The sequence below is a fragment of the Zootoca vivipara genome, chromosome 1 (assembly GCF_963506605.1).
Source record: "Zootoca vivipara chromosome 1, rZooViv1.1, whole genome shotgun sequence".
NCBI classification, from domain to species: domain Eukaryota; kingdom Metazoa; phylum Chordata; class Lepidosauria; order Squamata; family Lacertidae; genus Zootoca; species Zootoca vivipara.
The window spans coordinates 93,935,854-94,007,942 of NC_083276.1; the positions used below are offsets into that span (position 1 = coordinate 93,935,854).

At 43.8% G+C, this 72,089-nt stretch overlaps 1 protein-coding gene across 11 annotated transcripts; it reads right to left on the bottom strand.

Annotated features, from left to right (window-relative positions):
- Positions 1 to 32,972: 32,972 nt before the first annotated feature.
- Positions 32,973 to 51,210, bottom strand: INSIG2 (insulin induced gene 2). 11 transcript variants are annotated; one of them, XM_035130005.2, is made up of 8 exons: positions 51,107 to 51,208; positions 47,303 to 47,390; positions 43,235 to 43,328; positions 42,972 to 43,082; positions 39,053 to 39,177; positions 38,250 to 38,416; positions 37,293 to 37,392; positions 32,973 to 36,695 (listed from the first exon to the last, which is right to left on the bottom strand). In XM_035130005.2, exons 5-8 carry the CDS (start codon positions 39,149 to 39,151, stop codon positions 36,654 to 36,656), a joined length of 408 nt encoding a protein of 135 aa, XP_034985896.1. In that variant the 5' UTR covers positions 39,152 to 39,177; positions 42,972 to 43,082; positions 43,235 to 43,328; positions 47,303 to 47,390; positions 51,107 to 51,208; the 3' UTR covers positions 32,973 to 36,653. The 11 variants fall into 11 exon arrangements, 10 of the variants coding, with proteins under 10 accessions (XP_034985896.1, XP_034985888.1, XP_060135149.1 ...); XM_035129997.2 differs by having other exon boundaries at positions 44,365 to 47,390; XR_009558226.1 differs by having other exon boundaries at positions 32,973 to 34,239; positions 34,316 to 36,695; positions 42,972 to 47,390; positions 51,107 to 51,210.
- Positions 51,211 to 72,089: the final 20,879 nt, after the last annotated feature.

The following is a 72,089-nucleotide window of genomic DNA, read 5'->3' on the forward strand; positions in this document are numbered from 1 at the left end:
TTCAGGAAGGCTATTCTTACCTTCACACAGCGTCTTCATCAAAAAGCCAGCCCATGGTCTTTTTTTACATTTAATTTGGATTTTTATCACACTTATGCCATCCATAGGGCACTTCCAGGCTGTTTTGTGAGTTCACTTTTTAAAAAAAGCATTTTCCCCTTTTTTGTAAATAATCTTTTATTGGTTTTACAATTTCAAATTCAACAATTATTTCCCATAAAAAGGGGTGGGGGTGGTAATGAGAAACACAAAATATCCAACATATAAGAACTATAACATATAAGAATATAAGAACTTAAAAAAAAAAATCTTTTCGGAGGTTCTCTTTAACCTCCTGACTTCCCTCCCTTTCCTTTCCTGGTTCATTGAATATATATATATATTCTGCATAATTATACTTAAATCTCTTTTTTCTAGGTTTTCTAGGTGGGCTAGGTGGGCAGGAGCTGGGACCGAGCAACGGGAGCTCACCCTGTCGCGGGGATTCGAACCGCCGACCTTCTGATTGGCAAGCCCTAGGCTCTGTGGTTTAACCCACAGTGCCACCTGCGTCCACATCTGAATATATATACCTACACAAATTTAGGGTACGTAAGGAATCATTCACACACACACCTGTACACACACCACAACACACACCTGTACACATACCAATGAGTTTGATGGCATGTATGTCAAAGAAAGGGTAGGGATCCTGAGTCCAGGATCTTCCAAAACCACGAAATCTCTGAGTTGCCAGCTGCTGTGAAACAGTAACAATACCAGTGCTGGAGGGTGAGCCTAGCCCACCACACACTGCTGCATTCACACGCACCCAGCTGCTAGTTACTAAACAGAAAACAGAAAACCCTGCATCATGTTAATTGGACTCATGCTATTAATATCACATAGAGTTGTGAGGGATCCCCCCTCCTCACTGCTTTAACATCAGAGGCTCTCCCTGTGCTTCTCTACAAACAGGAGAAGAAAACCTCGAGTGTCCAAATTGGACTTGTCTCCAGAGTACCTCAGGCGCTGCGTTCGAAACCTATGGCCACCAGTGGGAAGTCCCTCCCATGGACCCCTACTGCTACAGTGTGCCTCTCCCTTAGGCAACTATGTGGTTCCTTCAGCTTTGCTAACCAGCCCTTTGTATGACAGGAGAAAAAGCAAACAGTTTCCTCTTCCCCAGGAAAGCTTTGTTCTCCCCTCTTTGTCACACCTCTGAAGGTACTGAGACACTGCCGAGTCAGTGAACATTTAAGCACATTTAACTTTATTATTTAACTTATAAACATGAGTTTCTTTGGTTCTTAAAAGCACATATCTTCTTTTTATTTAACACAGACTTGTTACTACAGCTCCTGCATCCCTCTCTTAACACTCCACTCCCCACCAACTCCCTAACTCCCAACTGCCAACCACCTAACTGACCAAACCGCTCCTCTCTCCTTTTAAACTGGGAACAGTCCCGCCCCCATCAGAATGTTATGTCAGTCAGGCTGGAGGTGGATTAACTCTTTTCCAGTCAGGTAGGAATAAATATTTCAAAACTGTGTCAATCCGTTACAAGAGTCTGGCACTGAACCTGGAAATTTTTCAGGAAAGAAATTACATGTTAAAACAAAAAACAAGCCCCTTAATGTGCATGGCAGACCACCAATAGCATGTCAACAGCAGAATTTGATGAAGCTCAGCAACCTGTAAAGTCGGGGCCTAAGAAACAGGAATGAATGACAACTTTCCATGCATTGCTTATGCAATAAGACATGAGCCCCATGTTGGGCAAAAGGTTCCTGCCTTGCAAGGGGTTGGACTAGATGAACTTTGTGCTCCCTCCCAACTCTACAATTCTATTATTCTCTGTTGCCCTAATGAAGGATGCTTCCAGACTGTCACTGTTTTTGGGTGAGATTCAATCACATGATGCTGGCATGTTCAGGCTGCCTGGTTATAGTTGGTTGGGAGTTCTTGTTCAACAAACATGCTCCCCCCCCAAAAAAAAAAAATACCGCTTCAAGGAAAGTGTTGGGGAAATGTGTTGGAAAGTGTGGAATAATACTTGTTTGGTGTCACATCATATTAACTCCCCACAAGCAAATGAGAATGAATGCTCAATAAATAGCCAGTGTTGTCTAAGCTCCCTGCAAACTTTGTGCAAACAAAACTTCAGCCATTACAGAACACAGCAGGCCACCTCATTATCAGGTTCCGAGAGCATTCAGATACCTTTACTTGTGCAGCAAGAGATTTATTCTCCTTTCCTTTCTGATTCTGCCATCCATCCGCCTCCTAGGTAAAGGTAAAGGGACCTCTAACCATTAAGTCCAGTCACGGACGACTCTGGGGTTGCGGCGCTCATCTCGCTTTACTGCCCGAGGGAGCTGGCGTTTGTCTGCAGACAGCTTCTAGGTCATGTGGCCAGCATGACTAAGCTGCTTCTGGTGAACCAGAGCAGCGCACGGAAATGCCGTTTACCTTCCTGCTGGAGCGGTACCTATTTATCTACTTGCACTTGGACGTGCTTTCAAACTGCTCGGTTGGCAGGAGCTGGGACCGAACAACAGGAGCTCATCCCACCGTGGGGATTTGAACCGCTAACCTTCTGATCGGCAAGCCCTAGGCTCTGTGGCCCTAGGCTCACAGCACCTCCCGCGTCCCTTATCCTCCTCCTAGCTTCTTGTAATTTACCAGGGTTCCACTTATGCCACACAGCAAGCAGAGAAGTAGGGTTGGCAACAGAGCTAAGGAGGGTGCGTTGGCGAGAGAAACCATGGTGGGTTTTGAATGTAGACTTGCTAAGCACTATGTCTTTCCTCAAGCATCTGCCCTGTCTCCTACACAGAGTGTTCACACATTACCTTCAGTGAGTGTGCAATGTGTGTTTCTCTGCACAAAATGGTTGAGCTATAGACTTGTACACTTATTTGCATGCAATTCAACAAGTGTACAGTTTATGTACCTGTGCCCACAGCAGCTGAGCTCTACAAAATCAACAAGCATATCTTCTTTGACAGAAGCACATGTGTAGAGTCAGCTTGTACCTGTCTCCATTGCATCGTGTGGACAAATTTGCAGTGCTGCAGACCAAAGTGTGTATGCACACATACATGTGCTGTGTGTATCTGCGTGGCGGCAAAGATGAACAATTAATACTAACAATAATGTCTCAGCCACGTCAATGATCCCCGATGCTGATGTAGTTACACAGCACGCCAAACCATTTAAGCACTAAATAAATGCCCGTGCACACTCAAAAACCCATCTGTTTGAAATGAAAGTGAATCAGACATGCAGAGAAAGAAGCGGAATATTTGCGAAATGATTTAAACAAAACCAAAAACAAGAAGTAAATCCAGGGAATTACCTGCTTCCCCCCACCCCTCTCTGCCTCCAATATGATGTACTGTGTAGTTTACGAGGGAAGAAAAGTAAAGATCGATTCCTGGCAATATCTGATGTACTTCTGTGTAATAAACTGTCCCACAATTATATGAACAAGGTGGTGGAGAGAGTGGTGAAGGATATTTGTGTGTGCGTGTGCATGTGTCTCCAAATAAACTGAATTTGTTTCATCCTGTCAGGCCTGGTTCAATATTATGATACCGGAGTGTCTCTAGTGTTTATCCCTACAGGACAGTGAACTTATTTTCTTATCAAACCCTAAGGCAGGCATCGACATGGCGAAGACATTTGCCTTTGTTTTTCTCCTTCAGCCCAGCAAGCTCCTTAGTATGCGAGGCCAGTGATTTTCCCTCCCAGGGTTCCTCCTCCCTCTATTTTCTTTACAAGGATGGTGGTGGTGTATCACACAAGGGAGATAAGTTGCAGCTCACTCCTCTCTCTCTCTCTCTCTCTCACACACACACACACACACACACAAAAACACCCTCCTCTCCCTTGCAAATGCAAACGAGCGAAATGTCTCACGCCTGTTCCAAAAGATGGCATTTTTATTACTGCACTGGATTAACCTGCACAAGCGCACACAAGGCTGAATCTGTCTCGGGGAGAATCTGACTCCCCATCTCCCTCCCCCTCCCGCCCTTCCCCTCCAGCCCTCCAGGCCTTGCCTAGCTAGCTACGCATTTATGCAACCCAGAGAACACAGGTTGATTGGAAAGGTCTCTCTCCTTGATAACAACAATTCAATGTGCCTTGACATTTTAATAGCCTGCCGACGTGGTGAACACAATCGAGCTGAGCAGTGAAGCAAAAATCATTAGATAAGCAAGATAATCTAAACGAAAAATCAGCCTTGACCAGGTTCCCATTTCGACGGGCACCTTGCTGACTGCATGGCTAGGTAGCATTATGGTTATTTATACAGCACTTTAACCATGCAAAGTGCTCTACAATCTTTCATCTTTACCTGCCTCTTCAGGGAAGATGCACTTTGTATTATTCTGTTATACAGACTGAGAGTTGAGTCCCACTCTGCCATTTTAAGCTGTGTTTTAACCAGGGTTGAGGCCCGGGATCTCTTTCCAAAGTCTAGGTTCCGTCATGAAAATGTGAAGTGATCCTAGAAAACATCTCTGAGCATATGAAGAATATATTTTCCTCACTCCCATAATAGCAGCTGCATTCAGTCAGCACTCTGGGAGCAGAGGAAAGGCTTTCCATAGTGAAGGACCTACCAAGGAGGCAGCTAGCATGCAAAAAGTCACAGATTAAAATCCTACTTAAAATGGCAATCTCGGGTAGCAAAACCAAGAACCACCGAAACCTGTGATCATGGAAAGGTCACTGAACCTAGAACTCTCTGCATGGAAAACAGATGTTACACCACTGAGCCAATTGATTCTTGTTGCTGGGGGAGAATTGTGGCTCAGTGGTGAAACATCTGTTTTCCATGCAGAGAGTCCTAGGTTCAGTTCCTGGCCTCTGTTTGATACCCTGGACCAGGCATCCCCAAACTTCGGCCCTCCAGATGTTTTGGACTACAATTCCCATCATCCTTGACCACTGGTCCTGCTAGCTAGGGATCATGGAAGTTGTAGGCCAAAACATCTGGAGGGCCGCAGTTTGGGGATGCCTGCCCTGGACAGTGGCTGCCGGTCAGTGTAGGCACTCCTGAACTAGATTGACCAATGTTCTGACTCGGTATGAGGACCCATGGCCCTATCGCTATCCCATATCATTATAGGAAAAGAAAAGAACAAACACGGATTTGCTAATCGGATCACATGGCCTTTCGTCACCTTCGCCTTGGATGTAGGAATATTCATTGAGACTTTTCCTGCGATGCCTCAAGAGGCCAGCAAGCATCATATTCTTCCCAGGGGAGAGGAGGGGCAGCAAAGAAATGTCAGAGCTTTATTAAAAGAACGCAAACACACACACACACACACACACACAGAGAGAGAGAGAGAGAGAGAGAGAGAGAGAGAGAGAGAGAGAGAGAGAGAGAGAAACTTGAATGTACACACCCAGAGACACGCACACCAATCATAGACCTATGTCAATTTCTTAGTCCTCTCTGTTCCCCCCCCCAACTATCTCCCCACCTTTTTCATAGGAGTGAGATGCTGACTTTGCAGCCTATTCACTTTATGAATACGACCCTCAGAGGGAAGAAACCCTCTCGCAAGCCCAGAACTATGTTATCATCGTTATTAAGGAACTTTAAAAGGAGCGAGGAAGAGAAGACACCGCTGGAATTGCAGGCTGATTGTGATTGATGTGTTCCTATTAGCTCCTCAGTGTTATCTCTCTGGATGGCAAGAACAGCCACTGGCTTGTAACACAACAGATTACCTGCGTTTTCAGCCCTAGACGGATGTTTAAATAAAATATAGTCCCTTTTAGCGAGAAGCTCATTTTCTCACCGAGGCTCCCAGCCTATTTCATGTCAGCTCTGATTCGCTGCGGCTCTCCTCAGTAAACATGTCTTATCATTAATAATTCTTTACAAGCACAATTTCAGGGAGGCTTTTTGTGTGTGTGTGTGTGTGTGTGTGTGTGTGTGTGTGTGTGTGTGTGTGTGTGGACTGTGCATCTGTTGGTCTCTCCGCCGCATCTTGATATCAGTTTGGGAGCCCAAGGTGCTTCTCTTTCAGAATTTCACCTGCCTTGCCAAAAATGATTGATTACCCCTCGCAGACTGGGTGTCCAGCTATACCCAACAAATGACTTTGGCCCCTAACAGCAGGCCTTGGCCAGATAGAAATCAATATTTCACCATTAAAATCTATCAAATAAGAGTTAAGGCACCATCTGTCCCTGCCGCCTTTCCATGGTGTGTGAACATTAAATCCGACACTTGTAGTACATGAGTAATCAATATATAGTAGTTCACAGATCATTTGTGGTCCCCTTTTAGCAGTGATGGATGCTTGGAATAGTAGTGATTCATTTTGTCACACCATTAAACAAGATTCTGTCCAGTTCCTTCCTGATTTCATTTAGAGGATCATTCTTCACAGTTCATATGAGAGGAACGGTTTTACCAATCTGCCTCTATTTCAATAAGTCACTTTATAGAGATTTTGTGTCCTGCAGACTGTAAAAATTCTGGAGAGATAGTACAAACATACCTCTAAAACTATTCACTGCATGACATATGCATAAAGTGTGAAAAACTGAATGTAAATATGTTTACCTCTTTATCTACAAATATTGGTTTTAACTCTCCCTGCGCCAAGAGAGGCTGGAGGAATGTGCAGTCGAGAACCAGAGGCAGAATCTGAAGCCGGGAATGGCAAAATGATCAAAATAATGATTAAAATAATTGTCAGCTCAATTACACAGATTTATGGATAGCTTTTCCTTAAGCACTAAAAGCGGAGGATAGCATTTGTGTCTGTTTCTCTTGGCATTTTGTGCGCTTATAATTACTGTCTGTTTTCATGGAATATCTTGTACTGGCAAGCATACAAATGCCATTTATTTCTGCATGGATTTGCATTTTGGGCCCTCCCCATCCACAGGGCTCAAGACAGGTTAATTTATAGAAGTAAAGAGAATATGGATTTGAAAATCAGTTGAAACAAAATGGATGTTAACATTTTGCCCAATTATGAGCGTAGTCCTTGGCTAGGAAACACCAGGCAACATTTTGCAAATCCTTTTTTTAATGAGCTGCAGAGGGAGCGTGCAAGGCTAAGACTGACATCTTGTAGCCAAGGCTCAGCTTTAATCCATAAAAGCACACTTTAGCCCAGTTCAAACATAAATAATAATTGCTGTGGAATGGTCCTTACATTCAGACCATCTGAACCTTGTGTGGGAAGGCGTTTCTTTGAAAGAAAATCACAGCCACGTGTGACTGTGCCACACATTGTGGTCTCTTCCAGACTTCTGCTTGTCTGGGAAACTTTCTCCTGGGGAAACCTGATATTTACCACTGAATGGGAGCGAACACCAGTTGGCTTTTCCACAAATTGTTGTTCAATTGCTCCAATTCTGTGCTAAAAAAAAGAGAGGTTTTTTCTAGCTAAAGTGGCTGGGCACACGAAAATCCACTCGGACTCATGCTTTCAAGGTACAGGACAAGTGGAATTGCGGGCAAGCCCCTGTTAGTGTTCAGGAGACCAACACTGGAAAGAGAGCCCCAATCACATTGGACTCCAAATGGAAGACTCTCCAAGTTACTTCAGCAAATAGGACATTTACTTGCAGATTGCCCAGCCTCAAACTACAGTAATGACTGCAGGGCAATGTCATTAATTCAGTGAGGACACTTGGAAGCAAGTCATTTGAGGACAGCCGCTGAAGGCTTTGCTAGACGTGCATCCATAACAAAATTTTGCAAGGGCAAGACTAATCTCAGCCTTAAGAAAGGTTCCATTGCCTCTTTCTCATTTATTTCAGTAGAAGGGTCTAAATCTGCACATGCAAAGTCACGGGTGTGTAAATGGGCTTCCTCCATGGAAATAAATGGGTTCCAGTATACGATTCTACTCTGCCTAGCTGAATGGCAGAAAGTGTTACAACAATTTGTACGTTCACACAAGCCGTAAGGGCACCTAAATAGAACTCCAATCATCATCTGCTTACCTGGCCATTGTGGTGCAGTGGATAATAATTTCCACCCAGGTCACAAATGAAAGAGGTTTTAATCTATATGTTCTGCATTTCGAAGCTGGAGAAACTCTCTTCCATATATCACGACGCAAGTCACCATCTTGGTTCTTTCCGTAGCTATATCCACACTGTGATTAAATTAGGAATGTTATAGACTTCTGGAATCTCATGGCCAGCCTCCATTGAACTTGATCCAATCCTACCTCCTTGCAGTCCCCCTCCGCCACACCCTGAGTGTTTTCAGACATGTTACTCTCTTTTGCTGACATCCTTGGTACATTATATTACAGTGGTACCTCGGTTTAAGTACACAATTGGTTCCGGAAGTCTGTACTTAACCTGAAGCGAACCTTCCCATTGAAAGTAATGGAAAGTGGATTAATCTGTTCCAGACGGGTCCACGGAGTACTCAACCTGAAGCGTACTTAACCCGAGGTATGAGTGTAATTGGTTCCGGAAGTCTGTACTTAACCTGAAGCGTACTTAACCTGAAGCGAACCTTCCCATTGAAAGTAATGGAAAGTGGATTAATCCGTTCCAGACGGGTCCACGGAGTACTTAAACTGAAAGTACTCAAACCAAGGTGTACTTAAACCAAGGTATGACTGTAGTTGCCCACCTTTATCTGGAAAATGGTAACGTCCCTCTTGCCACAATGTTGACAAGAGCTGCACCTGCTGAATTTCTGCCTGCCTTGCGGCTGTTAAATCTTCCATCGGCGGGGCAGAAATCTTATTATATGGCCATCAAGCCTTTATAAAGCTGTTCCTGCTTAATGAGTTAACACCATTACTATTCTTGTTGTAGCACCATTGATGTACCAGAGACAAACACATTCTCTGCAGTGCTGGTGACTATGCATGATAAATAGGAGCTGTGTTTAGAACTGTTTCACTCTGGTTTAGATGAGCCATAATTACAAAAAAAACTAAACTATTTATGTATGCCTCCTACTAAATCGCGCACACATTGTTTATCAGGAGCCATTTCACGACACCGAATTTCTCCAAATGATGCAGAAAGAATAGCCATGACCTGGCAATAAATGTGGTGAGCGTCAGGGCAAGTCCTGCCATTAGGCAGAGGGAGGCAGCTGGCTCAGGTAGGTGATTGGAAATGTCACGAAACCTGCTATTGTTATTACTAGGAATGTAATTTCCCTGGTGCAGAGGAGGAGCAGAAAGAATGCACTTGTGGGATATTCTTCCTCAGAAGCCTAAAATAATCTGGCCAGCTTTGGATACCCTGCACTTTGACCTAAGGAGACGGAGCGGGGGCACAATTTTCTGCTCAGGCAGCAAAAAAGGGCTGGCCCTCATGAGCACCCAGCAGTCCTCTCCACAATTACTGCTGCTGGAAATACGACCATATTCATGGAGATTGTTGCCGGTTCACCACAAATGCTACCCAGCCCACACTAACCTATGCAGTTGCATACAGAAATTCACATTCACCCTCAGTGGTGTGAAGTGGCTCCTCATCGGCAAAGTACCGTATATCGAATCTGTAGCTGTCCCAAAGAGTTGGTGGAGCTCTTGCTTGGGGCAACTTCACCGTCTCCATATTGAATTTGACCAAAACCATTTCCCATAGACATTTCATCTGAAGCACCCCCAGTTGTTTAATGGAGAGGGTGCTATATCTGCATATGAGTTCCTCCTTCTGTTTCAAAGGATTGTGTTGCATTATGTTATATTTAGCCTGTGGCTTGCTTGATTTCCACACTGAGTTCTTGTCAGCATTTCAGTTGTATCTGTCAGGACACATCCCAAGTGCTTCCACCTGCATTATCCACTTTCTTTATACTCATCCTCTGCTCTTCTTCAAATCATCTGGTACTATTACTTCTTGATGGGATCATATAGGTCATTTTTCATTCATTCAGCTTAAGTCCTGCTCTCCCCATTCCTTCATGCAGTTGGTGAAACATGTGTTTGATATCTCTTTCTTATTTGCCAAGAAGGGAAAATAGCTTGACATGAGTGTTTAACAAATATATTGCCAGGAAATGGGGTTTGTGGAATATGCCTTTGATCATCCACACAACTCATAATATTTGCTCCCGGATCATCCAAGATGGCCTATATCTCATTAATGAATTTCTGCTTTAAAAGAAATCCATACCAGTGGGACACTTTTTGTGAAGTTTTTTTTTTTTTTACAAATCTGAAAATTATGGCAGAGGTGTGGAACCTCAAGCCAGCAGGTTGAATGTGGCCTTCATTGCCTTTCCATCTGGCCCTTGGGACTTTCCCCTAGCCACACCTCCTCTCTAGGCCACACCTCTTACAAGTCCTTCTTTGCACCCTCCTTGAGTGTCATTGGCTGAAACGTGCCCTTAAACTTTGAGTGCCCTTGAGCTTCCTGCTTGCATGTATGAAGGAGGGCACATGATATAGCTGAGAACTACATCATAGTAGAGAAATGTTCAAATGTGCCAGCAACAAGACCAATTCTTTCTACTTTATGTCAAAATGAAGATAGTCCCAGCAGCTCCAGAACATTTTTACCCCTGCCCCAGGAATCTTCCATTTGCAGCATTCTGTTCTGGAAAATCTATTTGTTATCCAGTGCTTCAGAGGAACGTGGGTGGTGCTGTGGTGTAAATCACTGAGCCTTGGGCTTGCCGATCAGAAGGTCAGTGGTTCGAATCCCCATGAGCTCCCATTGTTCAGTCCCAGCTCCTGTCCACCTAGCAGTTCGAAAGCACGCCAAAGTGCAAGTAGATAAATAGGTACCGTTCTGGTGGGAAGGTAAAGGGTGTTTCCATGTGCTTCTCTGGTTTTGCCAGAAGTGGCTTAGTCATGTTGGCCACATGACCTGGAAGCTGTACTCCGGCTCCCTCGGCCAATAAAGCAAGATGAGTGCTGCAACCCGAGAGTCGTTTGCAACTGGACTTAACTGTCAGGGGTCCTTTACCTTTAAAGTGCTTCAGAACTTGTATTTTTTTATTAAAAAATGTAGGTCAGACATAGGACCAAACTAGATGATGAACATCTACCGTGTTTCTCATATTATAAGACATGTCTTATATTTATTTTTTCCTCAAAAAAACACACTATGGCTTATTTTCAAGGGATGTCTTATTTTTTTCCTCCTCCTGCTGCGGCCGGCATTGCTGCTGCGCCTATCACTATGTCTTATTTTCGGGGTATGGCTTATATTCCTTGAATGCTTAAAAATCCTGCTATGGCTTATTTTATGGGTATGTCTTAAAATATGAGAAACAGGGTATGTTCATTCATTTACTGTGGTAAGGTAATTGCAGCACCAGGGAGGGAGGGCTGGGCAGTGTCAGGACCAGAGTTTAACAAGCTTTCTTAGCACCATTTAAGAAAAAGCAACTCAACACCCTCAAACTCACCCTGTGGTCCCACAGTTACTATTTATATTTTTTAATCTAATTAACATTGTGTCTAGTTGGGCCCATAGCCTGAGATGTCATGGAGTCAGACTTGAGGACATATTTCCAGTGGCAAGGCTAAAGAGGACACCCTACAGACATGCTGTTAAACATAAGAACAGTGCAGGGATCCCAGGAGTGTTGAGAGCGTAGGCTTGTCTGAACCTATACAAAGATGGGCTCCTCTTTTCAAATGTTGAACCAAGGGCATCAAGTGTCCGGGTGCAAATATCTCTAGAGATATACGCTCTGGTATACCAAGGCAGTCAACGATGATAAGAATGTCAGGCAGAGGTGAAAAGGTCCCAATTGCTTGGCTTATAACATGTACAATTGTATGTCTCTTAAGAAAAAGTAGCTTCTAAGTGTGTTGGGAATAGGGCCAGCCCTACCATTAGGCAATTGCTTCAGATGGCAGACGCTAGGGGGGAGGGCAGCAGTAGCAGCCTGCCCGCCATTCCTTCTGACCCCCCTGGCTATTCTCCTTTGTTGGATATCAGAGCTGTGTTTGCCACAGGCTCGTCTTACACCCCTCAAACTATTTGGCTACCCTCAGCTGTGCTGGAAGAAGCTATCCCATTGCTAGTGTGGAAGTCAGCTGCTGGGCTGGGGTGCCATCTTGGCCTTGGCCCAGTTTACCTGGAGTGTCTCCACTCCCATCATTCAGCCTGGACTCTGAGCACTGGCGGAGGAAGAGGAGTTGGGGGAGCGCACCGCCCCCGGCAGCGCGACCCCGGTGGGGTGCCATCACGGCTGCCCACCGCCTGCACTGGGCGCTACTCTCCAGGACACATGCCATGCCCCCTGGGACACGCACCACGCCCCTGTGGGCAGTGCGCCCCGCCCCTGGGATGCACACCAGTCCCTCCTCGCCTGCTCTCCCCCCCCCCGGCACAGCATATTGCAATGGCTACAACAGGCAGAAAAATCATTTAGTGGTCCACCAAGACCCTCAGCAACTTACAAGGGGTGTGTGTAGACAGTTTGGGAGCCACATGTTTGTCCTGACTACCGGTGGCTCTCCGGTGTTTCAGGCTCAAGGTCTTTCTCAGCCCTATCTGGAGAAAATGGGGGCCAAATCTGAGGCTATCTGCGTGTAGAGGAGAGGCTCTGTCCCTTCCCCAATTCCAGGAGGGGTGCACAGCCTGTCACTTGGTTCTTCTGCTTGCTGAGAACTGTCCTCCTGCAAGCTTAAAAACCATAGGTCTAGGCTGCCTGTTGGAAAAATATTGTGTGGCAACAACATAAAAGCCCTCTCTGTCCTCCTCCTCCTCCTCCTCCTCCTCCTCCTCCTCCTCCTCCTCCTCCTCCTCCTCCTCCTCCTTCTTCATAACTTGGCAAGGAGTGCCACATTTAGGCACCCATGTGCTTACTAAGAACAAATACCTGCAATGATTTTTTTTGGCTACTGAACAGTGTAGCCTACAACTCCCTTGCTGTAAATCTTCCTCTAACTACAAAAGCCTGCTGGTGGTGCTGGTTGGAGAGGTTGCAAGGTAACAGGACTAATCAGGACTTCACTGTGAAAGCAAATACATCCAATTAACAGCTATTAAAGAAGAATTTTATGGCACCATGCACAGTGAAGGCCATTATATCTAGTGGAAATTAATCTTAATTATTTGTTCCCGTGTACATACATGCAGAGGGAAGCAACACACATTAATCTACATTAAATGTAATACATCGCCGGTGTATTATCTATTCAGAGTCAGAATTGACTGCTGGGCCCTGCATATGTATCGACGGTGCTAAGCCACGTAATTGAAGTGCAGCATGTTCCAAAGACACAATTTGTTCCGTGCGTAATAAATCAACGCTTAGAATCTTTTACATAATTAAAAACAAAAGCTCCTCCAAAATACAACAGTATAGGCAAATCTCTTTTCAGAAAGCTGAGAGGAGAAACAGATGTTATAGAGGTTCACGATACACTTTTAAGGAGGCCCTGAGCACATATAAATCTGTGTTTCTCGGAGGTTTTTAATAGCAGCAATTAGTAAGCCCAAAACATTGTGGTTCTATATATACCATGTGGCCGATATTGCTCAATCATGATAGCCAGGATTATAGGATTATCTGCTTGGCACTTTCCAGGGGGTTAGTTATGTTGTCTGCAAGCTGAGAGGCTATGTCACACACACACACACACACACATGAAAAAATGAATGAGGTGTTTCTTGCTTTAGATTCTCACCTAATGATCAGACACATGCACAAACAGATGTTCAGGATTCAGAAGCCTGGGTAAATAGGATGCAATAAACTCCAGCTGTTTTGCTCTTCTGTTGCAATGTTCAAGGACATTCCTCTTACCAGGAAGTAGGCTTAGTGTTTACAGAGAACAAAAGACAAAATCAATTTTCATTGATTATTTCTTTGGAGGATAGTCTCTGATGCTACCGGTCCTCTCTCCTCCCCCTCCGCACGTCACACACAACATTGAAGATCATATTATATACCCAATCCCTAAAGTGCCAAACTGGTGAAAATGTCCTTTGTTGCAATAGAGCTTTCGCAAGCAAATGCTATGTAACAGGGACATAAGAAGAATCCTGACGAATCAGACCAAAGGTCTACCCAGTTGTGCATTCTGATTCCTAAAGTGGCCAATCAGAGGAGCATGCAATCAGGGTGTGACAGACAACAACCTTGTGGCTTGTTTTCAGAGGAATACTGCCTCTGGACTTGGTTTCCTTTAGCTATTGCGGCTAATAGCCATTGATAGACCCATCCTTCATCAATTCGTCTACAGTGGAACCTCGGTTCTTGTTCATGTGAAGAGTGAAGGATCCTTGCAGTAAGTGAAGTATAAAGGTAAAGGTAAAGGTAAAGGGACCCCTGACCATTAGGTCCAGTCGTGACCGACTCTGGGGTTGCGGCACTCATCTCGCGTTATTGGCCGAGGGAGCTGGCGTACAGCTTCCGGGTCATGTGGCCAGCATGACAAAGCCACATCTGGCGAACCTACTTGCACTTTGACGTACTTTCGAACTGCTAGGTTGGCAGAAGCAGGGACCGAGCATTGGGAGCTCACCCCGTAGCGGGGATTCGAACCGCCGACCTTCTGATCGGCAAGCCCTAGGCTCAGTGGTTTAACCCACAGTGCCACCCACATCCCATGTGAAGTATACCTGTATAAAAATATAATTATTTGAACTTTCTCCTAAGTATATAAAGTATAGGCTTGCCCATGCAGAAATGAGTAAGAAAGCAAGATTCTTTACTTGCACTGAAGAAGTAAATAGGTCTGTGTGAGCAAAGGGAAGCAAACCTCAACCAGATTTAGCTGAAAATATCTCAATCCACTTAGATTAGTTTTGAAGAAATATCACTGCAGGAAGCTTTGTTGTACTTCAAGACTTTCTTTGCTTTGTTTGGTTCTTCTGTTCATATTTTTAAACACTTCAGTTTTCCTTTTTAACTGCAAAATCAATTGATGGCGATGATGCTTAGCACTTATTTACATAGTGCTTTTGGGTGTTTAGCGTGCTTTCTTTGTGTGCATTATCTGTAATCCTTTTGACAGTATTGTTATCCTTCTTTTGAAGATGAGGGCAGGAGGCAAAGGTTAAGAGAAAGAGTTTTTATGCACCTAAGGCCACATTTCTCTCTTTCTTAGGATTACCTGGTTAATTTTTAAGATCCTCCTAGGCAGACATTTTAAGCCTGAAAAAGAGGGTGTGTCCAGAAAATCCAGACATATGGCAACCCTAGGCAATCATAAACCTCTGTGCCAAAGATTACTTTAGAACAGCCTTCCCAAACCTGATGCTCTCCATCATCCCTGATCAATTGGGGAAGACTGCTTTACAACATTGTGGGCTGTATTCATCAAGGGTAAGGATTCAGTGCTTGCTTCCTATTTTTTAAAATAGAACTGGAGATATCAAAGACAGCCAGGTGGTGTTTTCTTACCCCTTTACAATACCCCTTTGTGTATTGTAAGCCAGTTGCAAGTAGGTAGAATTCAGACGTGTGTGTGTGTGTGTTTAATAGAACTACAAGATACACCAACTGGAGTTGGGTGCAAAATAGTGGGTCAGATGGGCAGAAGCATGCAAAGAATGAAGAAACAGGGTGTCTCTGAGCACATACAAACCCTAGGAATTTGTGTCTATGTTAAAGGCGTTCCCATGAGGCCTTGCACACTAAAATCCAAGCATTATTTCTTTAGCAACTTATGTCACAAACAAGTGGGGTGGACTTTTTAGTTGTTGCTGGTCATCCAGAGATCTGCCAATAGATCCTGACCTACCTTCTGTGCAGCTCTGGTTTGAGAAAGCAACACAGCCTGTCCTGCAACTCAGGAATGCTTCAAAATGGAGGCTACATGCCCATTCCCTAAAACAATAGTGAAGCCAGTTTGAAGGTGAGCAGAGTTGTATTGTGGGATTCCTAATGAAGAAGAGAACTTGCAGTGTGGGAGAACAGGTGAATCTGCCCATAAAAAAGTGAAGGCTCAATATCAGCCTTCACCTTTCACTCAAGCTGCTCTGCTGCAGCTATCGTTTTTGGAAGCAGCTGCTGCTGCTACATTTCCCCATGAGGCTCCCCTTATTTAATCCTATAGTAGTTGAAAAGTAACTGAGCTAAGCCAATTGCATTGCGATCTGGAGGTTTCCACAGTGGTCTCTGGCAGCCACCAAATCCAGTTGTAGCAGGTACATGAGAAATCGGGGACACTTGATAGGCAAGCTTGGCGTTTCAGAGCACAGAAAAGCAATAGCTTGCACCAATTTCATAGGAAAGGGCAGGGCTGGTGAATTAAGAAAGAGAGGAAGCATAATTTCACCAGGCTCAAATGATCAGCATATCTCAACTGCCCATACCTGATTGCAATCATGTAGTGATGTAGAAACCTAATTCCATAAACCTTTTTATGGTGATATTTGTTCTGCTACAAATCGATTGAAACCTCGTTATGGGTACAGACTGTCCATTGGGGCAAATGGTGTACTGCCCCACCAAGCTCAGCCTGCCCTTGGCCAGCCAAGACCTGCTTCCTTACACAGGCACTGGCTGTCAGTCTTCTCCGTAGTCTCAGGGTTGCTCTTGGAAAGCTCAACAGATAAAATGTAGGCTGGACGAGTTTACTGTTAGGTGGATTTGTAGTTGATTGACTCAGTGAACCCAAAGAGTGCTCAGTAATGGTTCCTCATCATCCTGGAAAAAAGTGACAAGTGGGTTGCCACAACTAATCAGTGCAACAAATTGATAATAAAGCCAGAACCTTGACTTCAGAATTCCAGCAGGAAAAGTGAGTTAAGCCCTCCATTCTGACATCAACCTTGTACTAGTTACAAAGGTACTGTTCAGGGAGTGGGGAGGGGGAAAGAAGGTTTAAGTTTGTCAGCCCATCACCACCTCCTCAACCTGGCTCTGGTTGTTTGCCTACCCTGTTTGCAGGATGCTTCAGGGTTTAAAGATCTAATTCTCCCCTACAACACTGCAATTTGGGCTCGAGACCTCTGGATATTGGTCATGTGCCAGTTATGCTGCTCCCTCTCCAAATTATGCTTTAAATAAATGTTTGCAACAAACAAAGCCCAAACTCTCTCTCTCTCACACACACTATATTTCAATGTTATTTTCTTTAAATATGTAGATCCTCATTCTTTCCATCGTAAACTATTTTGCCATTTTGACTGAAGTTCGTGGAAATTTGGCAAGACAGAGAGAATTTATTGGCCATAAATACACTTGGATTTTCTAAGCTTTCAGGCTGCACAAACCCCACTTTTACAAACTCCAGAAACTTGTCACTGCAAGCCAATCACCAAACCACTAAAGTTACTGACACAGAGTGTTAAAAGCCTCTGTAATTCATTACATTCCACAGAGCCACCGAAAGCTGGTCAGAAAGCTCTAAAGTGCTGATAGCCAAAGTTAAAGCCTTTCATAATTCATTTTATTACACCAGCGGTGTGTATTATGAAGCCATTTTTCATTTTAAAGTCATGTAAAACCTTGAGAACTTCCCGAAACTCTAAAAAGATCTCCGCGAGAGGAAGCTTATGTAGAGAAGCAGGAGGAGTGAATCTTGCAGAGACATGTATATAGAAACATCAATCTGCAGCGACAGAAAAGACCTTTCCCCATTCTTATTCCTGTTGAGCAGTGGCTGACAGCTACATTGGATGTTAGGCCAATCTTGGGCAAAGCACACTTCCCCCCACACCCCTCTCACTTGATAGCCACTGCCAGCATATTCATAAAAACTATGTGACTTGCTCTTCGCTGGATGCCTTCCCTTGGCAGGCAAAGAGAAGCTGCAGGAAAAATGTAGGTGGCAAAGCCTGTGGGTTTCTGGATGTTTCCTGTCCATCCATCTTTCAGTCGGGGAACATAAAGGCGCCATGCAGCGAGCACAAAGTTGTAGATGGATTGAGGGCCCACAGGCCAAATATAGCTCTTTGGCAAGGCACATGCTTTGGTTGCAGAACGTCCCGGGTTCAATCCTGGGCACCTTCTATTGAAAAGCCAGGTAGCATATAATGCCTGAGCCTGGAGAGCCGCTGCCAGTCAGAGGAGACCAGTGATTTTACTCAAAATGTGTTAGTGTCATTTGCTTGTAGATACATACTTCTGGTGGGCTTTAGGAGACACTTCTTTACAGTAGGAGGAGCATAGCTGCCAAGTTATCCCTTTTTTTAAGGGATTTTCCCTTATGCTGAATAGGCTTCCTCGCGAGAAAAGGGAAAACTTGGCAGCTATGAGGAGGAGTTCAGCCACGGAAGCAGTCAACTGGGGAACAGCTCACTCTTCCTTCAAGCAATGGCTGGACATCTATTGAGGATGCTCAAGCCCTGGATGTCAGGTATTGGCTAGAGGGGTTACAAGCTTGTATATAAGACATAGCCAACATAGAATCATAGAGTTGGAATAGACCACAAGGGCCATCCAGTCCAACCCCCTGCCAAGCAGGAAACACCATCAAAGCATTCCTGACAGATGGCTGTCAAGACTCCGCTTAAAGACCTCCAAAGAAGGAGACTCCACCACACTCCTTGGCAGCAAATTCCACTGCCAAACAGCTCTTACTGTCAGGAAGTTCTTCCTAAGGTTTAGGTGGAATCTTCTTTCTTGTACAGTAGTTTGAATCCATTGCTCCGTGTCCACTTCTCTGGAGCATCAGAAAACAACCTTTCTCCCCCCCCTCTATATGGCATCCTTTAATATATTTGAACATGGCTATCATATCACCCCTTAACATGGTGCCCTTCAGATGTTGCTGAACTCCAGCTCCCACCATCCCTGGGCATTGGCCATGCTGGTTGAGGATTATGGAAACTGGAAGTCCAACAACATCTGGGGAACACCCCATTGGTGATCCTTTCTCTATATTCAACAGGTCCAGTGGTACCTATTTTCCTGCCATGGTTATAAAACAATTTTTTTGCTTTAGATGCAGACATTCTAAACAAAGTGGTCACCACTTGCTATTGATGCTGTGTCAAAGATTTTCCTGCATGCCCCCTGTCCCCGCGGCTTCCTGCACCAATTAATGAGAAAATAAATTGCATTCAGAAATGATCAAAGGGAAGGGGAAAGTTCGGTCAAATTCTTATGAGTGGAGTGTGTTTTTTTCTTTTCTTTTCTTGAGCAAGCTTACTTTCAGGATGGCTAAAGGGCTATTTGTGAGATTCCTTCCTTTCCTACTGCAAATCATCTCTCCAGTGGTCTGCACTCTGCAACCTTTCTGTCCTTGGATGGGCTTTTCTAAGAGCACAGGAAGGTGGAGAGGTTGTTTACAATATGCAACTGACTACTTTTCCCCTCCCCACCAGTCAATTTGCATCGGATTTCTGTTGCATTGAAATGAAAGGAGTTGGGATAATGTAATGACAACATAACTTAGTTAATTTACATAATTATGTAATGCAATTTATGTAATTACACCACAGTGGACAGGGAGACAAATAATGTTTTTGGTGGAAGATGAACTGCAGTGCAGTGGAAAGAGTGTTGCATGTGACAAATACAAGTCAGAATGGAAAATGATGTCTTCTTGCATCCCTACCTGCACCAAAGCAAGATAAAACTTCTCCCCTGTACTAAGTACAATTCCCCCCCCCCATTTGTATTGGTTTTCATATAAATACAAGAACAACATATAACTACAGTAACTTGTCCTGTGGTACATTAAGTTTCATATGCACTACACAGTACACAAGCAATATGTTTATTTATGCATTATCAGTTCAAGTATCCTCTCCACAGAGATTCTTGTGTTGTGGGTGGAATAAAAGTATCTTCTGTCTCATTTATAAAGTGCAATTTTAAATTGTTCTATGTGCACCACTTGGTTATTCTTCAGTTAAGTGGTTTATAAATTATTCTAAATAAATAAATACATTTCAGTGCTTTTGTTCATCTCCCGTGTGCTGTTCCACAAGCATATTGTCTCCTTGCTAACTTATTTACAAAAGCTGGTCAAATGTCTCAGCCGAAGTGTTTTTTCCAGGAAGAACATTCCATTTGAATCATATGGTGAGCTACCATATTTAATCAATCAGAATGATTGACAAGAACAATAGCTAGATCTCCCAGCAGTTGCTTCTACTCTTTCATTCTTATTCCAGTTTCATTGCTCAATGAAATCCATATGGGGTGTGTTGGTGTGGGCGTTTAAAGAGACCTTTTTCTGTGCTTCCAGTGTAATGTAATAACACTTCAACTGAAACACACACCCTCAAACTACAATGGTGACGCCAAAGTGTGGGAAAAGTTGGTTTGAGGAGGAGAAATCATTCAAGGCGTGCAACAAATAATAAAGTTTTATGGAACATGTAGGTACAAGATAGCCTGTGGTGCAAAATAAGAATGCTTGAGGATTAGCACTGGAAGGTGGGGCTGGAATCGCTGTGCAGGGATACGGGTCAGTTGTGAATGCTTCAGGAAGTCAGAAATAGCTCAATTATACAGCACCAGGCTTTGCATGAATAAGGTCTCGGGTTCATTCCCTGGAATTTCCAGATCAATAAATTCAGATAAGGGTGCCAAAAGCAAAGAAGCTGCCTGACACCTTGGAGAGCTCCTACTAGTTAGGGGGAGATCATTGAGACAGGTGGTCTCAGGAGCATGCAAAAGATATGAAGACCTCTTCAAACTGGTGGTGGAGGAGAGTTTGCAGGTGTATTCTACCACATGCCATTGACCCAATAACAGTGCATCAGTGGTGGATTTATACCAAACTGCAAATAAAGCATCATTGTGCTTTATTTGTTTGGTTCAGGGAGTTCCACATAGGAAACGCCAGAATGCAATGGTCTGGCAACAATATCATCTGGGTTCTCCCTAAAAAGTAAGTGAACACGGGGCATCATTTCCAGGCTAAACAGTTAGTTCAAAGGCAACCTGAAAGAGAGAGGCAAATTAACATGGCTGCCCAACACACTGCCATGTTTTGCTGCATAACGGTGGCTGGCTCTTCATAGGATGGCCACATTCATGAGACAAAACAATGGGTCTTATTTCAGCTGGTCTGCATGATACACATATTAAAAAGACATTGGCCACAATGCTCCCCTCAGCTTTCTCTCATGCCTGAACACCGTGTTCAGACATTTACGTGACTAGTGCAATGGAGGGATTTTATGTATGAAAAGGCTTTTGTGGGTGCCCACTGTCTGGCCCAGCCATTTTATATGCATTCCTGACGCTGAGGGAGACCTCAGTGCTTCACACAAAAGGACCTGCCTTTAAGAACTTGTCGTAAAAGCACAGATACAGTTGAAAGAGACTTTACATGTCCTCGTTCAGCATGCTGGAACCACTGGACCTCAAACAGTCTCTGCCAAATGGAAGTCTAGCAAGAGGATTTCATAACTTTTCTAACGTTTGTTCAATTGCTCAACAGCTCCGGTAGCTAGAAAAAAGGCTCAGTTACCTCAAACTATCCTGTTTCTCCACTTTGTCTCTCCCAGCCCACCCTGTTTAAATAATACAGATTAGAAAAGCACAAACTTGCCTGCAATATAACCTTCCATTGTTCTCCAGTGTGCCTTTCCTATGCTTGGCACTTAATGCTGTGTGCAGGATGCTGTCAGATGGCACTGAGGAGATTGCAGCTTCACTTTCTGAATCACCAGCTGAATTTTTGCATTTTAGATTGCTGTTAAAGACAACCGAAGAGCAAAATAAAAAAGTCCCCTGCTTCTTCCGCTTCTTACAGTTGCCACTTCCTGAGAAGGCTTCTTTACCTTTGAGGGTAAAGACGCACATAGCAATTTTAAGAACCTAAGAAGAGTCTTGCAGGATCAGACCAAAGGCCTATCTAGTCCAGCATTCTGTATTCCACAGTGGCCAACCTGATACCACTGGGAAATCCAGCAATTGCCCTCCTCTACTGTCTAGGGACGCGGTTGGTGCTGTGGGTTAAACCACAGAGCCTAGGGCTTGCCAATCAGAAGGTCGGCAGTTTGAATCCCTGCGACAGGGTGAGCTCCTGTTGCTCGGTCCCAGCTCCTGCCAACCTAGCAGTTCGAAAACATGTCAAAGTGCAAGTAGATAAATAGGTACCGCTCTGGCGGGAAGGTAAACGCCTTTCCATGTGCTGCTCTGGTTCACCAGAAGTGGCTTAGTCATGCTGGCCACATGAGCTGGAAGCTGTATGTCGGCTCCCTCTGCCAATAACGCGAGATGAGCGCTGCAACCCCAGAGTCGGTCATGGCTGGACCTAATGGTTAGGGGTCCATTTACCTTTACCTTTACTGTTGCTTCCCACTGACTGCTATTTGGATCTTGGAGGCAGTATGCTCTCTAGTAGCTATTGTTCTAGGAAAGGGTGTTGGTTTGGAGGATGCCTGTGTGTCCCAAATATACCTGTGGTTTTCTGTCTACAAGAAGGAACTGCTGAACTGGTCAAACCAGTTTCTTAGTTAAGCCCATGGGCCCAGCTGGCTCAGCTAAGCTCCCCGATCTGCATCACTCCATCACTCAACTGAGTGATAATGCTATCCAGAAGGGGGGTGCAGGAATACAGAAATGCCCACAAGTAAAGAAGAGTCATTCCGTTGTCTGGGGAGGTCATTTCCTGGTTCTCATGAGAAAGCTGTTTTCAACGGAGTCCAGCGACAGAAGCACACGACTGTATTAAAGCAGCACCAGATGTTGGAATTTTGTGCCCCCTAAAAATTTGGTGCCCAGGGCAACCCCCCCTGTGCTCCCCAAGATACACCACTGGCCACTGGCCTGAGCCAGTAGGGCTCTTCTTGTGTGACTTCATGGGAGCACACTGTTTCCCAGGCACCATTCCTCACCTGGAAAAACAGAGCTAATGATCACCTTTAAAAGGATTGAGATTAGATATTATTATTTGCACACAATGGCTGGAGTCCTAAGAATGGACACCTGAAATGAGTATCCTTGAAATCTGTGAAATCCTTGAAATTTAATAAAATGTAAATTTATTATATATCCCACCTTTCTTCAATCTTTCTTCAATCATAGAACTCAAGGCTGCTTCTTCTTCTTCTTCTTCTTCTTCTTCTTCTTCTTCTTCTTCTTCTTCTTCTTCTTCTTCTTCCTCCTCCTCCTCCTCCTCCTCCTCCTCCTCCTCTTCCTTGGCAATCACTCGTAGCTGAGTAAGATTGTCTTCCATAAACACGGTTTTAACAATCTAGGAGCTCCATTCGACCTTCCATTCAGACCCAGAGCCATTCATACACAGCAGCTTTCACCAACCTGGTGCCCTCCTGGACTCCAATTCCCACAGTCAATGGGCAGGGCTGATAGGAGATGTCCTGTACTCTGAAATATGAAGTATCCCTGCCTGGGGGAGGCTAAGCTACATCATATGCCTTCAAGCCATTCTGGAGCCATGATTGGTCTCTTGGGCTACAATACTTGGGAATAAAGCCCCATTGGACTCAGTGGAGTGTACTTCTGAGTAGACATGCAGAGGACTGACCTGCCAAGTTTTTATTGAAGATCAATCAACTTGATGAGCTGAAAACTCGGAAAAGAGAAGTACCACAGTCTAGAGGTGCTAATAGCATTTGCAAAGGCTTGTGGGTATAGTCAGGGGGGGAAACCCCAGCACTGTTTAAGATGAAAACAGTTATCTCAAGATGCCACATTTATCCCATGGGAGGCTGCAAGAGACAACACAGATGGAATGGAATGCCTGGGGTGGGTGGGGAGGGGGTCTTCCGAAAGCAGAAGCAGCAGGGAAACAGTGAGTCTGAACACACAGTGTTGGCCAAGAGTTTCTGAAAGTCTTGCAAGCCTCCTCAGCAACCCTATTGCTGTGGCGTTGCATCTGCTGTTTTCTTTGCCCTGGGCAGTTCTGAGGATTTGGCTACTATCACTATATGAGACTTTAATAAGACAGTTTTTCTCCTGCGACTTGAGCTGATCTTTGTTCCCGCAGCCTCCTGGCGATTTTCACAGATGATAGATGATGCTGTAAACGGAGTGTGCAGAAAAGAGCAACCTTCCTGTTGCAGACAAATTACTTTCTCGCTTCCATAGGCCGCATGCTTGTTATTTTTTCCTCTCCCCACCCTCCAACCTCCCTTTGCAATCTGTATCGGGGGTGAAACGTTACATAATAAGTGATTAAAGATCAATGATGACTAAGAAGGTAAGTGATCAAATATTTCACCGGATAGACACGTCCACATCATTTATCTCACTTTTCTCGGGGAAGAATTCATTCCAAATTCCTCAGCTATTAGTCGAAGGCAAATGCAATCTCAGATTCAATTAGTGATTTCCCCTCCACCTTAGGAGCTCCTCTGGGCTCAGTTTAAGCAAAGATTTGCAAAGCGTCGGCTCTAGAACCTATTTGCAATGCTAAGACGCTTTCGAAGCATTGGAACCGGGTACCTGAAAGAACACCATATGCAAAATGGGTTTTCCACCCTGAATAGCCAGAGTGATCTTTACCCATCTGGTATTATGGGACAGAAATTAAGAATCAGACTACAAGAAATGTTCTGTTTTTCTTTTAGAAAATTGCATTTTGTTGGTTGAAGAAATAGCTGAACTCAGTCAAAACACCGAGGTACTGGGGAAACATCTAAGTTGTCTTCATAACCTTCAGAATCAGTAGTTTAGCTAGGGCTGGACCTCCAGGCTGAAGTCTATCCCCCACCCTAAATGCCCACACAGAGAATGGCAGGTGATTGTTAATAAAAGGCTCCCTTAGGCAACCAAAACTAAGGAAGACTTCACAAGTATGCCAGGGCAACTGATGCCAGTCACCAGGATTTTTTCCCCCTTATCTTTCTTCTTCTTCTTTTTAATTTTACTGTACTGTTGGGGAGGGCAGCAAGGTATGTACATGCTCACTTTGTTATTTTTACTTAAAAATTTACTATCCTTTTTCCAACAAAATGGCCTTGATTTTCAAGTATGCCTATTTACACATTACAAACTTAAAACACACCTAACTTGTGCTTTTTCCTCAAAGCAGATCAAAGCTGGTTGGGGATACATCAAAATGCAGTATTCCCTAAGAAACGACTGGACAAATAATGATGTGTGTATACCACTTCCCAAACCAGCAGTGGGCATGAACTGGATACAAACCAAACGGGATGCAGAGCAAGCAGGAGTGTGCGCACAGTCTGGAGGTGTCTAGCACCAGGGCAGCAGAACCAAAACCCATTTTATTCCTCTAGTCATGATGGTACACTGATTTGTGGTGCTGTTATGATATGCAACTGCAGGCACTCAGAGTGAGTCCTTCCTTCCTTCCTTCCTTCCTTCCTTCCTTCCTTCCTTCCTTCCTTCCTTCCTTCCTTCCTTGGGATCCAAAGGGAGTCCAAAGGAGCTTGGTGGGGAAGGAAGTTTACAATCGCAAACAATTTAATTAGGAACCAAGAGAACCAGAAGTAAAGGTCATGGGCATGTACAGAGTGTGCCTCCCTTCCCAGTAAGAAGCTTCTGTATGGCATTGTTATTATGTTCACTATTTTTGCTTCCTTATTTTTTTATATTCTACGATTCCTATTAATGCTGATTGGTGATTTAAAAAACATGATTATATAGTGATATCTATTGACTTTCTTTCACTTACATCCCTAAGAATTTGGGCTGGTGTCAACGTCAATTTTGCAAGCTCATCCAGGGGTCAGTGAACTCAGAGGTTTGGAAAAACCCTGCTCAAAACATTTATTCAGCTTACTAGAGTTCGCTGGCACTGTAGTTCTCTAATGTTTATGGATGGCAGCAAGATGGCATTGGGACCTTATGCTTTTGCAGGGCTTAAAGGATCCTCACACACCCTGACAGTTCTGTAAATGCTCCAGTGAGTCTTCCCTAGATCACAGCTGACTTTAGCTGCTTAAAGGAGCTATCAGTGTGCCATATTTCGGCTCTGGTGTGAATACCTTGCAGGCGTAATGCAACAGTATCAGCCCAGCACCATGTTAAAAACTGCTTCTGGCTACATGTCAGCAGTAAAATAAAATAAAAAGCTACAGCAACAAGCTGTAGCATGTGCTTCCCAGATGCCTCAAATATTTGGATATCGCCTAGGCCTTAGAAGGATTGCAACAACTCCAATCACCGCTCTAAAATTTGGTCAGGAGGAAAAGAAAAGATGAAGTACACGGTGTTCTAAAAACATCACTAGCAAACACTCCCAGATATCTTTCCCCCCTGAAATATGTCCCCCTAAAGGCCTTTGCATATGAAAAATTAATAATGCTTTCATGTTATTATAAAGCACCTGAAGTTTCATTATTATATCTGACAGAACAGCAGGTGTTAACAGCTGGAAAGAACGAGAGTGTGGGGAGCTGAAAGGAACCAGATGTGGCATTCGCTTGGGTTTTGATGTTTATTTTGAAAGATCTCCTACCAGCTTTTGTTGGTTCCCTAATGCAGGGCATCAAATTGTATCCTTCCCCGCTAACTCTTTTTTTTTATTGTACTTCCACTTGTAAAAAGCACATTTGCTAATCTCTCGGGGAAACAGCATTTCTCATATAGCAAACTCAGGGGGCCATTGGAAAGCAATTCCAGCCAGTAGCTTCATCAAGGAATGTCTACAAACAGAAGGGTCCAGCAGGAGACTGGGTACCAAGTGCCTTTGCCCTTGCTTGGAAATGATGACAGCCAGGTCACATCCTCTACCTCCGACACTTAAAGGGCATTTAATGCCACTTTAACAACCATACCTTCCCCCTCAAAGAATCCCGGGAACTGTAGCTCACTCCTCACAGAGCTATGATTCCCAGCACTCTAGCAAAGTACAGTTCCCAGGATTTTAGAGGAAGGCATGAGGCTGTTGAGAGTTGGATAAGAGTGTTTTAAACACATAAACTGCCCCATGAGCCTTGGGTGAAGGGTGTATATAAATTTGATTGATTGATTGATTGATTTTTTGGGCTTTTTCTTGCTGGTTTATTTTTTTATTTTTGTATAATTTTCATTCAGTTTTCGTATTTTACATTTTAGAATATTTATTTGAACAACCTTAAAATACTGCCTTCCCTTCTTCTCCTTCATGGATCAATTTGCATGCCCTGCATATTTTACGTCAACTACTAAGCCATTCAGTATTCCATTTTCACATTCATCAAAACTTATTCACACTGTTGAATTTATCTTAATGCTGCCAGCGTTTTCAAATGTACCCAATTTTCACCCATATATTCATTAAATGTTTTCCAATCTTCTTTAAACATATATTATTCTTGTTCTCTTATTCTATAAATTAAGTTTGAGAGCTGCACGTAGTCCATCAGATTAAGTTGCCATTCTTCTTTAGTTGGGACCTCACTCGTTTTCCATTTTTGGGCTAACAAAACACAGGCCACAGAGGTAGCATACATAAATAGCCTTTTTTCAACACCTGGGAATTTCCATCTGAATTAATCAATTAAGCCTACGGAATGGATATGAAGACAGTCCAGGAGAGCAGGAGAAATGGTTATGACTCATGGGAGAAGCAAAACCCCATTTGGGCCAAATTCAACCAAGGGGTTCCCCAGTGGAACCCACATGGTAGACTTCCACTATCACAATGGTGCTCTCTCCGCACCCTCGTGCTTACCCTATGCTGATGGAATTTGGCTGTGCTCTGGGATGGGGTGGGGTAGGGGTGTCAGAAGAGTCCCCAGACAAGTGCATGGGGTGGGGGGAGATTGTTCCATAGGACAAGCAGAAATGTTTGCGCTGATGCAACATTTGGAAAAGCGTAACTCCCATTGGGTTGCATTTCTCTCGTTGGGTTTCATATATACAGGAAAGGGGTTCCTGAACATGTAGCATCCCAAGCCCACTTGAAAGTATATCTTGGATAAGGATTAACATTGATATCTACCGATTTAGTCAGTTGTTGCAAAAAAACAACAACCCAAAAACCCAAACCTTAGCAATCTTAGCAACAACTTCCTTGTTTATCTATTCTCTCTCTCTGAAATATTTTTATGTGGTTTTACAAATATACAATTAGAATCATACCACACACACATCCATAATTAAAAGATTCCTCTGAATCTCTGCACTTCCCACCTTCCCCTCCATGGGTTCTGTTGTCAAACCTTTTCTACTGCATCTTTTTCAGTAATCCGTGTTTTTTATAACGTCATTATCTCCATAGTACTCCTTACGATACAAGTGTTATTGAAATCCTGCTAATGTTTTCACCTGCTTACAGTGGTCTCCAAGATAAATTATTTTAAAAATCCCCCATTCCTTGTTGAAGTTTCGGTCTTCTTGGTTCCTGAGCTTTCCGGTCAATTGTGCCATTTCGGCATGGTCCAACAGTTCAATTTGCCGTTCTTCTCTGGCAGGGACTTTTATCTTCTTCCCATCTCTTGTTTATCTATTCTCATGGTGCAGTCGTGCCTCTGCTTTGCATCACTGGACAACCCTGCTTATTTTGCCCTAAGCCTAACCCTTTCCTATCATATGTAGCCCTGCCTGTTCTCCGCCTGTTTGCCCCAGGAGAGGGACGAGAAAAATGGCTGGACCTCGGGACCTAAGGTTGTACCCTCCTTAGGTACAACTCAAAGCATCTGCACAGGCAGAGGAAAGCATGACACCACAGCACCACATTGCACACAATTTCAGCCGGCCCTGTATTGCAGGAAGCTCCTTTGTGGCCACACCGAGAGAGAGAGAGAGAGAGGGGGGGGGGAGAGGGAGAGAGAGAGAGAGATGGTCCATTGTAATGCCCCCCCTCCACCAGCTCTGAATGGAAGTAGGTGGATCTGGCTCATTGACTTCCCCTTCTCCAGAAAGCAAATGAAGAAGGCAGCAGATGGTTTCTTTGCAATAATTCCACATATGAGTAAATTGCTTTCCACGTTTCTCGTTCTGTACAAAATTCATATAAGGCGGTAAGAGTGTGAGTGTGTGTGTGTGTGTGTGTGTGTGTGTGTGTGTGTGTGAACCGGAACCAGAATTGATGGTGAGTGAATTTGGGTATGATATGACAGGGGCCATGTTGTAAGATAACAGATCCCCTTTTTTGCAGAAGAAAGCGGAGAAACACAATAAGCACGGTTCCCGCTATTCAATTAATTTCCATGAGAAAGTCCTGTTCATAAAGGGAAGAAATTCTCCAGGACAGATGGTGCTTCGCTCTCAATATCGCTGCTCAGAGCAGGGTAATCTTTGATACTGAGGCAATAAAACAGCCCCTTCGCTGTAAACAGAGTAACTGCGATTCTTATTTACAAAATCAATCAAGGCTTATTAAGGTTCAAAGCAGCCCTTAACCCCCAGCGTCTTAAAAAATGGCAGCCATTTCCCTGATAATTCAGCTGTCAATTATCTACTGCAATTTGTGCAGGTCCCTGTCTAACTACGTTACATTTTGCAAAGCGTTGCTATGGGGCCCTTGCTAACCCCAGAAAGAAGCTGCGGAAGTCTACCATCTCAGAGTTCCTTTGTCTTCCATGCCTTTAATTTCCTTGTTTTTATCGTTGCCAATTTCTTAACTGACTCGGTTCCTAACCTGCACCTCGATCAGCAACTGTGCCTGCAGAAATCAAACAGGTGAAGTGTTTCCAATGGCTGGTTCTCTGGTATCAGACTACCGGTACTTATAGCTTTGCAACTTTCCAACCTGCCAGCAGCAACTTCTGTTCCAGCACAAACCGCGCCGGGCCAAGGGGGGAGGTTGTTTTTTTAATCAGGATCACAGTGTAGGGAGGAAGGTGCAATGCTTCTTCTCTGGCACCAAAACCCCAGTCCTGAAAGGTTGTCTCCCAACCTCTCAATTTCTTCTTAAAAGACATGAAATGCAAGTATACATTTCTCATATCATCTTGCTTGGCCCTGAATATATTAGTTGCAAATCGAAGTTTTCTTTTCTTTCTTTTTTTTCAGATATTGCAAAGTCTAGAAAGTTATTGCATTCCCACGCTGAAGTTAAACTGCTTATTTTCCCAAACAGAATTTAGAATACTAAATAATAATATAATAAATAAATAATAAATAATATAATGGTAAATAAATCAATAAATAAATAATAAACACCTTCTTTGTTTTAATTGTACTGGATGAACAAAGGAAAAAATCTTTTGTCAATCCTGGAATTTTCTTCCTGAATGTATGAGCTGAAAATGTACATACAAGCTTGTTTTCAAGTGAGCATTACCTACATGGCAGAAGCCACTATTTAATAGTAGCTGAGATAGCGAGTTACTGGGCTTGGCATTGTGACAAAAATGGCTTTGAAAAGAAACCTCTTTTTTAAAGTTTGTCAAATAGGGACCCAAACCCGCATGATTTCCCTTCACTTGGATGTAGTAGAACTTTTGGAGGCTGTTTATTATTTTCTGGATGTATTAGTCGCTTTTCCTGCAAATAGTAGTTCAATGTGATTTGCAAACATACATTAAAACTGAGAAAAAACTAAAATAGAGTAAAAGCCAAACTTACTTTTGGACTTGCCTTGCTTATGAGTTGGCCAAGAGATGTTTGTGAGTTTCCTTTAACCTTACGCTACAGATCATTTCGCCAGTGGTCTGTACTTTACAGCTTTCTCAAGTGTGCGTGCGCCAATGAAATCTTTGGAGAAGATATTATAAGGTAACACCTCCCAGGACACTTTTTCAGACCAGGAAGAGTTGGCAGCCAAGGAAATGGCAAAGTGCTGGAGGAACATTTACAAGAAAGAAACACACACATAAGGTAAACTCAATACCTCACATTGACTTAAATTCTAAAGAATTTCTGAAATGCCCAGGAAATTGAGAAAGAAAAAAATGGACTCCCCCCCCCCCCGAGGAATAAAAGCTTTGAGAAATCGGAGGATAGATTTTGGCACACTAGGAGAGGATCAGCAAGAGAGAGGGATGCTTAATTCTTTCACACATAATTTATCTACACACAACCCCATCTCAATTAACCTGCTTTTCCAGTCAAGGAGACAAAGAAATGAGCAGTGCTAAAGCAGGAAAGGGTCTGCCTCTAACCTCAGCCTCTGACTTTTAATGAGGATAAAATGTTAAGATGAATTATGGAATTGCCCAACTTGTGCAATTTGGTCTACACACCTATATGGTTCAAGAATGTGAACAACAAGCTATGACCTGTAATTAGCATCTTTCTTATTTTATGCTGTGTTGGAATGTTTTAATTTCTTACTCTCTGTGCCTTTGGGTAAAAAGGCACCAGAGTCAATTAGCTGACCGGCCAACTCACTTTGTGCTTATTTATGTACTTGCTCTGTTCATCTTCTCATCCGTTTCAGACATTTGTAGAAGTACAGCTTAAAAGGAAACTTTCCTTAGGATTTTTCCCCCCTATAGCAGCGTGAGAAACACCACAGAATGTGCCTCTAAGTAACACAAAAGAAATATTTCTTTGCCCAAAGATAGTTGCCCGTTCCTTGTATCCCGAGAGGGTTTTGTCTTCCTTCGCCATAATTTATTGCACACTGTCTCAGACTCTGCAGAAGTTTCATGAGGAAAACTTTTTACCATGAACAGCTACTACCCTTGAGAATACACTGACTTTATGGCAGCATTAGGTATCCCTGTCACCAGGATATACTGCCGAGAAGAATACATTTTAAAGATGGCAATATGCCATTCACTATCTATTTAATTCTTTTGGATTCTTAAATGGACCTATTCCCATGACCCCATTCTACCATAGTCCCCTTTCTAGCTATGGTACTTCAAGGGAGTCAAAGACTAAGGACATTTTTACAGGTAAGGTTAGGAATATTCTTTTAATGTAACACGTCACCCAAGGTTGTTCACGCAGGAGAGGCAGTGGTAGTGATGTGTGCTTTAAAAAAAACCTATATATAAGCTACAGTCTTCATCCAAACCACCTTATGTGAAAATCCTAGATTTAAGCAGGGCTTGTGAGAAGAGTCAAAAATCTTTGGCTGTTGATTGAAATCACATCCAACTTGCCTGCTTCGACAAAAGCACTTCAGGGAGAATTCACTTCTAGTGAGACATTGTGCAAACATCCATCCATAGGGGAATGTCGTAGGACAACAGATGCCACGCTCTACATACAGTCCCATACTTACTAGATGGATCTGCAATCACATATGTTGCTAACAACTTGGTAAAAGGTAAAGGGACCCCTGACCATTAGGTCCAGTCGCGACCGACTCTGGGGTTGCGCGCTCATCTCGCATTATTGGCCGAGGGAGCCGGCGTTTTAGCTTCCAGGTCATGTGGCCAGCATGACAAAACCGCTTCTGGCAAACCAGAGCAGCACATGGAAATGCCGTTTACCTTCCCGCTGTTGCGGTTCCTATTTATCTACTTGCATTTTGACGTGCTTTCGAACTGCTAGGTTGGCAGGAGCTGGGACCGAGCAACGGGAGCTCACCCCGTCACAGGGATTCGAACCGCCGACCTTCTGATCAGCAAGCCCTAGGCTCAGTGGTTTAACCACAGCGCCACCTGGGACCCTAACAACTTGGTACCACTACATTAAAAAAATGTTCAGTACAAATCCAGAGAGACGACAGACTTCCTCCAGGTTTAAGAGAGGACAAAAATGTCCTCTCTCTGATTTGTACTGAACATTTTTTTAATGTAGTGGTTCAGGTTGAATTGTACAAAGCTGTTTTAAACTACACAAATAATTTCATGGATAGTTGCGGAAGACAACACTGATATAGCACAATGGCTGAAAGTGGGACCTGTGGCCCTATAAGCCTCAAGTTCAGGGGCTGCTAACTCGTAGCGCTACAGATGTTGCTGGAACTCCAGCTTCCATCAGCCTCAACCAGCACGGCTAATGGTCAGGGAAGATGGGAGTTGTAGTACAGGCACACCAAACTAGAATGGCTGTTGATTCAAGGTTGCCTCAGCCATAACTTCATGAGCCAGCCTTCCTCCTCAGGCTTCACCCTCACCTTTGAATGGCAACATGGGAGTGACAATACTGACCTGTCTGAAAGGATGGTGTTGCTATTCCATATATAACTTATTTGAAGCCCTTTTACACTACAATAAACAAAATAACTGGAAATTAAAGTATCTCATAACAAATTATGACTCTGTTAGTCAAGATTTGGAAGAGGAAAGTAATTTTCTTTAGATGAACTTGTCCCGATATTCTTCATTCTTGCCTTTTCAATGTACCTTTTTTTTTTTTAGTTAGTTTTGTTTCTTCACTTAATTCTCTCACATCCACTGCCCTCACCATAGTTGGAGGGTTTGGATCTTAAAAGGGCCAATGGTGCAGCAATCATCTTGACTCATGGCAATTTCTGATTTATGTGTATTAACGGGCTTGTTTCCTTGTAGCATTTCAGGTGTTCCATAACCATTAAGCCAGGATTCTAATTTGATCTTTGAAACAGGATAATTATCAATTATTGCTTCTTGAAAAACGAAAAAGAAACCGGTTCAACAAGGCTGTAATTATATTTAATACATGTTTTGCTTTTAACAGCAATTTGAAGTAAACATCGTCAACCTTTACAATTCACAACTAGTGAAGAGTTTATAGTGCTTATAAAGTTGTATCTAAAATATATCTTAGTCATCCTCTACAGAACATTTTGAAGACAGTCTAATATTATAATTACATATTATACAGTAGCTGCTTCTTCCCACCACTGTAATTAAGGCATTCCCATTACAAACCTCTCCTCCCAAAATTCTAGTACTGGCTAGTAGGTACATAAAAATCAACACATGTTTTGTTAAATGAAAAGCTACTCATCAACAGAAAAGCAGTAGTCCACAAGAATGACTTTGGGGTGACGTTGCATCATTGGCTGAAAGACATGGAAGAGTCGCTCAACTTATTCCAAGTGGCATTTTCAAACTGACCATGTGTTATCTCTCACTGACTGACACAACAGTGCAAGGCATGGTATACAAGGATGCCTGGTGAGTAGTTACAATATACAAAAGGTTCTATTCTCCATGTTCACGTTAATATACAAAGGATGAGATAAATATATGAAGATGTATGGAAGATTTAACACCACACTTGAACTTTTTCAGCAAGGTGGATGAAAACCTTCCCCATCCCCCTCATTACTGCTGGGTACAAAGAACACATGACACAAAAGCAAGCAAGATTTGTAAGTGGCAAATCTGTTAAGTCCTCCAAAGTTTGCAGAGTCTGTTACAGAATACAGTGGTATTCATAACATTCAATGAACATAGCCATGAACAGCCATCTTTTTTAGCTATTACATGCCATATTGTGAACTGAGGTGCCACACAATTGCTCCTCGTGCCTTCATAATTCTTTTCGCATTTCGTGTCAACTAGATTTAAAAACTACAACAACTGTGGGAAACGAGAGACCTGCTGTACTCCCAAGGCCATCTACTCTCAACAAGAGTTGCCCTAGACTATACATGTGAAACAGAAGGTGATCTCCTTTATAACTACTAGCTCTCTGCTGATATGCTCCAAGCTCACCTATCTATGGGAAGGCCCTGGAGAATACAAGCAATGACTAGAAACTTCAAAGTAAGAGATCTCTTGTACAGTTCACATAAAAAGCTCCACATATCTTACTGGTCTGTTGCTTAATTTAGTCATGCTACTGTTTTCCAAGGGCCAAATTGCCAGATTTAAGACTTCAAAATATACTCATGCCACAATTTTAACAAACACTTTAAACAGTTGGGTTGACCCATAAATATTAATCAGCAGGATAACAGGTGCAGTTGCAAGCTATGCCGGAATACTTAGCTCTCTGTTGACTCAATTTTAAAGTATCTCCACAATCCCAAGTGACATTTGTACCATTCAAGGAAATGCTTCAAAATTAAATCATATAAAAATACACAAAGTGTTTGCATTTCAGTGTGGAGGAGGGCATATAAGGAGATACACTAAAGCGCAAGTGCTTTCTCCGTAACATTAAGTCCATATGATGACACTGGAAACATTTCAGTGCTGCGGTGGGAAGCTACAACACCAAGTGGGAAGTCTGAGCTACTGATATTTTGCATATTATTTGCTTTTGCGCTTTTTCTTTTCTTTCCTTTTTTCTTTAAGTCTTACTGATTGCACATTTTCCTTCCGACATCTTCTTGTCCCAAGCTTTCATTGCATATTCTTCATATATTAGCATGCAAGCCTTAAAAACGCTGCTTAGTTAGTTTCTCTGTTCCACATTTTTTTTCATGAACACAACAATATACATTATTAAAGAAAAACAAAACGTTTTGTCTAAACACATCAGTTCTTTGGACCAAGCCCTTTCGAGTCACTGTAACACATTTTCTAAAAAAAACAAAAAACTTTTACATAATATTTCTTTTAAAAGGAAAATGTTCTTTAAAAGAATACGAGCAGCTCTCTAAAGCTAAATGAACGACGATGATAGAAGTAATGAAACTGGTCAAGTTTAGAACAGATTCAACTTATGCTTTTTACTTAGAATCAACAACTTTAGGGCTTCATTACAAGTAAGGCATTTTCCCTTTCTGCCACACCCCCAACCTCAATGGACACCTCTAATAAGAGTGTGCCAAGGTTACATCATACTCTGGCCTTCTTCGAGTCTGTTTAACCAAGCACAATCTAATGCAGGGATGGGAAACAATTTCCATCATCCCTCACCACTGCCTACGCTAGCTGGGGCTGATGGAAGCTGGAGTCCAACAACACCTGAAGGGTAAGGGGCTCCCAATCCCTGAACTATTGGGATCCTTTCATGTTTGCTGTAGCATACAACAATTATCCACTCATCCATTCTTTTCAATGGGGCCTGCATAGGAGAAGTTCACAGCAGATTGTGTCTTCTATCATCAGAATGCATGCGAGAATCCAAGCTTATGCATATGGTGGAAGAGTGAAACCTCCAACAAGTAAACAGAGGCTGATTTCACTGAATTTATAGAAGTTCGGGTTTTCCTATCATCCACAGATGACTTATTTTCAGGTGGTGTCAGGAGCATCACTCCATCTCAGCCACGTCTGCACTCGCAGCAGTGTTACTGCTGGTGTTGCATGAAGAGTCCTACAACAGAATGCACCTATTTACTGAGGAACATGACAGGCATGGACAGCATGACTGCAGCAGAAGCCTCACCTGTACGTATGCAGAATAGTTTAGATTGGCTTTACATCCAATATACAATCAACCCCATGACACGGAACAAGTTGGTTGTGTATAACTGTACCTGACATACAACTAACCTGTTGATTTTTTGGGTGGGGTGGGGTAGGGAAAAGTGAAGTCACAGCCTTGAATTATATTTCTTATTTACTGTCCTTAATGCCTTTTCAGGCCACCTTTACATCACTCTGGCCTGAATAATAAAATAGAAACACTCTAATAACATTTAATCTCCCAAGTTGTCCAGGGAAAGGTAAAAAAAAAAGGAATGCAACCAAAAGAGAGAGAGAGGGAGGGAGGGAGGGAGGGAGGGAGAGGGAGAGGGAGAGGGAGAGGGAGAGGGAGAGGGAGAGAGAGAGAGAGAGAGAGAGAGAGAGAGAGAGAGAGAGAGAGAGTTTGGTTTGGCACAGGAACATTATGCAAATAAGAGAATGGTATATGGCAAGACTAGCTTACTTTATAAAGTAAAGGCTCCTATCTAAAAACCAACACCTTGTCCAGCATGTTGCATTCCAGCAGAATTTCACACTGATCAGATACCAAGATGCCGGGATTTTCAAGTGAATTACAGACGTAGCAATCACAGATTGCAGTAAAAAGTGCCTTTTGCAGGTGGAACAGGCCAAGGGGGACAGCGAGTGAGAGCAGAAGAAGACACAAGGGAGGGTGACGGCTGTTTTGAAACACTATAAAGTACTCCTTGGTGCCAGTTCTTCCAGGTCTGTCATTCATCCTCCTTGAGAAAGGTATGCTTTGCTCTTTTTCAGTCCTGATGAGACTTTTCTGCAACAACTTTGCATTCGTACTACAAAATAAAAACACATAAGTTAAGTGGCAAGTGTCTCCAAGAATGACATGCACACAATAAAAATCGAGAACAAGAGATGCAAATGAGTGGAGCTCAGCATGGTCAATTTTCTGGGAGCCCAGCTTTCCACCTTATTCCTACAATCTGCAGGCTGAATCCAACGTTGTGTTGAGCCGACTTCCACTCACGCAGCAGGACTTCATGATCCTGTCATGCCCTCTGCAGCTTTCCCCACCCCCTACCAAACTTCTCTAGGTCTCCCAGCCATCCAGAGCAGGTTTTGAGGGCATGTTGTGGGGTAGGTTTACAGGGGTAGATGAGAAGATGAAGTCTCATTATGCAAGGGGGAGTTCTGCTCATGCACAGACAGCATCAGGTACACCCTGGGTTTTTTCCTACAAGGCACTGTGAACGGAATAGCGACTGTAGTTAAGTGGAGAACATGGCAGGGTTGGAAAGCACAGGTACTGCTTCCTGAACAGCAGTACAGTTATCTGGATGCGGCCTGCAAAGGATGGCTCACACATCTAAAGGTAGACAAGATTATTCACAAGTATGCTGCAAATAATCCCAGCACTGACAGACTTAACTTACCATTGCCAGCTGCCTGCCAATGTTCCCCATAGTTATTCCACCAGCAAAAAATATACAGGGTAACCAGGAACGCACATAAAGGAAGTCAGGAGATGTGTATCTAGGGAGAGACAGAGTCATGGTTAGGCCTGAAACAATGCACAAAGAAACAGGAAAACTCCGACACTCTGACGCTGTCGCCTGGGCTCAAGACTGCACTGGTACAAGTAACAGCTTGTGCTAATGCAACCGACACAGTCCCGTTTCTGAAAAATGAGGCACGGCCTGCTCACTGTGCATTGAAGCTTTGCAAAAAGACCCATAAGCAGCAATGCCCGGGACACCAGCCCTTGCCCAGCAGAGCTGATGGCAGATCTTCCACGGGAATCAGCACAACACCTTAAGTCCAGCCCACAATGCCAGAATGGGGCAGTGGAAGTCAATGCAGCCAGGCCCCTCCGCTTGTTCCCTGACCCCATGCTGCACCTCCATGTGACGCCAGGTTCCTTCCCTAGCTCCAAGTTTGAGATTGGAAAGGTAGCAATAGGGTTGTTGTTTTGGCCCTAGGCGCTTTGGCTAAGCTGCTCATAGGACATTGGCAATGAAACTGCCAAAACACCCCTAAGCTTTTCCCTTGACCTTGTAAGCTGGGAAGAGGGCAAGCACCTGCTGCAAGGTTGGGAACACAAGTGTGGGGTCCTGCTTGTGGTCATGCTGCTTGAACACCTCTCCCCTTCTATTTCTTCTTTTTAAACAGAGCAGGCCAGTGTAGAAGCACACAGTCCCAAAGCCAAAAGCATGCAAATTCCCGCACCTCAGATGCGATCTTGCACACCTCTGGGACATGTCCATTCTGTAGGGATTGATGCACGCTGGGCAAGGAGTCGGAATAGTTTTTTAGTATTTCATCGGCACCAACCCGATACCTCCTCTAATATCCTAGCATTACAATCGCCTTACTGAACAGAAAACACTTACTGATAAACTCCATTGTAGACGAGAAGCTGAGTCACCAATGTGGCAAGAAATGCAATTCCTATTCCCAGGCCGAAGCCACTTCGAGATCGATCGAACGTCCACCACAGCCCAATTGAAAGCGCAGCAAGTGTGAGGGACAACTGGATGTTGTTGGCAAAATCCACTTTCTGTGAGCGTCGTTAAGGAACAGTTTTGGAAGATCAGCGGAACACTGACTAATTGTTTTGGGGTTTTGCCTCAAAGGGATTGCCAGTAAGCATCACACAGCTCTGATTTTCCTGACACTGAACAGCTTTCCGAAAATCAGATCTAACTGGAACATCCCAGGCTGACCATTTGCAGCACTCTTAGGACTAGACCAAAGGCATGATGTTTCAAATGCATCTTTAGTAGGTATGCAATTACTCATGAGTGGGTGTTGTCTGGCAAAAGTACCTTCCTTGGGATAGCCACCTTGCTAAAAGTTTACATGCACCCTGTCATTAGCGAGAACTCCTGTGTCACGAGAATGTTATTTCTTAATACTTTATTGCTTCTCGCTGCTGTTTTATGGCCAAGCTTTCTTCAGCCACACTGGATTTTTTATTGTGTTTATTAAGTTATTTTAAACATGTAGCTTGAAACTGTTGTAAATCACCCTGAGTTAACAATGGAAGGGCAAATAATAAATTCACTGCCACGCCGGGGAGTGCACCAGGCATGCAATCCCAGTGAAGTGAGCAGGGCAGCTGTTGTTTAGCTTTTGGCCTCCTAGAAAAAAGTTTGGATGCGGCTGCCAACTTCATTACCATAGAGAAGGATACAGCACTGGCATGATTTATACCAACAAAGACCGCTACACACCGCATCACACTGGACCATTCCCTCTTAAATTTGTGTGGCTCTCCCAGGTGTCGATCCATGCAGGGGTACAATAACCCAATCACAGCTGTAAATAACAACAACAACAAAAGCGAAAGGAACAATTATGACTTCTGCCAAATTTGCCATTCGCTGACACTCCCTAAATTGGCTGATATCACACTGGAAACCATTCGTTACATTACTAGTTAATTTTATGAAACTGTATTTTTTTACAAATGGAAAGCTTTCCACAGATGGAAATACGCTAGCAAAAAAAAAAAAAAATTCGCCACTGCCCGTGCCTTTAACCTTGTTGAATGCCCTCCAGATGCTTTGTACTAGAACTTCCATTAGCCCCAGGCAATGTGGGGAACCATTGTGCTGGTTTTGACCTATAAAGCCTCATGCAGCTCACTTTCAAGGATTACCTGTCCCCACATGAACCAAGTCAGACTGTGTTCATCACCTGAGGCCCTTCTCCATGTGCACCCACTGAGAGAGGTGCAGAGGGTGGAAACATGAAAGGAAGCCTTTTGACTGATAGCATCCTGCTTGTGAAACACTCTCCCCCAGGAGGCATGCCTGGCACCACTGCTATGTATTTTCAGGCACCAGGCAAAAACATCTCTTTGAACCCAGGCTTTAGCCCAGGCATCCCCAAACTTCGGCCCTCCAGATGTTTTGGACTACAATTCTCATCTTCCCCGACCACTGGTCCTGTTAGCTAGGGATCATGGGAGTTGTAGGCCAAAACATCTGGAGGGCCACAGTTTGGGGGTGCCTGCTTTAGCCCCTTAATTTGGAGGGTTTTAGCTATCTGTGGCCTCTTTTAGTGGGGTGGGGTGTTTGAGACATATATGGATGTGTTTTTAGGTTCTCATTCTCTTTGGTTCCTAATACAGTGGTACCTCGGGTTACGAACTTAATTCGTTCCGGAAGTCCGTTCTTAACCCGAAACTGTTCTTAACCTGAGGTGCGCTTTCTCTAATGGGGCCTTCGGCTGCTGCTGGCGAGCGATTTCCGTTCTCATCCTGGGGCAAAGTTTGCAACCGGTGGTAACTACTTCCGGGTTACTGGAGTTTGTAACCTGAAGCGTTTGTAACCTGAAGTGTTTGCAACCCGAGGTACCACTGTATCCAGTTTTAATGTTTGTACCATTTTTGCAAGCTGCTTCGAGTCACCTTTGTGGGAAAAGTGGCTAATAAAAGCAAACAACAACAACAACAACAACATCAAACAACAAACAACAACAACAAACAACAGTGTGGGATGCTAGGAGCTGTACTCTAAACCTCCAGAGGGACCAGGTTGGAGAAGGATGGCAAAAGACAATCAAGCCAAACAAATGCTTGTGTCTAGAATTGCCATTCTAGGTATAAAATAAAAATGAAGCAAATGGTGCAGGAAAATGCTCAAGGATTTCAGATGGGCAAAAAATATTTTTTTAAAAAAAGGAACGATGATAGGCAGGCAGTTTATAGAGATAAAACGAGTCTCTAACTGTGACCAAAATATTCCAAGCGCACAACCCCCCACCCCCACCCCCGGAGAAAAGAAAGCTAACACATTCAGACAATTTACACAGACAATTCCTTTCAAATCTGAATCCTCTGTGAAATCTGTGGTGTATTAACTCCATGAGAAGGTACAAAAGAAAAGTAATTAGATGATGCAAGATACGTAGCCTTGAAGATTATCTTCAGCAGCAACAACAAAAATCTGTTTCCTAGACAATAGATAGGTTTATTGACCTGTATCAGAATCTGACAAGCAGCACCCCAGGAAAATATTGGCATATTATGGGAGGTTTACTGACAATAGAACCTTCCCCTAGTGTTGCCCCGACTCCACTGCCAAGAGGTTTCCGCTGATAAAAAGATCTTATGCAGCAACTGAATTCATTAAAGTATTGGCTGAATAAGTGGTAGGGAGACTGGAAAGGTATGTACCCTACCCTGCCACAGAAATCTAGATGCCATTGTACTACGGCAGCCTTACCCAACCTGAGGTTCTCCAGATGTTTTGGGCTATAACTCTCATCAGCCCCCACCAGCAGTTTGGCTTACAGAAATTCCGCTCATTCAAAAGAATTCAGCACACCATGCTACTTACTTAAGGCGAGCATTGCCTTGCAAAATTTAAGAACACTTCTACGATAAATCAGATTTTCAAAATGCATTTGGACCACCAAATGGGAATTGAAATCAGATATTATTATTTTTAAATGAAGTTGGATCACTGAATGGAAACTGACTGCCCATGACTGCTGTTTCTTTCCTAAACTGCAGCCATGGGAGGGGAGGTGAAATCTGGACTGGGACTGCGGAAGTGAAGTGTTGGCGTCCCCTCCCACCAGCCCTGGTCCAGATTAGCTAGGCCTCCCTCTCTGCCTAGGGCCAGTCATGTGGGTGGGAGCAGGGCCAGATTTAGGTTTGATGAGGCCCTAAGCTACTGAAGGTAATGGGGCCCTTTATATGTCCAGCTGTCCAGTTTGTCAACAACAAATTGTCGCTGTTTTTTGTCTTGAATATATGCTATATGGTAATTTATGGGCCTAATGGGTATCTAAAGCCATTTGCACATGTTGCCATGCAACCAGTCCATGCAGAATGTAGGCACCCTATATATAGGTAAAGTTACCCCTGACCATTAGGTCCAGGCGTGGACGCTCTGGGGTTGTGGCGCTCATCTCACTCTATAGGCCGAGGGAGCAGGTGTTTGTCTGCAGACAGCTTCCAGGTCATGTGGCCAGCATGACTAAGCCGCTTCTGGCAAACCAGAGCAGCGCACAGAAACGGTGTTTACCTTCCCGCCAGAGCGGTTCCTATTTATCTACTTGCACTCTGACGTGCTTTCGAACTGCTAGGTGGGCAGGAGCTGGGACTGAGCAATGGGAGCTCACCCCGCCGCGGGGATTCGAACCGCCGACCTTCTGATCAAGTCCTAGGCTCTGTGGTTTAGACCACACCACCACCTATATATAAATATGAGCAAACAAATGATATTTGAGGGAGCAAGCTAGCAGGCAGGGCCTATTACTTACATCATAGGAGCCTATACAACACAAAACACTGTTGCTGTATGTAGGTTTTATTTTATGTTTTTTATCTTACATTTTGGAAATTTACATCCAGGTTTTATTCCCTTTAAATTTTTTGGGGGGGGGGGCAAAGAGAGTGGGGCCCTAAGCTATAGCTTGTTTAGCTTATACATAAATCTGGCACTGTCATTGGCTCATTAGAAGCAATGACAAATGGAGAATGCCTGGCACTCTTTCCTCTGCCAGAATCTAAGACATCCCAGCAAGCTAATCCCTACTAGCAGCAAGTAGGGGAGCTGTAACTGGGTAGCACAGTTGCATGAATCCAGCATCTGCATATTCTCCGATGTGCACGCATGAGTTCTCAGAACAGGGCCAGCTCTTCATAGCCCCCCGGTGGCGCATTGCACCATGGCGGGGGGCTGGTAAGGTGGGCGCCGGCTTGGCAAGGAGGGCCAATCGCGCCCTGCGAGGGCGGGGCGGGCGGCGGAGCGATCTCCGCCCCTCAGCACCAGGGCGCGCGATCTGCTCAAGACGGCCCTGTCTCAGAACATCAGGTTCCTATGTGGAAAGTCGGGGCTACATGATGCACCTCCCACATCCGTGACTCTCAGTCCACCTCATTCTCCATGGCTCAGCAGAGGAGACAGGGAAGTGCATAGAAGCAAAAGGTTCACCTAGACCTCATGTTCCTCGTAATGACCGTTGCCCGGTTCATGTCCACAGGTCTCTTGGAGGAAAGGAGGAAGAAACGCCAAATGGTGCTTCTGTGCACTGAATAAATCCCGTGATGTTTTCCCTGATAAGGTTTCCCTCTGGCTGCATTTGTTCCGACATACCTGATGCTGTTCCACAGCAAAGCGGTACCCACCAAGCCGAGGAGAAGACGCTGGTGATCACATCCGGTGGAAACAAGGTGACGTTTCTTTGAATTTGTAGCAAGTTTAATACTAGAGCAAGAAAGACACCAATTAAAAACAGGACTATTCCGCGGATCATCAAGTTCAGGCTGTGGCTGGTCACCGAAGAAATGTACGGACCGCACTTCTTTGGGATGGATGGCTGCGTATCATCGTCATCTGCCATGGCCGCCTGTACTTACAGCAAAATGCAACGCATATGTTGGGAGAGAAGGGAGGATGGCCAAGAAGCTTGAAGCAATACTATTTTTCTTAATTCAGGGTGTACTCCAATTCCTGTGCAAAACAAAACAAACAAACAATATAATTATGGAGCACCCACATATATTCGAAGAAGGCTGCGGCAGCATGGCATTAACTCATGAAGACTTATACTAGCCAAATTCTGCAGCTTTCAATCCTTGTGCTACTGTACAAGGAATAAGTGGCCGGTAGATTCAACCCATTCCAAAGATGCTTCTGAGCAGAAAACAAGCACAGCCGCTCTGGGTACGTGTCTCAGCCACTCACTAAAATACAGAGGCATCAGGTTCTGTAATGAATGCACACTAATGTGTGTGAGCAAGAAAGGCTTGAGAGCATATATATATGCTATAAAAATAAGTTGCTGATATAAAGATAAATGTAGCATCACCTTAAAACATGCATAAGGAGGTGCTTTTCTATATGAAAAAATTAACACCCAGATATTCAGCTTAATTGGGAAGTATTCACAGCTTTCATTTATTTTAGTACAATAAAATTCTACTCCTCATTTGTGAATAAAAGCTTTAAATCCTGGGGTGGTATGCACCCAGGTTTTATTCAGAGTAGACCTATTGACACCCATGGACCTAACTTACCCATGCTCATTTATTTCAATAGGTCTACTCTATGTAAGACTTTGCTGAGTAACAACCATAACCGCCATCTCCCTAGAAGGAAGTTGCAGAAAACAAAATGGGAATAAAATGATTTTTACTAAACTTTCTGGTTCATCACCACTGCTTCAGGAATTATTTATTCTTGACAAAACTGATACTAGGACTTTTGATCTCTATTGCTGAAAGATTCAAGACCCGTCTCCCCAAAAGATGAGAAATGAACATGGAATGTCACAGGCAGCCAAACATTCATAGGGTAATGGTGAATCACAGAAGTAGCATAGCCTGTTTTCTCTTCTTTTGTTTTCTTTTAGCCAAAGCCTGGCACACATCATGTTACTACAAACATAAACATACAAAGTAGATGTGGCAACGTCCCAAAGAGGTGCTTCCACAAATTTCTGTGATAATAAGTTATTGGAGATTGCATAATAAACTCCACAACCTACGGTAGCTTTAAGTTGAACTTATCAGGAATAGAATCAGAGTAGCTGCACAGATAGTACAATGGCTAGGGTGTCGCTTTGATGGGGAAAGAAGACGCAGCAGTGTCGCTCCTTAGAAGTCAATGGAATTGTGTGCCTGATAATCGAATGATGACAACTTCAGTAACTGACTTGGTTAGATCAATATGCAAACAAAAGAATGGAAACACACCCAGGCATTATTAGGTGTTGCTGTGTGCCTCTCCTCTCCCCACAAAAACATCATTGAGTAAAGGGGCTTTGAAAGGTGTCCTCGATGAAGTGTGCATGCACACGAAAGCTCATACCAAAATTAAAACTTAGTTGGTCTTTAAGGTGCTACTGAAGGAATTTTTTATTAGGTTTTGTTAAGACATACAGTGCTACGGTCAGGTGAGTTCAAGGGGTGCTTGCGCAACTTTCTTTGCACACTTAACGCCGCGCCAGAAGAACAGAATATGCAGAGAAAATGACTAAGGTATGCTTTGAAATCAGAAACCTGGCTGGGCAAACTTGCGTAACTCCAAAGCTGGTGCCCTATGTGGTAGAACAGAAAAAGGGAGCCTTTCAGTGAGTGTGCATGTATATCTGAAGCACTTCATAGGAATAGGGGAGCTGTCTTCCCGGATCAGACTAAAGAGATATCAATTCTAACATCCTATTTCCAACAGGAGCCAGCTAGGTGCTGACAAGCAGGACAGGGAATGAAACAGTCAACCCAAACCCTTTGGTGCTCAGTATTATTATGTTATTATTTCTTGTTTCATCTATGAGTCGCTTCCCATGAGGCATCCCAAAGTGATTCACAGTATAATAAAAACAAGTTTTAAATCTGATACAGAGGTAAAGATCTCTATTTTGAATGTTTGCTGAAACAGGAATGTCTTTAGCACTTACTGAATGACAACAGAGGAGTTGCCTCTCTGATATGTAGCAGACATAGATATGTCCCAAAGGGGAGATGCTCCCATCCTAATTCTGGCCCGATTCTGAAATGAACCTCTTTGATAGGGTGGTACCTGCAGGATTCCCTCTTTGGAAGGGCACAGTGATCAGTTGGTTACGTAGGGGATGAATCAATGTTTCAGTTATCCTTGTTTAGATAGCATCGTTCAGAAAACAGAACTCACTGTGTAGGTGGTGTCTTGAGCTCCATGGTGAGGTATGCTGCATGTATAGGCAAACCCCTCTCAAATTTTTGCAGCGTTTCTAAGCTTAACTCCATTCAATTGCTTGGAAAAGCAGAAGTCACCCACAGAAGCTTCAGCTGAGCCACACAATCAACTCTTACTCTGAACTCATAACCTAAGCCTTCAAAAAGCATTTCTTGTGCCCTTTTCTATATTTTGCCCCCAATGTCTTAGCCATCTGCCTTCCCTCAAGGCTTTTCATCCAACTGACCACAAGCTCTTCAAAATCAAAAATATTACCACCAAAAGATGGACCGCTGAAAGCATGGGTGCTGTGTTGACAATTGATGCATTCTTTCAGAACCTGCACACTAGATGTGGGCAAAGATCCACCACCACCTATTGCTTCCCACCTGCGTATCTGGTGCAAAGGGATCCCAAAGGATTCCATATACTGTAAGCTATACAGAACCTTGCTAGACTACCTTTGTGGAAGTGGGTTGAAGAGTGATTGCAACTTCCTTTTTTCATTCTTTACTATGCTCAGTTGGCAATTTGTTGGGTGCAGAAGTGCAGGCCAGCAGCAGTACTCCGCACCTGCAGGCAGTTCTGTGTGCTCCGAGAATCTGCTGAATAAGAGGTGGTATAGGAGAAACAAGCAGTCTCTTGCTGCTACATCTCCTCCACTTGCTTATGAATAAGCGCCATCAAAAGATGCAAACGATTGGCAGCTTCAGAATGTGCAAAACAACGCTTCTGGGGGAGGGTTTCCCCCTCCCTTTAACGTTCCAGTTGACTAAGCTGTCAGTCAAAATACTTGTTATACATGAATGTGACACTGGAACCATGTAGAACAAGGTATTTGATTGACAGGTTGGAAAAAGAGGTGTCTGAAAAAGGAATTCTGCCAGTCTGATCCAGAGGGTGTGTAGGGAGAGCTAGTGAGGAGTGTGGAATTTTCTTGAGTACCTGATGTAGAAGGCATAGAAGTAGGCCTTAGTTATGTGATCATGTGGGTGGTTGTTTCTGTTTTGTTTCGAAGGCTGATTTCCCCACTCCCAACTCTGCAATTTATGCAGCCTAAGCTTTCCTCTGGTCCAGAATGACCTTGTCATAACATTCTTTGCTCTGGTGACCATCAGGTCTCACTTTTAGTTAATTGCCATCTCTGTGCAGACTTCCTATAGTAGTTCCCTATCACTTGCAGTTCTCTTCACAGTTCAATAGTCAGGTTGCCTACTGATCTAGGCAACCACAGGTACATTACAGTGTTTTGCTACAAAGCAGGAAACAGAGTTTTCAGACTCTGCTATTGGGTTTTGGAAGGTCCTCTATTGTTTGAAACCTGTGTACATTCAAGACTGCATCCAGAACCTCATTCTGGGTTTATAGTCAGACATCAAACGCAGTTCTGAGGCCATGTGCCAATGACATAAATAAGCGGGCAATGCCTTGGCCTGATGGCACAGTCCCCAATATAGGTAGAAAAATACCACAAAACAGCTATAAAATAAAAAGTTTTTTAAAAAGATCCAAGGGAAGCTACAACAGCAGTCCAAAAAAATTTTTTTTAACGCCAAATCAGTTAAAACCAATTCAAATATATTTGCAAGGGAGCTTGCAGGACAGAGGCCTGTATAAATAAAAATGTATTTTGCCTGCTCCTCGTCAATTGAAAGCTAAGCCAAGTGTTCGTTCCCCACCAACAATTTTTTGTAAATCCCCTAAAGCAGACATGACAAGGCCGTCAGTCATTTTTCAGTTATTTTACATATAAAACAGAACGGTCTTACATTTTCTGGGGGATTGTTGTTGTTGTTTAGTCGTGTCCAACTCTTCGTGACCCCATGGACCAGAGCACGCCAGGCACTCCTGTCTTTGCTGGGGGATAGGGGACACAATAAAGTATTTACAACAGCTCAATAGATTTCTGTGCAGAGACTATTGCCCAGGCAGGACCTTTTGTGGCTGCATATGGGGTCCTGTTTTCTGTGATGCCCACCTCCTTATCAACTCTCAACTTGGCTTCTTGCCACTGTGCTAGGTATAGTTACCCTCACATAAGAGTTATCTTCTCTCCAGAATGCCAGCAAGAAGAATTTTTCTATTTTGCGTGAGTAGCCTACATGCCAGAACCCTATATAAACGCAGGCCATCAGATAACTGAATGTGGTGCAGAGGAAGAGCTCTCATCACAGAGAATGGCTGGCTAAGCAGCAGCACACATGGCACCATGAAAGTGAAACAAGTAAAAGGTGTAGGGCAAGAAGGGAAAAGAGGGCTTAGATGCACTTGCAGAGATCCTCTCCGCATGCATATGGAAGGTTCTATGGACTAAGGAAGGACAAATTTGTATATTTCCTGCCTGGGTTAATTTTGCACATGTTCATTCACAAACTCATTCCTGCTTTAAAATGCTGTTGTTGTTGTTTAGTCATTTAGTCATGTCCGACTCTTCGTGACCCCATGGACCATAGCACCCCAGGCACTCCTGTCTTGCACTGCCTCCCGCAGTTTGGTCAAACTCATGTTCGTAGCTTCGCGAACACTGTCCAACCATCTCGTCCTCTGTCGTCCCCTTCTCCTAGTGCCCTCAATCTTTCCCAACATCAGGGTCTTTTAAAATGCTATTTGCTTTTAAACAATCTGCCAAACGTATTTGTATTAATTTATAGAATCATAGAGTTGGAAGAGACCACAAGGGCCACCCAGTCCAACCCCCTGCCAAGCAGGAAACACCATCAAAGCATTCCTGACATATTTTATCTCACTGTGTGCATTTCTAAACATGTTTTATCCTAAAATAACTCATTTGGTTTGTTGTTGTTGAGCCAAGAACTGCATCACAAAATTTGGAGAAATACAAACTCCAAAGGATAATTAGTCCAATCTGCAAGGAAACACAAATCAGGCCAGTTCACACTGGAATTCACAGAAACTGAATTGTAGCTGCACCCCGAGATACCTTTAATTTATAAATCAATTTCTCAAAAATGAGACTAAAGATGACTCGACTATTAACTATTACAATACTTAACTATATTAACTCTTCTTGAGCAATGCACCAGTATCACACAAATTTATGGTTAGGTGGCACATAAAGCAAGGTAAGAAAAGATCTCCTGTATTGAAGCAACTCTTGCAAAGCTCCCTTGTGAAGGTATTGCACCATCAGTGGCCTTGAAAAATGAAAGCATTTTCAAAAGAAATACTCAGTCTGGAATGTTCACAAATTATTCCAACCTTTTCTGAGACGATGGGGAGCAAATATCCTAAACAACAAGATTTAGCAGATTTCCTATTGATTTTAAATGAAATGATTTTAAATTGCATTCTGTATGAACAACACAAACACACCTCCTTTGTACAGTACCACAATAACTAGACTCACAAATATGAGTCTGCTTATTTTTGTTTGGTTTGTTATTTCAACCATTATTTGTGGTTGCCATGCCAGGTAGCACCATGCAAGGTATTTTCTCTTCCTGGTGAGGTTTGCTACGGCCTTTGGCCAGGAGCCAAGTGACTATCTTGTTCTCAGTGTACATTACAGGGGCACTGCAAGCAGATTTAGTGGATCCTATTTATACAGCCATTGACCACACAATAGCAGATTCAAAACAAATGCACAGATTGACCTGTATGGGCAGCTATCTGTAGGCAACCACTTCAATGAAATTGCCATTACCATGCTTCTACAACCCCTCAAGAAACTTGGTGATGGTACAACTCAGCTTGGTGAGTTCCAGAGAGGACACATAGCCATGTGGTAGCTTACCTCATGTGGTTCCATCTATAGTCACCTAGTAAGGCATGGTTGAAATGTAAGAGCAATAATGATGGACAAATAAAAATTGTCTAACACTGCAGGCCAACCCTGAGACAGGAACAATCTACATACGCACAGGAAGGACTTGAATATATTTCTACTGCCGCTGGTGATGCAGATTGACGTTGCTTTTAAATCCCTCAAGTTAATAAATAAAAAAACCTGAACAAACTCTCCCCCACCTCACTTTATTCTTAGATGGAATTGATAAGAGCTTGATATAAACCTTGTACATAATTATACATCCTTGAAGAAATAAAACTAGAATAAGTGTGTGTGTGTTTGGGGGGGGGGAATGTGAAGATACCTTTTCAAAAAGCAGAAAATTTGTTGCATCAAAAAAACAGAAAACAAAGAAAGCGCCTGAATACTAAAACCCACACTACATCCACTCCCTGTTATGTCTTCTGTGACGTAGTCAGTGACCTGATGAAGGGCCTTGTCCTAAAGGGATGACCTCTACTGCAGGAAGCAATCTGGTGGACATTGTGTTGCAGTTAGTTGGGAGCACTGAGCTAGGACCAGGTTCAAACCTCCTTTCAGGCATGGACTCACTGGGTGGTGATGGGATGAAATTTGGGCAGGCAGGGGAAGTTTGGCAAAACGACATCATTTTGCCTTGCACTTCCTTTTATGCACACAGGTGGGATAGAAATAAAAACAGCACGCAAGAAGAAACCTTCATTTCTGGCTTCGATGTAGGCTAGCTACTTCCTGAACTGGATGGTCTTTGAACCAGCCAATTTGGGCTGTCCCAAGTTCAGGTTTGGCTGGTTAGAGCTACTGAAGATAATGGAGCCCTTTATATGTCCAGCTGTCCTTTGTCAACAACAAATTGCCGCTGTTTTTTGTGTTGAATATATGCTATAGCAGGCACCCCCAAACAGCAGCCCTCCAGACTTTTGGCCTACAACTCCCATGATCCCTAGCTAAGAAGACCAGTGGTCAGGGATGATGGGAATTGTAGTCCAAAACGACTGGAGGGCCGAAGTTTGGGGATGCCTGTGCTATAGGGTAATTTATGGACCTGATAGGTCCATACACAACACAATTTGTTTTTTATTTGTTTTTATTTGTTTTTATCTTATATTTTGGAAATGTACATCCAGTTGTTTTTTCCTTTAATTTTTTTTTGGGGGGGTCCCAAGAGAGTGGGGCCCCTAAGCTATAGCTGGCTTAGCTTATCCGGCACTGGGTGTGGGTGTCTGGAAAGACAACAGGTTCCCTGCGCCTTGTCTTGGCTCTCGACCTGGCGATTCAGCTGCGATCCCTGGTTTGCAGGGGGTTGGACTAGATGACCCTTGGGGGAATCCCCTCCCAACCCTACAACTCTCTCTACGAAAACATGTGTCGTTCTCTCCGGCTTGACAGGAGGGCAAGGAGCAGCAAGCACCCTTTGCAAAAGTAGCGCCGTCTAGACGGGTGGTGGTGGTGGCGGCGGCATGACAATCACCCCTAAGGCTGACCGTCTGTCTGACTGTCTGTCTGTCTCCCTCTGACTGACAGGCGTCAGGAGCCGCTAAACTCCGTCACCTTAAACCAGGAGAGGCAGGAGGGGTGCGGGGAAGGCTCTACAGCTGCCTATTAGGTATAGATATACGTAGACATAGAGACATGTGGGAGCCCCCCGCCCCCTCTGCTGCGGCTGCTGCATCCCCTCCGAAGCGCCCTCCCCGCTCGCCGGCTGCAGCCCCGCGGCCGAGTCCCGCTCCCTCTCCGCCCGCCCCGCCGCCGCCACCGCCGCAAACACGCCGAGTTCTCTACTTACTCTGCCTCCGCCATCTTCTCCCTCCCCTGCCTGCCTGCCTGCCTGCTAGTCTCCGCCTCCCGCGTCTCCTCTAACCCGGCAGCGGGCTCGCCTTGCCGACGACGACGACGACACCTGACTCGGGGGAAAGCCGCTTCCGCCGAGCCGCGGAGGCTGCAGGGAAGTCCGGGGCCCGAGAGCCCGGGAGACCGGGCGTGGGGGTGGGGTGGGCGCGGGTTGGTTTGCTTGCTTGAGCGGGGCGAGAGAAGAAATTCGAGTAAACTCTTCCATCATTATCATCATTATTATTAGACAGATATGCTAGCTTCAAAGTAGGAAAGAGTGGTTGTGTCTGCGTTTGGGTCCTGTCGCATTTTCTGAGCCATGCGAATTTAAATTGCTGCGCAGGGAAATACGCAGCGGGTTAGATTTATAACTGGTCGTCCGTTTTAAAACTTAATGTATATTTTTACCCGGATTTGGATGCAACAGAATTCGCTCCTTTGCCCATAGTGGTCAATCGTTGGACCATTAATTGTTTGCTAAAAGTAAAAGTTAGCAATGCTATTTATACTGTATTTAAAACTGAATGGTTATTGCACCCAATTCCATACAACACCTTTATTGGCATATAGGTTATTGCACCCAAAGCTAACAGCAGTGCTGTAGCCAACTCTTTTTTTTTCCCTTGGCAGACCCCTTGAGAGAAGTATGGTACTGTAGCTTTTCCTTCATCACATCAGCATCTTCACAAGCAAAATTGCTGCTTGGCCAGCAGTTGTTAAACTCCTAAGGGCCCTGCCTGGAAAAATGAAACAAAATAGCAAGCCTAAAATGTTTACAATAAAAATTGAAATCGAAGTAAGTTGTATAATGTTCCTCCACAAAACTGCATTGTGCTGTATTTTTAAATTCATCAGAATAATAAAGAGCAACTGCCAATTGGATAATTGTTATTCATTACTTATTCTTTACACATGGAAAGAAACTTTACAGTTTCTTTAGAATATTATCCCATCCCAAGGACAACTGTTCAGTATTCCCCTTTTTAAAACAAAAACTAGGGCTGTAGGTTTTATTGATTGACAAATTAAATCCATTTAAAGAAATCTGCCATGCAAAAACAATTACTAATGGATGCCTACAATAGTGAAGATTGGGTATTTATGGTTCTGGCTACTATTTCATTTGACCTGTCAGATTTATTGCAGGATAAGAGAATTCCTTTCCTAAGGTGTAGTGACCTTTTCTGGTGAAGATAAGCTTTCTTGCACATCACTCCTGCCTGAGGCTAGAGACTCTCACATATGCAATAAGTATACAGTGGTACCTCTACTTACGAATGTTTCTACTTACGAATGGAGCTCCGTCCGCCATCTTGGATGCAGTTTAGATAGGATTTTTTCTACTTACGAATTTTTAGAATTTCTTCTCCCAATGTATTCATATGGGATTCAACTTACAAATTTTTTCGACTTACAAATGTGCCTTCGGAACGCATTAAATTCATAAGTAGAGGTACCACTGTACCTCAAAATCTTAATTCAGGAGATGTCTGTCTTTTCAAGGTACTGCTACTATTTCATTGCTTAACTGAGTGGAGTTACAGTGGAACAGTTGTCTTGGAGCCAGTTCACGGTGCTTCCCAGATGTGTACTTACCACAATTCCACAAATTTGTATATGAAGGAAGCATGTATCAAGGATGGGACACTATGGATTGCGCCAAGAAGAAGTGACTCTTGCCACAGCAAGTACTTGTGAATTCTGCCATGGACACCAGGACAAATAGGGCTGCCATATTTTCCCCTGCATGAAACACTTTGCTGCATAACATGCAGAAACCAACAGGTGCGACTTATTCTAGATTGTGATGGATTGCTGGAATACACTCCTGGTGAATTTTGCCTGTGTTGCATCTATTCAAGTAAAGTGGATGACAGCCTTACAAGTGTGAACAGCTTTTGTGAGAGTGTGGCTGGAGTAGATTTGGCACAGTTGGGTGTCATTCATCAGAGGGGCAGGCCGTTGGCTGAAGTGCAACACGTCTAAGGGTCAGGAGATCAAACTGAGTCAAGTTCAGTACTTAAAGAATGAAACATTCGGCATGGTAGCAGGTTTAAGGAACACAGCCAAACCCAGAAGATAGCAATAGAGCCTGCAGCAGCAGTCAGGCATCAAAAAAGTAGGGTGACGATGGTAACCACCCTCAAAGGCTTGTAGATTGCTGCAGTGACAGGCCCACTGTGGCACGATGCAAGTATTTTAACACTTCAGTGCTAGCTAATGGCTTTATAGCCCTCAATTCTTCAGTAAGCTAGGGGGTTTGGCCTCCCTGGCACACAGGGGCAGGTCGTCATGAACCAAGACACACTTGCAAAGGTGACCTAGCCATAGCTACCTCAATTTTGAGCAGGCCATTTTATCTGTCAATGACAAAATAATACATTTATATTTTCTGCCAGATTTTTAGACTGCCCTTCCACCATACATAATGACCTCACGATGATTTCCAAAAAAAACACAGATCCTATTTAACATAAAAGAACAGTAAGACTACTTCATAGAATCATAGAATCATAGAGTTGGAAGAGACCACAAGGGCCATCCAGTCCAACCCCCTGCCAAGCAGGAAACACCATCAAAGCATTCCTGACAGATGGCTGTCAAGCCTCTGCTTAAAGACCTCCAAAGAAGGAGACTCCACCACACTCCTTGGCAGCAAATTCCACTGCCGAACAGCTCTTACTGTCAGGAAGTTCTTCCTAATGTTTAGGTGGAATTTTCTTTCCTGTAGTTTGAATCCGTTGCTCCGTGTCCGCTTCTCTGGAGCAGCAGAAAACAACCTTTCTCCCTCCTCTATATGACATCATTTTATATATTTGAACATGGTTATCATATCACCCCTTAACCTTCTCTTCTCCAGGCTAAAGATACCCAGCTCCCTAAGCCGTTCCTCATAAGGCATTGTTTCCAGGCCTTTGACCATTTTGGTTGCCCTCTTCTGGACACGTTCCAGCTTATCAGTATCCTTCTTGAACTGTGGTGCCCAGAACTGGACACAGTACTCCAGGTGAGGTCTGACCAGAGCAGAATACAGTGGTACTATTACTTCCCTTGATCTAGATGCTATACTCCTATTGATGCAGCCCAGAATTGCATTGGCTTTTTTAGCTGCTGCATCACACTGCTGACTCATGTCAAGTTTGTGGTCTACCAAGACTCCTAGATCCTTTTCACATGTACTGCTCTCAAGCCAGGTGTCTCCCATCCTGTATTTGTGCCTTTCATTTTTTTTGCCCAAGTGTAGTACTTTACATTTCTCCTTGTTAAAATTCATCTTGTTTGCTTTGGCCCAGTTGTCTAATCTGTTACGGTCATTCTGAAGTGTGATCCTGTCCTCTGGGGTGTTAGCCACCCCTCCCAATTTGGTGTCATCTGCAAACTTGCTCAGGATGCCCTCAAGCCCATCATCCAAGTCATTGATAAAGATGTTGAACAAGACTGGGCCCAAGACAGAACCCTGTGGCACCCCACTAGTCACTACTCTCCAGGATGAGGAGGAGCCATTGATGAGCACCCTTTGGGTTCGGTCAGTAAGCCAGTTACAAATCCACTGAATGGTAGCATTGTCTAGCCCACATTTTACCAGCTTCTTTACAAGAATATCATGGGGCACCTTGTCAAAGGCCTTGCTGAAATCAAGATAGGCTACATCCACAGCGTTCCCTTCATCTACCAGGCTTGTAATTCTGTCAAAAAATGAGATCAGATTAGTCTGACATGACTTATTTTTCAGGAACCCATGCTGACTTTTAGTGATCACAGAGTTTCTTTCTAGGTGCTCACAGACTGTTTGCTTAATGATCTGCTCTAGAATCTTTCCTGGTATTGATGTCAGGCTGACTGGGTCCTCTCTTTTCCCCTTTTTGAAAATAGGGACAACATTTGCCCTCCTCCAGTCTGCTGGAACTTCGCCTGTTCTCCAGGAATTTTCAAAGATTATTGCCAGTGGTTCTGAAATCACCTCTGCCAGTTCTTTTAATACTCTTGGATGTAGTTCATCTGGCCCTGGAGACTTGAATACATCTAAACTTGCCAAGTATTCTTGTACTACCTCCTTACTTATTCTGGGCTGTGTTTCCCCTGCTGAATCATCTGCTCCATATTCTTCAGGTCGGGCGTTGTTTTCTTTCTTGGAGAAGACTGAGGCAAAGAAGGCATTGAGGAGTTCTGCCCTTTCTCTGTCCCCTGTTTGCATTTCACCATCTTCTCCTCTGAGTGACCCCACTGTTTCCTTGTTTCCTTCAGCTGAGCCTAATCATTAGTAAAATGCAGCAGTGCAGGAAAAACCCCAAAACGTTAAAACACACATTTACTAATTTCCTCCAAAGGCTTGCAAGAACAAAGTTTTCCTGGTTACGCAACAGACTTTGGTAAAGTGGGTGCACTTGAGGCCCTTTTAAGTAGTCTATGTGAAATAACAGAATATAGTGTTTGGGGCAAGGGAGCTGAGATTGAGTGTGGGCACAGAAAATAGCAATGTGTTGATTTGGGGGAGAAGTGTCATTTCCAGTGAAACAGCATAGCACATTGACACAGAAGAAGAACAAGATACAGTAGTCTCTTTACACAGGCCACAGAATAAATAAAAGAAATGAAGGCAATAGTGGATTTGTTCCTGGGAAATAAACAGGTTTCTGGGTAAAGTAAACAAAGTTAGGTTAACTTTAGGCAAGATGAATGCCATACTGTATATTTGCAGGGACATCAGAGTTGTTCTGCCTTCAGCTCTACGTGGGATTGCTGTAGCAAGGTTTCTACCTTTCTGCAGGATTATCCTTGGTAGCAGAGTGGTGCCTAAAAGACTATGGCTCAAAGCTTTCCCCACACCCGTGAGGTTTCAGTGCCTCAAGAGTTCTGCTTCTAAGGGCGTTAGTGTGGTAGTATCTGATTGCATTTGGGGGCCTCCTGCATACTCCTCCTCAACAGACTGTCGGTCCCTTTCGGAGTGGGCCAGCTTCATTTGTACAAACTCTCACAGCTTATTTGCCATTGAAATTAGCTGCAGGTCAGCCCTCCTAAGACAATGTTTCAAAAATTGGGAGGGGAATGGGGTTGCTTGTGCTATCCCCACTCCCAACCTCCACATGTTCAGATGAACATCTGTGCGAAGCAGTGTTCTTCAGCCTTGAGTCCCCACATGTTGTTGGGACGATGGGAGTTGTAGTTCAACAATATCTGAGGAGGACCTAAGGTTGAAAACCAGTGGCATAGACAGCTGGCAGGGTTGGCCCAATGACCCAAGACACTTAGCTACCTGAGGTGAAGGTAGTTGACTAGACTGCAGTATGAGTCACAACAGCACTCAGATCTAGGTAGGAGGAAGCTAGCTCTAGATTTGCAGTGTGGAATAATCAAAACGTGAAATCTACTATTTGCCTTCACCATACTTCATTGGGTATTGCATCATAATTATAAAAAGCATTTGTATGGTGTCAGTCAGACTTAAAAAGGGTCCCCAAGGCAGTTAACAATACAGTGGTACCTCAGGTTAAGTACTTAATTGCTTCCGGAAGTCCGTACTTAACCTGAAGCGTACTTAACCTGAAGCTAACTTTCCCATTGAAGAAGTGTGCATGCACACGAAAGCTCATACCTAAGACAAACCTATTTGGTCTCTAAGGTGCTACTGGAAGGATTTTTTTTTTGTTTTGACTGCGTCAGACCAACACGGCTACCTACCTGTAACTTTCCCATTGAAAGTAATGGAAAGTGGATCAATCCGTTCCAGACGGGTCCGTGGTGTACTTATACTGAATGCAGCAAATGCTTGGCAGAATAAAAATGCCAGGTTACAACAATCCTAACCCCCCCCCCCCAAAAAAAAATCTGCTGGCTGCAGGAGGTTAAGACTGAGCAGAGACACCTCTGGCAGCAGAGGAGAATGCATACAGATATCTCTATGGGCCTAATGATACCACTGATGTGGGACATTCCAGGGTGGGGTGGAGGCCCCTTCGTTTATGGGAATGGGCTCCCCCTGTACACCAGCCCAGAACAGGAGGGGGGGCATTAGAAAACACTCATGTACAAAGGGAAGGGAGCCAGATTCCTGCCCCCACCCCCAGTGCACACACACCTCCATTGCTTCCCCACCATGACCTGGTGTGGCTTTAGAAGTGACAGACAACCTGCCACTTCACACATGCTAAGCTACAATCCAATATATGTTTACCTGGGACCGATGGAACTTAATGACATGTATAATAGAACTGCACTGTTAACCCGGCACTTGTGGCCAATTATCGCCCAGTCTCAAATCTACCATTCTTGGGCAAGGTGATTGAGCGAGTGGTTGCTGAACAACTCCAAGCACGCCTGGGGGATGCAGACCATTTGGATCCCTTCCAATCGGGATCCAGGCCTCATCATGGGACTGAAACTGCCTTGGTCGCGCTGGTTGATGATCTCCGGCAGGCTAGGGACAAAGGTGAGAGCTGTTTCCTAGTTCTGCTGGATCTCTCAGCGGCCTTTGATACAATCGACCATAACATCCTTCTGGACCGTCTAGAGGGGTTGGGAGCTGGGGGGACTGTTATACAGTGGTTCCGCTCCTTCCTTCAGAAAGTGGGGTGTGTGTGAGTGTTCAGACCCCTGGGCTCTCACTTGTGGGGTACTTCAGGGTTCCGTCCTCTCCCCCATGCTTTTTAACATTTATATGAAGCCACTGGGAGAGATCATCAGGGAGTTTGGGCTGGGTGTTCATCAGTATGTGGATGACACCCAACTCTATCTCTCTTTTAAATCAGAACCAGTGAAGGCGGTGCATGCTCTAGTTATCTCCCGCTTGGACTACTGCAATGCGCTCTACATGGAGCTACCTTTGAAGATGACCCGGAAACTGCAATTAATCCAGAATGCGGCAGCTAGACTGGTGACTGGGAGTGGCCGCCGAGACCACATAACACCGGTCCTAAGAGACCTACATTGGCTCCCAGTACGTTTCCGAGCACAATTCAAAGTGTTGGTGCTGACCTTTAAAGCCCTAAATGGCCTCGGTCCAGTATACCTGAAGGAGCATCTCCACCCCCATCGTTTACCCCAGACACTGAGATCCAGCGCTGAGGGCCTTCTGGCGGTTCCCTCACTGCGAGAAGCAAAGCTACAGGGAGAGGGCCTTTTCGGTAGTGGCGCCCGCCCTGTGGAACGCCCTCCCATCGGAGGTCAAGGAGATAAACAACTACCTGACATTTAGAAAACACCTGAAGGCAGCCCTGTTTAGGGAAGTTTTTAATCTGTGATATTTTAATGTATTTTGGTATTGTTGGAAGCCGCCCAGAGTGGTGGGGGAGACCCAACCAGATGGGTGGGGTAATAATAATAATAATAATAATAATAATAATAATAATAATAATCCTCCACCCCACCCCACCAGGAAAAAATTCGCCAATGAAGGTGTCCTTATAACCTCCCTTCGAGAGGTGGTATCAGTCTGAATATTTTTACTTTTAGCCTATATACTGCTCTAAAGCCACACAGTTATTAAAATATCTATCCTTGTTCCTTTGAATAGCACCGTTTGAATATGTCATTCCTGTTGGATATTCAGAATTTGGCATACAACATGGGGGTGGGATACACGTGTTGCTTGTTTAAAAGCAGCTCTTGTAAACATTCAGCCTTTTAATTGCTGCCAAATCTTAAAGGAAACTGTAAGAACCAGAATAGCTGTTCCAACGCGTATGCAAAAGGGACGTAATCAAAGCTGGTAATGTCCAGTGTGTAGGAACATGGTTGTACATAAAGGGAGACAGCACACGGCTAACTGTTCCAGCAACTCGGCAAGAGTGCAGCCTACAAGAGATAAGTCATATAAAATTGGTTTTTCAACGAGGCTGACATGTTAGAGAGTAAAGATAAAGAAACAGCTGTAGCATCAAATCATCAGCTCACATCGCCAGCTATAGAGGCAGAATACACAATTTGAGTTGCATTGACTTATTTTATCATTTATGAAAGATTACCGGATAGTCAGTTGGAAAGACTAGAGTTCTTTGTTTATCTGTAGGCCAGGCATTAGTCATGCACAGCTCACCCTTTTCTGATCATGCAACCTGTGTTTAATTTCATATTTGGAATCCTCTCAAATCCACACCCATTAATTTTTATTTGTTAGTTTGTCTTGCTACTTACATCCTGCCTTTAGATAGATGATAGATGATAGCTAGCTAGCTACGTAGCTAGCTAGATAGATAGATAGATAGATAGATAGATAGATAGATAGATAGATGATAGATAGAGATTTTCCCTCTCCATCAGGGAAAAAAGGGGTGAGTAATGATCTACATTGGGGACTACTGGGGAATAAAGATCTACATTGGGATCTACTGCCTGTGGTTCCTGCCATCTGGGGCAGCTTGCCTCACGGGTGGGATGGCCCTGTGAATAAACATGCACCTGGCTTGGTCCATACCTCCCTAATCACAAAGAAATGTGTTAATGGGGCCCTCAGAGGTTCGGGGCAGGGTGACCCAGGAGAGGACATTCTTTGTGGTAGCCCTAAATTGTGGAATTCACTGCCCACAGTGGTGTTTCTTGTGTTTTTAATATTTTGTTGGGAGCCATTGAGAGTGCTTGTGGCAACCCAGTCAGATGTGCAGCATATAAATAAAATAATAATAATAATAATAATTCCTTCATTTACAGCTTTCCCTTTGTGCTCAAGTTGCACCTCTTTAGCCTGGCCTTTCATAATTGAGAGATATATTTTTAGGAGACCTGTGACTGCAATTTGTTTTAAACTGTTCTCAGTACTGCACTTTGTATTGCTATAGCCTGCCCTGCAACTTTCTGGTGAAGAGTAAGTAGCTAACAACAACAGCAGGAACAACAACAACTTGTTAACCAATGTAGGTGTACATGTGTCTAACACTGCATGGGATCAGGCTGCCTGCCTCCTGTAATCAAAACTTTAAAATAAATAAATACCAGCAAATGGAGCAAAGAAGCAAATGGGTGCTTCTTGAGTCTGCCATTCTAGGCTGAGCTGTGTCACAGCTGCACAATTTAATTTTTAATTAACCACTCTGGTTATCTGAATCAAAGAAGGTGGAACGATCTGAGGGTGGGGGGGACCAAGCTGAACATTCTGGGTGGTGCTCTTGCCCAATTCCCATTCACTGAAATCCAAGTTGCACAGGAGAACTTCCAGCAGACGACGCCTTTTGTTTTGTTACGTAAATCTCCACTTTGACAAATAGAAGTAATTGGGCAACTTTTGCCATCAAGAAAAAAATTTCTTGATTTATTGGGGCAAGGGATACTAGCACCGTCCATAGCTGCCAAGTTATTCCTTTTTTTAAGGGATTTTCCCTTATGCTGAATAGGCTTCCTCGCGAGAAAAGGGAAAACTTGGCAGCTATGGCACCGTCATCAAGAATATTCCGTTAAGAATGAAAGGTGCACGTTGAGTAAGCTTAAAGAGCTTATTCAATTCAAAGCCACAAAAGCCACTGTTATCTAAAACCCTTACCAGGTTTCGGCTTGGGAGCAGTCACTGAAAAAGCACAAATTAATAAATGGAGATAAATGTAGGGTTATAGGCAAATGTCATGTCATAGATTTACCTACCAACAAGACACTGGCAAGGTTTAGGTCAGGGGTTAATGAAAGACATCCAAAGGTCATTTGGTGATTATATGAGAGCATGGGTTTAATAGGGTGCCGAGACGACAGACACTGACAGAAGATTTATACCGGAGGTGATGACACTACTACGGATACTGCTGATAAAAAGAGCCCCAATATTGGACTGAACAGAATGATGAATGGCACCCCCGTCTATTCACACTTCTCATTATAAGCTTTTTCACTCTTGGTGGCACTTAGCTGCATTTATTTACTGTGCTTTGAAGGTGCAGGGCAATAGCCCAGTATATCTAATGTGTTTAAATGGAGACTTGCCATAAAAAAAAAATGAAACAAGAGATAAGATTAGGCCATTGAATAATTGCACAGCTTTCCTGCAGAGATTATATTCACTAGCGCTAACATTATTTTTTTTCCCCTCCTAATGTTCTGAGTTGTGAGGAGAGCTCAAGTGAATTAATTTTCTAAGGCAGAAGGTCAAAGGAAAATAAACTGATAAGCATTATGCCTGCTATAGAATATGACTTTACAATATTCCCTCACCCTCAATTGTCAGATAGCGGATACGAGATAATACGCTAAAAGTATATAAGCATATTTTTCACTGCGCCATATGTGCAGTTTGGCTTGTCCTTGGATGCTGTTTTTCTTTGTGTGCCTTGGCAAAAGGGAAGATCAAAGAAGTCGGCGCAAAATGTCAAATAATGAAAATAATGATTAAAAAAAACTTGGAGAATTGATCTGGGCCGTGTGTGTGTGTGTGTGTGTGTGTGTGTGTGTGTGTGTGTGTCCAAATAAGACCTGATGAATAACACACAGTGTCCCAAGAAACTCCTTTTCAAGTAGTTATGTATTTATCAAACTGCTGGAGTGTGTCGTCTGTGAATAAGACCTATCAGCTTTCCAGGAAAAGGAACACTAGGAAGAGTCATAAGTACTGCAAATGACCAGCCTTACAAAAAGATTACTTATTTAGCAAATTGGATTTCTATCCTGCCAGCTCAGGGCAGGTAACACAGCACTACAACTGACACTCAGTAAAGCTGATAAATTAAAACTCTAAATATTTTGATACAGAATTTAAATTATCCTAAACCAGCTTAACCCCAATCATCAAAAGGCTGGGATTCCCCCAAGATACGTAGGCTTGTCCTTTGATAAGTGTGTATGGGAAGAGTATCCCACTGTTGTGAAAAGGCAAAAAAATAAGTTATATTTCAGGCTGAAGACAAGGCAATAAGTATCCCCACCAGCAGCAGAAAGATGAAGTGGAATAGAATCTTAAGGTGGCAACGTTTATTCCACTGTCCTCTCTGGTGAACAGGTTTTGCAAGTTTCTAATAGCGCTTCAAAACCCTGCACAACCTATTCAACAAGACAGGTAGGGGTGGGGTAAAGGCATGAATAAACTGAGCACATCATGGACAATGCGCTATCATCTTCAACTAAAAACGTTCAGTATCCGAGGCAGTATGACCCTCGGGGACCATTCCAACTCTACAAATCTGTGATTCTATGAGACCTAGGATTTGAGGATTTGGCTGTTGTTAAGAGGTATCAGAGCGAGAACCAGGAACCCCAAAATTCAAAAAACCAAATACTCTTGTTACCCTATGTTAAAAGCCATTGGGGCTAGAGGTCTTGAGTGTTATCTGGGCTGTAAAGTGTCCACTGTGTTCCCAGTGGCCTCCCCTGAACTGGAAGAAATAGAAAGAACACTGGCTTGCTTGCCAGTTCATATCGTGGCTTTGGCTACAGGTGCATTGCCAGCTGAAAATGCAGTTACATCGTTCTTGTTCTTAATTCAGATCAAAGCATAGCTGCCAAGTTTTCCCTTTTCTCGTGAGGAAGCCTATTCAGCATAAGGGAATTTCCCTTAAAAAAAGGGAGAACTTGGCAGCTATGGGTCAAAGCAGGTTAGGAGGAAATGCGTCCAGAGCCAGTGAGAGTCAGTGCGGTGCAGTGCTTAGAGTGTTGGACCGGGGCTATCAGGGTTCAAATACCCACTCAGCCTAACCTACCTCACAGAGTTGCTGTGGGGATGAACTGAGGAAGGGCAGAACCATGTTCGCCACCTTGAGCTTCTGGCGGGGGGGGAGAGAGTGGGATAAATACAATAAATAATAAATAAAACACAGCATTTCCTAAGAAACTACAGGACAGCTAGCAGGATAGATATGAACTGTGATTACCATTATATGCACAAACCCAAACCGGCAGTGGTAGCGCGCTGGGTGCAGAGTAAGTGTCTGTGTGTACACTGCCTTTGTTTGGATAATAATACTATTATTGTGTTGAAGCCCCAGCTCTTGACTCCTGGTTTGTGATTCTTGGCTTCTGACTCCTGGCTCCTATTCACCACCCAGCACCGCCGGTAATTAAGGTTGTCAGCTGATTAACACTTTAGCTTTCAGCCAATTAAATAGCTTGTTAACCGACTAATATAGATGTTGCAATACATCAATAAAGGTGATATTTTGAGTACGGTATATTTCAATTAAGAGTTCTCTTGACCAAACCGCGCAAACTAGAACGAATAATTCCCGGGCAAATCATTTTGTGCACACTGCCTGAGTCATACTACTGCACCTAAATTGTCTACAAGGATGCAGTTAGAGCTGATTTGAAAATTCTCACAGTGAAACTTGCAATTAATGATTTAGTAGGTGAGTATGTGCATGTTTTGATCAGCTGGGAAGTGATTCTCTCCCCCCCCCTTCATTCTATCCATGGGTTGGATTTGAATCACTTATTGGCCAGCAGGTAGATGATCAGGCATAAAACGCAGTCTTGCACAAAGTTAGGCCACTGGCGCTTGTAGTGCAATGTTGTCGACTAGCAGTTGTGAGCATGCCAGACATTTAAAGTAAATTCCACCCCTCCCAAGAAGCTACAGTTCCCAGCACTCTTAACAAACTTACAGTTCTCAGGATTCTTTGGCAGCGATGTTTTCAATCAGGGCCGGATTTAGGTTTGATGAGGCCCTAAGCTACTGAAGGTAATGGGGCCCTTTATATGCCCAGCTGTCCTTTGTCAACAACAAATTGTCGCTGTTTTTTGTGTGTTGAATATATGCTATATGGCAATTTATGGACCTAACAGGTATCCAAAGCCATTTGCACATAACAAAATATATATTTTATCAAAGTAATTGTTGAACTGAAATACAATTAAGAAGTATATTAATAGTGAAATAATTATTAAGCTACATCATAGGAGCCTACACAACACAAAACACTATTGCTGTATGTAGGTTTTATTTTGTTTGTTTTTTATCTTATATTTTAGAAATGTACATCCAGGGTTGTTTTTTCCTTTAAATTTTTTTGGGGGCGCCCAAGAGAGTGGGGCCCTCAGCTACAGCTTGTTTAGCTTATACGTAAATCTGGCACTGCTTTCAATGTATGATATGAATGCAGCCAAAGTCTCAAGCAGCAGTTTTTCTCCATGACTTGATGCCAGAGATTGAACATGGGGTGTTCTGGGTGCATAGCATTTGCACTACCTCTGGGCTATCCCCGTTTTCAAATGTGTGTCTCTGCACATGCTCAAAAAACACCTTGTTGTTAGTTGAATTAAGCCTTAGCACTGAGATTGGTCTCTGAAACTAAATTGTGGCTCAAGGAAAGCTCGGAGTCATACTGACCAAACTGACTGACGCTTTCAAGCTGACTGCTAATATGACCGGGGATATATATGTAGAGCCCGATATGATTTTGGAAACATCCAAGAGAATTCGATTAAAGCAAAAATGTTGCCTTTCGTTGCATAAAATGGCCAGGGGTAGGGTTCTGTGAGATGCTTGCCACACCGCATGCCAAGAAGACTGCACCAAAATTTCAGCTTTTCTAAGGGAGGCGTTTCCGGCTACAGTAGGGAGAGCTGGATAATTTATAGGTTAACATTTTCTTTTTATGCGAATAGCATTTTTTCTCATTTATAGTTAATTAGGTTAAGCATGCATGGGGAGCGAGGGAGGAAAGGCTTTCAGATAGGATCTAAATGATTAGTAATTTGAATAAAGTAAAAGAAACCTCGAAAAGATGTAGCTCTTGCATATATTAAATATGCGCTGTAACTAGCAGGGGCATCAGATAGGAATTTTAAAAGACTCCATGTTAATTACAATGCTCACATAAGATACATGGCACATTTTTTATTTTATTTTGCTCATTCATTGTTATTTTTTAAATGCTAGGAATAATTAGACTTCGCTCGAACAGGGGATGTTATTTCTCTATATGTCTTTGGGTGATACCTTTCACATATATTTCCAGTCCCAAGAATGTTATTGATATGCACAAGATAACTTCACACGGTAGGGTGTTGGGGGCAGGGTGGGATCACGTTGAGATTTTAAATGGGTTTTTCACCCAGATCTACCCTGAATGGTGCCAGCTTGGGGCTGGTTTCATATGTTTGCTAAGTAATGTATGGAGGGATGCATTTGGACTGCATACACACATTTTATTCTAGAATCAATGGAGACTGAAGCACTTGATTTTTCTAAGCAGTCCACTCACAACCTAGATCTATTGCATATTTTTTTTTGCCCCTGAAAATGGCTTCTTGTTTGGTGCTATTTTTCTATAAAAAGAGGTGCTGGGATTCACAATGAACTCCTCCCTTCTTCTCTTAAAATGGCAATGGAGCATAGCTGCCAAGTCTCCCGTTTTTTTGCAGGAAACCAACGTACAGTCATACCTCGGTTTAAGTACACCTCAGTTTGAGTATTTTCAGTTAAGTACTCCGCAGACCCGTTTGGAACGGATTAATCCACTTTCCATTACTTTCAATGGGAAAGTTCGCTTCAGGGTAAGTACACTTCAGGTTAAGTACAGACTTCCGGAACCAATTGTGTTTGTAAACCGAGGTACCACTGTATTTTAAACCATTTCCGACTGGCAGCCCGGATTGCAAAAAATCCCGTAAATCCCCTGGATTTCCTACCTGCCAGGGAGGCTCCATTTTGGGTCCTGGCACAGCCCGATTTCCAGTGTCCAGATATGGGTAGCGCGGCACCGGAAGTCGCTTCTACGCATGTCCAGACACGCGTAGAAGTGACTTTCAGTGCCGCTTCGCCCATGCCTGGGCACCGAAAATCGGGCAGAGCGGCACTGGAAGTCGCTTCTATGCATGTCCAGACTTCCAGTGCCGCGCCGCTGCTGATCCCGCATTTTTCAGCGGGAGACTTGGCAGTTATGCAATGGAGCCCACCTGAGAGGTGCTGAAACTGAGTTCCGGTGACTTCCAGCTGAAAAAAAGCCCAGGTCGTGTTAAATATATTTCACCATCTCTATCTGAGGCATTGTGCCTCTGAACACCAGTTGTGCAGAGTTACTGTTAGGTCCTGCTTGTGTGCTTCCTGCAGGCATTTGGTTAGCCACTGTGAGAACAGGATGCTGGACTGGGTGGGCCATTGGCCTGATCCTGCAGGCTCTTCTTAGTGCACTCAATGCATATTGTTTCTGCATTACCTCACAGTGTGTCCATTTGAAAATAGATGTAGGAGCTCCTGGCAATGGGGAGATTGCAAAACCACTTCCTTGTTCAATCACCTCGGGCATCTGCAGGGAGGAAAATACGTAGATTCAGTGGTACCTTGGGTTCCAGACGCTTCAGGTTACAGACTCCACTAACCCAGAAATAGTACCTCGGGTTAAGAAATGTGCTTCAGGATGAGAACAGAAATCATGCGCCGGCGGTGCAGCGGCAGCAGGAGCCCCCCCATTAGCTAAAGTGGTGTCTCAGGTTAAGAATGGACCTCTGGAATGAATTAAGTTCTTAACCCGAGGTACCACTGTTATCTAACTGAGGGGAGGGTATTCCAGCATGGATCAAAGAACAACAGCCACTCTTGGGGACAGCAGGATCTAGAATAGGGGTCAGCAAACTTTTTCAGCAGCCGACCGGTACACTGTCCCTCAGACCTTGTGGGGGGCCAGACTATATTTTGGAAGGGGGGAGAACAAATTCCTATGCCTTAGTTTGCCTATCCATGATCTAGAGCAGGCATCCCCAAACTGCGGCCCTCCAGATGTTTTGGCCTACAACTCCCATGATCCCTAGCTAACAGGGCCAGTGGTCGGGGAAGATGGGAATTGTAGTCCAAAACATCTGGAGGGCCGAAGTCTGGGGATCCCTGATCTAGAGCAATCTAGTTTGAAAGCAGCAAATTGAGGAGGAGCATGGAGGGGGGAGGAATCATTTTTGTACAATCTTCACAATCTTCTGACACCACCAAAGATTACTCTCTCACCTTCGTTGCCCTTCTTTTCGCAGTCCACATGTTTCTGCACCTTACATTACCCACTGCCCCTTCTCTGCACCCCAGCATTGTTAAACCCCATTTTTTCTCTATCCCTCCTCCATCTTCCTGCAGTCCATCTATCCTCCTCCCCAACCCAGTTCCTCCCCAGGTTTGCCAGTAGCAACACACAAGGCTTTCACCCTCCATGCAGTTCACACTGCACGGGAACTTCAGACCCAGACTCAAAATCCAGGTGTGCAACCATGTCTGCAGTGCAAGAGATTAAAGAGGCTGCACACCTGCATTTTGAACCATTGTTCTCTGAATTTCTCTTTGTACCAGTAAGGCCAAAACACATTGGATCTATTAGCCTTTTTTTTTTCTTGCCTACCCCATTGGGTTTTTGTTTTTTGGCTTTGGCTTCCAGTCACCCTGTAAAAGTACCAGCACCCATTAAGCACCTAGCTAGCACTTTTGCTTTCAGGCAAGCTTTTGAAAGCGTATCTTTTTAAGGTAGCTTTCTCTTGCAAAGGGTGACTCAGCCCTTTCATACTGTGCTCTGTAGACTTTTGCAATTTTATGCTTTTTTAAGACCTGCTTTTTAAATTGCTGTGTACACTATTATTTTTTGCTGCTTATGTTGCCTTTCTGATGTACATTGGTTTATAAAACCTTGCCTTAAAAACAGAACTATTTTAAAAGGGGGCAAAGGGAGGTGACATCTGCAAGTGAGTGCCAGCGTCTTAAACATGTAGGAAGGAAATACCGTACTTCTTCCTTTCTTTGTTGCATGGACAGTTGAAAAAAGTAGATATTATTCAGCAATTTGCAAGCAGCTTGCAGACACCAATGGGGCAGGGTCATTGCCTGTCTCTCTCCCCCCCCCCCCCCCGCTGCCATCGCCCCTTTCTTCCCTTCCTCCTTTGGGCAGGTGGTCTAGTGGAACAGCAGCTGATCTCTCTTCTCTCCCCACCTCCCGCAATCTTTTTTTTTCAAATTTAATTTTAATTGAATGCACTGCTAGGGATGCCTTAAATTGACTCTTTTGGTTTAAATTTCCTAGGGGAGCTTGCCCCAAGATCTCTATCCTAGTGATAACTTATTCTGGCCAATGCATTCAGTCCACATTTATTGTATAGCTTTCTCTCTCTCCCCCACCCACCCCCTCTCCCCACTCAGCACCTTCTATGAACATTGCAGTTGTTGATGCCTGGGAAATTACTCAAGTGTGAAGTGTTTCAGTGTCTGTCACTTTCCTCATTAGGCTAGCAGGGCTGCTGGAGGGGGGAGGGGAAGGGAAAAAAAGAGAAAGAGAAGGAAATATACCTATGACCCTGCCTTCATATGCTCATTAAAGCTGAGCGGTGCTGTGGGCCTATTGCCCCTTTTTAAAGATGTCTGCATTTAAAAAGAATGCTTATTTACCGGAAGGTGCAGAATGGCTTCTGTGTTGCAAAAGCACCCTCTGCTTATTGCATCCCCCAAAATAATGTTGTTTGTTTGCATTGCCTGACTCACGTAATTATCTCTGGCAGAGAAGCTTCGCAGGAGGATAACAGGGACACAGGCAGAAGGGCAGCCCCTTTTCTTAGTCTAAGCTGATCCAAACTTAGATATTGGCAGTAGCAAGTTGCTACCCAGCTGTAGATGGGATGGAGGTGGACACTAGCCTGATGGGGGCTGCTAGGGTGGCCAACGGACTAAAACACAATGGCAAAGTTATGGGAGTTGAGATCTGTGCCTTATGTGAGAATTAAGCTCTACCCTTCAAAACTCTGTGCCAGCCAAGCAACAGTATTGATCCTTGAGAAGCAAAGGCTGGGGGGGGTGTCCCCCCACTGGTGCTGTGAGCTAACTAACCACCCTTTGACTCTAACTAACTTCTATGGAAAGGGGGCTTCCTTTGTGAGGAAATAATACAACACCTGTGACCTGTTGTTTGTTCCTTCTTAGTGTACTGTTGTGTTTCATGAGCTGTGTCTGAAGTGAAGGGCACATGGTGTCATCTTTGGGAAGATCATAGCTTTATCTTGACAGTTCCTGAATCATGAATTGCCATTCAAAGAGATTGCTGTTGTCGAATTGACACCTGTTTACAGGAAGTTGATAACCAGATCTTCCTGGCAAACAGAGTAGTCTGAACCTTTTTTTTGGAACTATAGGGTTTTTACCAGGTCATGTATAAGATAGGAGCTTGTACCAGGGTCACAGATAGCTCATGAGGAGTATATTTTATATTAAACTTCTGCTATCTGCAGATGGCATGATCCATAGAAATAAACCATGTAAAAATCTCGGATTAGCACCCATTGTTACCACAAATGTCAATGGTCACCTGTATTTAGCCACAGAAGTCTACAAGCACAATGATGCTATATTCCATTCTGTGTCACACACCCAGGGCTAAGGATGTCCTGTGGTCCCTGGAGATGTATGAGCATATACACACGCAGTGGCAGATTTAAGGCAGTGAGGACAGGTCCTCCTCACAGGGTGCCAAGCTGAGGGGGTGCAAAATAGTAACAATTAAAAAGTTTAAATTTAAAACCTACGGTATATTAACATGGGTTTTATTTACATAGGAATTATTTAGGGGAGGCACCAAATTTTGTCTTCGCTCAGGGCACCATATTACCCAAGTCTGCCTGGCACACCGACCATACAGCCATCTGAAAATCTCAGTGGCAAAGTGCATGTTTTGTATTCAATCCCTGGCTACCCTGATTTAAAATGGATCTTAGGTAGCAGGACTGGAAAAGCCCTCTGCCAGAAACCTGGGAGGCCTGCTGCCCATCAAGGGTGATGGTCCTAGCCTGGACTGCGTAAAAGGCAGCTTCATGTGTTCATGGTATTTTCCAGAACAATGAGTTGCTACACCACAAAGCTTGCAAAGAACATTAATCCACAAGGAGGATTGCTCTGCATACAGAGGGGTGTGTGTGTTTGTACAAAAGAGCAAGACTATGAGTGTATAGGTGTGCAATGTGTGATTTTAGTTTTTTAATACACTTCTTTTTTATGTGCCTCCCTTCCCTAATTTTTATTCACGAGAAGCGGGGAGGAGGAGTAACAGAGATTGCATAAGGCAGGCACTGAATCTTCATGAAAATGTGCAGGGCAATTTTTAGTTGCCACATCTGACTTGCAGTGTTTATGATCCATTTTTGTTCTGCCACATAAACGTTCCCTCATTAGCATTTGTGTGCAGAGCGCTGGAGATAGAACGTGGCTGATTAGGTTCGAAGCAGATGTGTTTCCCCTAGAGAGGAGAGGATGATAAATCTTATGGCTCTTTCTGTTATTTAAAGTTGATATTAGATCCAAAATTAAATTGGAGAATCAAATACTTGACTTGTTCTGCATACACTCTGTCTAATCCTTTCTACATATGATTCTTCTAATTATCTGCATTTACACATTCAAAGGCAATTAGCCCTGAAATTGCTAGAAGGGCAGAGAAAGAAGTGCCTTTCTCTAAGAAGTGCGAAGAACCTGCTCTCTCTCAGCTGAAGCTGGAATTTAATAAACTGAAGTCTAATGCGCAGCAAAATGGTGCATAAGACTGTCGCTGGGTGCATCAGTAGACCTCTATGCATCTGGGTGTCTTGGCAACATAAAACAAATGCTTGAATAATGTGTATTGCCAGGAGATCACAACGTGAGCCCCGTTTCTCTGAGATCTTGCTAAAGTATGGAGCACAGGTAACAGCCAGCATGCAGACTTTGCTGTAGTTGTTTCACATGGTGATACTTGTATAAGAATACAGGACGAGCCCTGCTGGATGAGGCCAGAGGCCCATCTAGTCTAGCATCCTCTTCTGACAGTGGCCAACCAGATGCCTATGGAAAGCAGGACCTGAAGACAACATCATTCTCCCCACTTGTAACCCACATCAACCAGCGGAGGTAGAGAAGTGTGTGGGATGTGAAACACAAGAGCAGTCAAGTACAACATCCCTAGAGTAGACATAAAAAGGGGGTGTCTGGACCAGCCAGCCTGAACTTCCTGTTTCTCCTAGGCTGGGACAAACCTCCTCTTCATGTGACTAGAGGTGGGCGTGACTTCACCTGCCCAGGTAACAAAAGAGCAGGACTGGTCAGCCATCTCTCTCTCTCTGACCACATTCATCAAAGAAGCAACATCTCCAATTGTGAACAGAATGTGTGAGTAAACTCTTTTTATACTTTTATAGAAGACTGTGTCGTGTCTATCTTTTTATGAGGGACTAAATGGGGAATTACCAAAAGGAAAGCGTATTTTAGCGAGCCTGAGCAAACGTACCCGCTGTGCAAGTTTAAAAGGGGGGATGTTACTCTGCTAAATTGTAGAACTTGTTAACACAAGTTGGAAAGGATATAATCAAACAATATATATCCTCTCCTGCATCCCTGAACATTCCCACACAGTGGAGGTAGAACATCGCCAGCCATGGCTAGTGGCCATTGATAGGACTATCCTCCATGCATTTGTTCAATCCTCTTTCCGAGCCATCCAAAACTGGTGCCCATCGTTGCATCTTGTGGGGCCAAGATGTGAGCAGAGGGGCATGACAGGTATCAGGAGATTTTCTCAGCAACGCTGCCAACTTCCAGTCAAAGACTTAAACAAATGACTTGCTGCTCAGAGTCAGCTACCATGGGGAGCACATGGTAGGTGTGTCAATGAAAATGCTACACATACACATTGGCTGCCATGCCTGGAAGCAGGCAGTGCTGGTGGGCAACGATTGCAGATGACTCTGAAAACTGACAGGCAATGGCCGATGAATGAAATCTCTATCACATAACCAAACCCTGCCTGAATTCATTGTCCTTCAGAAGTCAAAAGGCCAAAGACTACAAAACTGGAGTCAGGGTTGGCAACCTCAGTGTCTAGGCTGGCCATTGAGTTTCAAGGTTTGTTTTGTTAGTCTAAATAAAATCCAGCCTAGTCTGCTGTGGGCCTTGAAACATTGTCTGCCGTTTCAACATTTGTTAGGAACCTTCTGTCATTAGAAGTCCAACCTTTTAACATCCAGAACCAAAGTACAGTGCAGAATGGTGATCTGGAACTCTAAGAGAATGGTTCCTAAATGAAAAGAATGGGTTCATAGCATAGTGACAT

Excerpts from the sequence above, each read along its gene's own strand:
- INSIG2 (XM_060279166.1), bottom strand. The coding sequence starts at position 43,218 with ATGGCAGATGACGATGATACGCAGCCATCCATCCCAAAGAAGTGCGGT. Across the intron at positions 39,178-42,971 it reads TTGCTGTGGAACAGCATCAG|CTGTGATTGGGTTATTGTAC; the intron begins GTATGTCGGAAC and ends TGTTATTTACAG. Across the intron at positions 38,417-39,052 it reads GTATAAATCATGCCAGTGCT|AAAGTGGATTTTGCCAACAA; the intron begins GTATCCTTCTCT and ends CGACGCTCACAG.